This window comes from Rhamphochromis longiceps, linkage group LG12 (assembly GCF_057381845.1).
Source record: "Rhamphochromis longiceps isolate RC_006_pf linkage group LG12, R_longiceps_female_GT1.1, whole genome shotgun sequence".
Classification (NCBI taxonomy): domain Eukaryota; kingdom Metazoa; phylum Chordata; class Actinopteri; order Cichliformes; family Cichlidae; genus Rhamphochromis; species Rhamphochromis longiceps.
This window is the reverse complement of record NC_140568.1, coordinates 25,990,085-26,060,539: the sequence shown is the minus strand read 5'-3', so window position 1 is coordinate 26,060,539 and position 70,455 is coordinate 25,990,085. Positions and strand designations below refer to the sequence as shown.

The 70,455-nt window shown below is 40.5% G+C and overlaps 5 protein-coding genes across 7 annotated transcripts; 3 read left to right on the top strand and 2 right to left on the bottom strand.

Annotated features, from left to right (window-relative positions):
- Positions 1-11,158: 11,158 nt before the first annotated feature.
- On the top strand, positions 11,159-19,888 carry rgmb (repulsive guidance molecule BMP co-receptor b). Its single transcript, XM_085425379.1, has 3 exons — positions 11,159-11,691; positions 15,301-15,848; positions 17,591-19,888. Exons 1-3 carry the CDS (start codon positions 11,574-11,576, stop codon positions 18,347-18,349), a joined length of 1,425 nt encoding a protein of 474 aa, XP_085281505.1. The 5' UTR covers positions 11,159-11,573; the 3' UTR covers positions 18,350-19,888.
- A 105-nt stretch (positions 19,889-19,993) lies between these two features.
- LOC146657359 (uncharacterized) lies at positions 19,994-21,846 on the bottom strand. The gene is made up of 5 exons (XM_085425380.1): positions 21,724-21,846; positions 20,973-21,284; positions 20,864-20,905; positions 20,664-20,769; positions 19,994-20,519 (listed from the first exon to the last, which is right to left on the bottom strand). Coding segments are annotated over exons 1-5 (516 nt in total). The 5' UTR covers positions 21,779-21,846; the 3' UTR covers positions 19,994-20,518.
- On the top strand, positions 21,245-31,998 carry erap2 (endoplasmic reticulum aminopeptidase 2). 3 transcript variants are annotated; one of them, XM_085425376.1, is made up of 22 exons: positions 21,245-21,337; positions 22,085-22,222; positions 23,148-23,516; positions 23,613-23,799; positions 23,873-24,042; positions 24,140-24,278; positions 24,370-24,504; positions 24,598-24,718; positions 24,804-24,958; positions 25,065-25,178; positions 25,264-25,395; positions 25,535-25,666; positions 28,036-28,104; positions 28,223-28,398; positions 28,550-28,629; positions 28,718-28,901; positions 29,039-29,195; positions 29,287-29,471; positions 29,626-29,787; positions 29,969-30,109; positions 30,336-30,417; positions 30,583-31,998. In XM_085425376.1, the coding sequence occupies exons 3-22, from the start codon at positions 23,347-23,349 to the stop codon at positions 30,727-30,729; spliced, it is 2,838 nt and encodes a 945-aa protein (XP_085281502.1). In that variant the 5' UTR covers positions 21,245-21,337; positions 22,085-22,222; positions 23,148-23,346; the 3' UTR covers positions 30,730-31,998. The 3 variants fall into 3 exon arrangements, with proteins under 3 accessions (XP_085281502.1, XP_085281501.1, XP_085281503.1); XM_085425375.1 differs by lacking the exon at positions 21,245-21,337 and having other exon boundaries at positions 21,991-22,222; XM_085425377.1 differs by lacking the exons at positions 21,245-21,337; positions 22,085-22,222 and adding an exon at positions 22,435-22,484.
- A 1,282-nt stretch (positions 31,999-33,280) lies between these two features.
- lnpep (leucyl/cystinyl aminopeptidase) lies at positions 33,281-50,684 on the top strand. The gene is made up of 22 exons (XM_085425374.1): positions 33,281-33,711; positions 35,725-35,819; positions 36,293-36,495; positions 37,225-37,336; positions 37,452-37,709; positions 37,805-37,995; positions 39,884-40,022; positions 40,681-40,815; positions 40,962-41,082; positions 41,198-41,349; positions 41,439-41,552; positions 41,652-41,783; positions 41,925-42,059; positions 43,910-44,070; positions 44,158-44,246; positions 44,376-44,559; positions 44,665-44,821; positions 45,698-45,882; positions 47,287-47,448; positions 48,968-49,108; positions 49,195-49,276; positions 49,372-50,684. The coding sequence occupies exons 1-22, from the start codon at positions 33,684-33,686 to the stop codon at positions 49,501-49,503; spliced, it is 3,108 nt and encodes a 1,035-aa protein (XP_085281500.1). The 5' UTR covers positions 33,281-33,683; the 3' UTR covers positions 49,504-50,684.
- An 8,810-nt stretch (positions 50,685-59,494) lies between these two features.
- slc14a2 (solute carrier family 14 member 2) lies at positions 59,495-65,127 on the bottom strand. The gene is made up of 10 exons (XM_085425373.1): positions 64,596-65,127; positions 63,250-63,321; positions 62,979-63,162; positions 62,224-62,413; positions 61,914-62,042; positions 60,979-61,171; positions 60,612-60,759; positions 60,320-60,454; positions 60,119-60,168; positions 59,495-60,016 (listed from the first exon to the last, which is right to left on the bottom strand). The coding sequence occupies exons 1-10, from the start codon at positions 64,617-64,619 to the stop codon at positions 59,678-59,680; spliced, it is 1,464 nt and encodes a 487-aa protein (XP_085281499.1). The 5' UTR covers positions 64,620-65,127; the 3' UTR covers positions 59,495-59,677.
- Between the last annotated feature and the right edge of the window lie 5,328 nt (positions 65,128-70,455).

The following is a 70,455-nucleotide window of genomic DNA, read 5'->3' as shown; positions in this document are numbered from 1 at the left end:
ATAGCTCTTAAAGCAAGTCAAGTATCCAGCCAGAATCTCAGTATTGTCTAAACCCAGCTTTACTGTATCAGAATGTTCATTTTTTTTATTCAAATATTAATTAAACATAAAAAAATCAACAGTCAGCACTGACCTTGTTGACCGTTTTTAAGGACAGTGGGGCATTTAAATGTGTTTCGGACACCCTTCGCTCCCCACCCTTCGCTCGGCCTGGGTGGGTCTGACTGCGGGGTGCCAAAAGTGGTGTCTGTGGCCAGTGATGTGAATTGACATGCTGTTTAAAAATGGATCAGTCTAAATTATTCAGTCTGTTATTTTAGCATCAGCATTCAATGATGATGTCTCGTTGTCACGGAAACATAGTCCCATGATCCCGAGCCCACAGCTGAGTCCCCTCTGGAGGAGGGGAGAGAAAGAGATGCCCTGTAGCAGTCTCATCATTTCAACAGAAACTGAGAAGAAAACAAATAGTGTAACTATGGTGTCAGTGCCTATATGAAAAAAAATGTCTTTTCTAGAGAGTAAAAGACTATTTATATGTGCCCACTGGCAGCACAGTGCTAGTAAGGCTGACAGAAAATGGTATAAAATATTATGTGGTGTATAGCGTGAGCCACATGTAGAGGAAACACAATACCTGCCTGAAACTGATGAATACATGCAGGTGCGTCTCTGCCTCTGGCTTTTTTCCTCCTTCAGTCTCTCTCATTTAGAGCACACAACACACAGGATGGGTCCCAGGCTGCACTGGTCAAACTTTATGGATCTCCAGCGAGACATGAACACATGGAACAGTCATCTAGTTTCCAGCTGCTAGTGTGGAGCTTTTCTCAACCTCTCGCTAGGATCCTCTCTGTCTCTGCTGCATCTGGCAGCTGGCACTTCGTGCACTGGACATTTCTCAGCGAGGAAGAAATTGTAATAATTGTCAGCAAGCTCTGCATGTGTCTTCGCGCCTAAAAGTCTAAAAGTGCTTTTGTGTGTGTACAGTAAATATTTCTTTGTGTTCGGTTAGGCTGAGAAATTGCTCAGAGAACAGCTGGGGATTCAGACACTGATTCTGTCTTCCTCCTACAGTAAATGCTGGGATTTACACTCTGCCCAAAGCCCAGACACACAGCACTCTTGTGCCAAGAAGAACATGCATATGCATGCAATCATAAGCACATATTCACACAAAGGACTCTCCAACTTCCAAAGCTTGCATCACACTTTTCAGGTGATTTCATCATCTGTTAGTCATTTTTTATCCTAAGCTTTTCACCTTAAACAAACAACCATAATACGCACATTGATTTCAGAAAAAGGAAAAAGTGAGGAGCACAGTCTCTCGTGTAGAAATTGGTTTCTGTTCGAGCAGCTTTTGTTACCTGCTGTTTCAATCTGTTTCTGTTTCACTCAGCAGCATTTTAACAAGTCATACTCAAACCGTCTTCAAACAAGCGTGCAGTATTAGAGGATACTGAAGCACAAAGAGAGGGTGTGACAGCTTTCCTAAATAACACAGACAATTTACTTTAGCTGATGCATAAGCTAATGTTGTGTTCACCATTACCCCCTCCCCCCAAAAAAGAAGACACCTCTGATAACAGGTCACATTTACACAAAATAAATATTTCACTCGTCATTTGAGATGCCACAAAGCACAAAACTTAATACCAGTTGGAATATGTTAATTCCCGCTGCAGCCATTTGGAGACACGCAGCCTGCTGTCTTCACAGTGTGAATCCAAATCCCACCATCCCAATCCAGCTTTCATCCCTGACTGTCAGCAGATGAGAGCTTCGTACACCTCTAGCAACTCACCCGGTGTGTGTATTTTTGTATGTTTGTGTGTACCCACCGAGGAGCTTGCTGTGCAAGCATATTCACAGCCAGAATTTCTGACAAGCCTAATGAATCTCCAGAGACCCACTACCTGCTAGCTCTCTCTTGTTCTGTCTTGTCTCCATTGTTCTCTCGCTTAGTTTTCTACCTTCTTGCACCCCCCACCCCTCCTTCCTCTTGCTGTTTGTCTGCTTAAACTGGCACTGCCTCTCTTGCTGCAGCCGGTTCTGCCTCCATCAGCTAACAAGCTCCCTTCTTCTCTTCTGAGTGTCCACCTTATACTCTCCTCATTGACTCCCACAGAAGTAAATGGCCCAAGAGAGACCTTGATGTTGATGGGGGTGTGACAAATTGCTGAATTTCTCTCTCGTCATTGCCGAATGCGATTCAAACTTCTGCCATGTGTGAGAGGGAACCTCCTTCTAGAAAAGCTTTTAATTATAAGTACCAGTGGTTTATTAGTCATGCCTCAGCTCAGCTTGTCTGCCTAAAATCCATTACCTATGCCTGAGGAGGCCTTGTTAGTTCACAATTGATTGCATAATTACACAGCATTATGATACATTGGCCTCATCGTGTGGTAATCACAGTAATTAGGGAAATAATGTCTACATGAGGTCTACATGGGCAAGGAGGCAGAAGATCCATGACTGTGGAGAACAAAAGAACCCAATCCAGTTGCTCCAACATCCACCTTAAATGTCCCTCAAAGCACAAACACGAATGTGCACACATGTATATTTACATAGACTGCTCCAAAATGTCAGTCAGGAAGTTGTGACAGCGTTGCTGATCTGTTGTCTCACTCAAACTGAGGGGAAGTGAGCGCACACAGAGCATGAGTAATGAAACGCTTCACACTCATTTGGCTTTTGCACTTCAAATGAGATTGGCACAGTGCAGCATCTAAAACACAACCATTAGATCTATAATGACTCCGCAGCCTACTCCCCATGGACTGACTACTCGCGCAGACACACACACACACACACACACACAGAACCCTTCCAACCCCCAAATAGTCTATGCATTATGCATCCCACCCATCTGCCACTTTGTGAGCACTCTATCCCAAGGGGAAGAGATGGGAGGAGAAGAGAGGGAGGCACTCACAGCTGGATAGAGGAAAGAGACCGGGCTTTTCCACCCTCTCACCCTCTCTCTCATATCTCCGTCAGGATATGAGCTGCTGGAATGTGAGGGGCTCACCTGTGTTTGGGCTACAGACAGGTATGAGCATATGGCTCGGGTGTGTGAGTGATTTATAGATGCCCATGTCTTTTCTCTCTGTACGTGTGTGTGTTGATGGAGGTTAGTGTCTACCACTCGATGATGTGCACGGCCCAGCAGTAGGTGTAAGCTGTGTGTAAACCACAAGACTCAACATATCTGAGAAGCTTCAGTGTTACACATTTATATTCATGTGTGGAAACCCATCAAAGAAACTTGGATGCGTGTGGGTGTGTGTGAGACAGGGAGAGAGATGAGTGATATGCTTGTGTGTATATGTGTGTAACGGGATCAAAGTAGTAGAACAATTATCACTATGATTAGATTCACAGGCTTTAAAATTTCCCAGTTTTTGGAAGCGCTGCGCTGGTGTGCACAAAAGCGTGTCTCTTTATCCTGAAATGATTGCTCAAGAATCACAAGGCCTCTGCTTTTTTAAGTCAATGCGAGCTGGCAAACCGACTGACAAAACAAGTTTAGCTGCAGAGCGAGCTGGAGGCGAGAGAGAGGCAGTTTAAATAGCGCGTCTTTGTCTCGCAGCTGCCAAACATTCACCCTGACCCAAACCAAACTGCAACCCCATGATCCTCATCTGCCCTATTACATCCCTCAGCTGTTTCCTCTTCACTGCTCTGCGTGTGCAAATGTGCGTGTTTTTGCCCAGAGAAAATAGAGGCTTCATTGTCACCGCGTCGTCTGATGCAGCTGTGTGGCTTCAGATGTTTTTACACAAAGGATGAAATGATAGATGAGTGAAAGGAAGAGAGAAAATGATGAAGAAAACAGAAAAAAGAATGTGTGAATTTGACAAAACTCTCTTGTTTGTTTATCTGAGGTTTATCCATGACATCTTTCTTACTCCATTTGTGGCAAGAAAAAAAATGAAAAATCACTAGAACAGGCTCGTGTCCCAGCGGAGCAGGAAAACATTTGATAACACGAGTGTTTAGAAAGTCCATATTTCGAACGCCAGTGTTTGTTTTGATCTAAAATTAATCTGGGCTAAAATGCTGATATATTGATTTGAGCTTTAATGAACACAAACTAAGCAGCAGCAGTAGTTGAGGAAATATTTACATCCCTAAGAACTTATAACTTGGTTTAAAAATATCTTTGCCATCTAAGAGTGGCATCCACAGACTTGTAATATGAAATTCATGCTATCTATTAGCGTGCTCATGCATTTTAGGACATTATTTCATTCCACATATTATATTCCCACCAGTAATTTTATTAGTTACAGTATTAGTTACAGTAGGGGGTTGGAAGATACAAAAAGGTGCTCGAAACATCCCTCAGAGATTTTGGTCCATATTTACACGATAGAGTCACACAGTTGCTGCAGATTCGTCAGCTGCACATCTGTAATAGGAATCTCTCATTACACCACATTCAAAAAGTGCTCTATTGCATAGAGATCCAGGAACTGTGTAGGCTGTTTGAGTTCAGTTAACTCACTGTCAACTTTAAGAAATCGGGTTGAAATGATTGGACCTTTTTGACATGGTCCGTTTTCCTGCTAAAAGCAGCCATCCAAAGATTGATACACTGTGGTCATAAAGAGATTAACTTGGTCAGCAGCAATACCTGGATAGGCTGCTGCATTGAAGCAATACTTGGTTTGTAGTAAGGGGGCCGAAGCGTGCCAAGAAAATGACACCACCACCACCAGTCTAAGCCATCGATATAAGGCAGAATGGATTTATTCGTTCATAAATGATAAATAATCATATGTCCATGATTACTACCATCATCACCACTTCCATTATGAGTATGAACAGTTGCAAAACAAAAGGGGTGTGGGGAGGTGAGGCATGCTTCAAATCTAAACCACATTTCAATAGTGAAGGCGTTTAAAGATAAGCTATCTTATCTTTACTTCACATTTTTAATAGATTGATCAATGCCACAATGGCGTAGTATTTTATATATACAAAATAAGGAAGTTTAAAAAAATGCTAATAAAGTAAATGTATCTTAAAGCTGTACTTATGCAGAGAAAGCACGAAGAGAGAGCGAGAGAAGGGAAGGCAGGTTTTTTATTTTGGTTTTATGCTAATGCCACTCAGTCAATACACATCGACGGACTGTGCGGGGATAAAGAGGCCGGGGCTGAGAGTGTAAGGAGAGAAGCATCAATGTGATAATCTCCCACTCTGGCCTCCATTAAAGGAATTCCCTCCCGCTGATCTGAGTTCTCTGATGACGTTACATTTCTCTTCAGCATTTTAAAAAGATAAACTTACCCCACGATAACAGTTCTTGCTTTTCTCCACTCTGACACTTTCTGCATTGAGGCACCTGAAACCACCCTCAGCCTCATTTGCCTTTTCTTTTTTTGTGAGTGGGCAGACACAGGATGGTCTGATAAGGCCAACTCAGGTAAAACACAACATGAGTTCGGCCTGGGAGAGAAACAGCTATCAAAAAGGCTATTAAAGGATTTGGTTTCTACTTGCGTTACGAGAGGCTTTGATAGCTGGATTTTATCTGCTTTGTTATCGTCTCACATCAGGAATACAAACACACACACACACCTGTGCGCTCCTCTTACCTTTACCACACATCTATGAGTCAGGAATCAGGTGTGTGGAGCTTTTGTGCGTGTGCTTTGGTGGCTGGCACAGAGAATGAGAAGGGCACAGTTTATTACAATGCTGCGTACGGTGAAGTGGTGGAATGTGATTAAGTCCAATTTTGGGCTACTTGTTCATTTTTTTGTTTTTACATAATGCTGTCTGATTGTGTTTCACAGTGTTTTCATGGCATCATTTGATCATTTCACTGTGTGATACTGTTGTTGTTTTTAATAAAAGAGTGTGATGCCCTCACACAAATTATAATACACTTGATTCCGCTTCCACATTTGACTTTATAATATCCTCCTAACCCCTTCAAAACATGTAAATATTCCAACTCATTAAAAATGCTATTCAGTTTTTCTAAACTGGCTCAGGCTGTAGAGCAGATCAACCTATGATCTCATGTTTGAATGTAAGATTCAAATTTAAATCATATGTAGATGATATGTTTGTGTAAATGGGTGAATTTATGCATGCAAGCACTTTGAGTTTCATCATTCTGATGCTGCCATGTAATGTATGTGTTTCAAGATAAAGTGCACAGCAACACCCTGCGGGTAAAGCACATAAAAATAATCGATAATATATTTATAATATACAGCTGTATTTTTGTGTGTGTGTGTGCTGAAAACATGAGATTTTCATTTTAAACTGTTGAGCTTTTGAAAATAAGGGTTTAATTTTACACTGATGGCTTTAAAAAAAGCACAAGTGTGGGAGTAATTTGATATTGTGCCTTTGATGCGTTTGCAACAATGCAAGCTGTCAAGACTTACACACTCTGGCACACTCACACATGAACACACAGGTGTATTATGGTGAGTGGTGCGAGCTGTTGAATGATAGGCTGTTTGCAGTAGAGCGGTTTAGGGGAGGTATAGGCGGAGGTGGAGAAAGGCAGAAGTGGAGATGGGAGGCAGAGGTGTGGAGGTGAAGACAAGCTGGAAGTTTGGAAACAGATGGCCTTTGTATGTAACACATGCATTCATGGACGGGTGTGTGAATGCATGTGTTACTGGACAAAGTGTGTGTGTGTGTGTGTTTGGAGGGGGGTGAGTTAATTTCGGTGTGCTCAGATCTCTGGTCTCAGCTGTGGTGTAATTGATTAAATGAATTAGTACAGAATATAGAATTAATGTTCATGAATAGGATCCTGTGTTTTGTGTGTGTGTGTGTGTGTGTGTGTGTACTTGTTTAAACATCCTTGTGAGGACCAAAAATTGGTATGCTACTACATTAGTGGGGACCAAATCCTGCTCCTCATTAATTTAAAGGCAATTTTGAGGTTCAAAATGTGATTTTAAATATTATATGGAGTCCATTTCTGGAAGATTTGAAAACAAGTGTGTGTGTGTGTGTGTGTGTGTGTGTGTGTGTGTGTGTGTGTGTGTGTGTGTGTGTGTGTGTGTGTGTGTGTGTGTCAGATGGGTTATTAGAATGAAATATGAAATTAGTCTTGATGAAAAGCACCAGATATGCGCACATGTAATTGAATTAACCAGTCTGTGCTCCGTGTGTCAGCATAAATGAAATGTTCACCTTGCGTGCTTCATCCTGCTGAGAGGTGCATCACAGACAGACCGGCCAGTCAGGAGGCTGTTCTACTGTCAAAAGCACTGCTTGTTTAATTTCTGTCATAATAGGTATCCAGGATGTACAGCTGGGTGGGAAATTACAGTTAAATAACATTATGGGTCTTAGCAGGATGTTGGACCAGTAGGAGCCCTAAAACAGTTTTAGCCAGGCTCTGCTGGCAGGATGAACACCAGTCTTCCAAAAGAATTCACCTTATTTGGTGTTTTGATGGTAACGAGGAGCGCTGTCTAATGTACCAAGGTATATATGGGCTATAGATGTTTTTAAGTTTTAAAATAATTTGATGGAATTATTTATTTATATATTATAGCCAGCAACTTAACAGCTAACTTAAATAGATTAGCCAACATTCTTTCTCTTTTAAGTTGCTTGTGTTCTTGGGCAGTTCAATCTAAATCTAATGTGTTATATTTTGTGAGTCATTTTTATTCTTGAAAGTGGTTAGGGCAGTTGCCTCACAGTAGTTAAGATTCTTGGTTCAAATCTGCAGACTGGCGTCCATCTGTAGGAAGTTTGCATGTTCTTCCCATGCCTGAGTGGATTCTCCCTGAATACTCTAGCTTCTGATAAAAGATGTATGTCTGCTTAACTAGTGTTTCTCCGTTAGCCCTGCAGGTCACATGTGACAGACTATGACCTCACGCTATGACAGTTTTGATGAGGGCAACTGCAACCCTGAAACGGATAAGCATAAGAAAGTGGGTGAATGGTGGAAAAGTGCTGTTTGCTTCTAAATATAGTGGAGTAGAGGTATAAAATAGCATCACAACAGCAATACTTGAATTACCATAAAGTACCTTAAAATACTACCACTAATAAATGTCAATGTCAGTGATCATGAAACCATGTGATAACACCTCCTGCTCAAAAGTCTCTGTTTGAGGCTTCTATATCACAGGGATCTTCTGGTACTGCTAAAGTTCACTGCTGATCTGCATCCACTTGTCCCCTAAGAGTTAAGGTTCGATACAAATCAGTGCAAGGCTGTTATGAGTGATCATAACAGTCTTATCTTATGATGTAATATGTCTCTCCTGGTAAGAGTGGTCTCTTTCATAGTGACAATAACCCCATCCACCAGACATGAGGGGGGTCACTAAACGATTTGATGATGATGGAAATCAAGTCAATTAAATGCTGTTTATGTATCACACTCATCACATCTCAGTCGAAATGAGCATCTATGGGATATTTTAAACTAGCTCTCTCAACCACCATCATCAAAACATCAAATGAGAAAATATCTTTTGGAAGATCAGAGACTCAGAAATGTATGACTTCTGGACTCATCTCCAAGGTGAATTCAAGCTTTTCTTCTTACACTTTACATTGCTTTTTCCCCTTTAATTTTTTCTTTAAATATGTATGCACATACTACACATAGATGTATATGCTATTGTGTAGTATGCCAAAATTAGTTAAAAAATATTAGCATACACATACTGCAAAGCAATATGTTACAAGATCTCCTCGGTCATCTCAGACAGCCTTCCTCACCAGCAGCGTGCACGTTATAAAAATCAGACACACATTATCTGCCCTGACCACACTCACTGTAAAATCTTCAAGAGTTCTGTGTTTAGTTTAGAGACGCATTCAGAGTGGCCGTGACTGAATCCGAGTCATGCTACAGCTGCTCTGACACACAGCACATAAAGTAGCCACAGAGCAGGGTTATTTGATGAGTGCTTGCTTATACTCGCATCCATATAAACAGGTTAAAGCCAGGGTTGTCGAGTTTGGCAGAACTTAATAGATAATAGAAGATTACACCAGGAAGCCCTGCACGTATGCACAGAGAACAAACACAGGGTAGATTTGCAGACTTAGTAAAAAATTATCTAACTGTAGATGCTTCGGTGCTTGCTTTGAAATTTACCCAACTGTAAACTTTACGTGAAAAAGCAGGCTTGGCTCAGTTTCAATTTTTTTTTCTTTTTTTGTTGCTATTAAAGATCTTAAATCCACAACCTTCAGAAAGTTATTCATTTATGAATTACAGCTGGAACAATAAAGATAGCAAGGCACAAGTTACTTTGCATATATTTAGTGGCTGTCATTATCTCTGTTTACACTCCCTCCTGAACTTTCGGCAGTTTTGTTCTTTTTACTTTACAGCATTACGATGGTTTCGGTGTGAACATGTTTGGACGGTGTGTTACAGACATCATCTGGGCATTGTGTTTAGTTCTGTGTCTGCCAACATATTTTTATTTTTTTTATTTTTTCCAATAAGGTAAGGAAGGATACAAACTTATTAAATCAAGTTTAATGTACGCTACATGTTTTTCCATTCAGTTTGTTTAATTCTTAGGAAGCACAAAATAAAAACTCAAGCATGGACTAAGCCACTGTGTCACTGAATACAGACTGAATAACAGCACACAAAACATCCAGCTAATTTCACTGATTAATTAATTATTAATTACAATACTGTGCAAAGGCCTTGAGTCTTTAGTTTTTGTATAATTTGGCATACCTCAGCCTTTTCTCTCGGTTTCCCTTTCTTAAGAATAGCTTCTTGACAGCCACCCTTCCACTGAAACCATATCTGATGAGACTTAAGCAAACAGTAGATGGATGGAGTGCAGGGTCAGATGCATCTGTCAGGTCTTGTATCAGGTCTTTGCTGGATTTGTTCCTGTTTCTTAAAGACATGACTTTAGATACTTTTCGTCTGCTGAAGATCATTTTTAAGGTCTTTCACTTGTGCAGTTTCATTAAAAAAAAAAACAAATTTAAAGACACACAGCACATCATGTCAACTAAAGAAATTAAAACAAATGCTGTGTTTTTGAATCAAACTGCTAGTTTCCAAGTGTCTAAAGTTACAGTGTAGACACTACACTGGTGTTAGATACCAGTTTGTGCTTGAATGATTCATAGGTCAGTGTTAAGTTGCTTAACAAACAAACAAACAAATGATCAGGTATAAGGACTATACCTGAAAATAAGTGAAAATAAGTAAAAAAGCAGAAAATGTCCAAAACAAATCAAAACTGTGAAAGATCTTTAGAAAGCCTGGAGAAGCATTGCTCAAGACCACTTTATAAAAAATCACAAAAAAGCCTGGAAAAATATAAAGACAGACTTTTGCCCAATACTGTATATCCCCGAGTTTAATAAGTGGATTTATATGATTTATGATTTCTATTATAGCCATGGGGAACACATGGGGTAGACTGGATATGACTTATGAGATTAAGAGGTGTCCTTTTGGAGTATTTCGAGTGTAGTATGGTTAATTTTCAAACACTTATTTGATGTGGGATTTCAGAAACAACAGACATACAAAATAAAAGGGAAATTGTTTGCACTTACCTGTATTTGTGCAAACTAGAAGTACTAATAATGATATAAATCCTATCAGTACTAAAATATAAAATGTGATTTTATTGTTACTCTTAAGAGGCTTATTTACCTGTGAATGAATGCCATTCTAATTACACCTTGTAAAATCCTTTAACATTTCCACAGCTACTGAATAGCCTCCCTTATTTTTGCAACATGTTTGCATTAGTATTTCTATTCCTTTTACATTTTAAACATGAGTTAAGATTTTTTTTCTGAATAACATTTTTGTTCATCGTCAAATGTTCGACTTCCTTTTGTATTTTGTTCTAATGTTCTTGCTGTTCGTGCGCAATTAAATAGTGAATTGAATAAATCAATAAGCTCATTATTATTTTTAGTTTATACAGTGCTGCTTTACCTAGACTTCATAACTTTTATCAGATTTTTATTTATTTGTTTTTGTCCTATTTTATATACTCTCTCTCTCTCTCTCTCTCTCTCTCTCTCTCTCTCTCTCTCTCTCTCTCTCAATGTGGTATAGGCGGGTTTTCCGCCAGCAGGGTTTGGTTGATTCTCTATTGATTTGCTGGGGTGGGAGAGGAGGAGGAGGAGAAAGTGAAATGGGAGGAGAGCAGGAGAAACCTCCGCCTGGCCGGTGAGGGAGGGAGGGATATGATTGTGCGTGTTCTGGACGAGAGAGGAGAGTGATCATAATCAAGGCAAAAGTCCGGCTTGCAGCGGGAGCGCACTCTAATCACGTGGGGTTTGGATTTGTAAAGGAGAGAAAAAAGTAAAAGTGTCGACGAAGTGACTTCTGGTTGTACTTTGTATTTTCTTTCCTCTCTGTGCCTTTCCACCTCCCCCTCCGCCCTGCATTCCGCGGAGCAGCTGTGTTTTAATGCCCCTGCGCACCCGTGGAGGAGAGGAAGGAGAGAAGAGTGAAGAAGAAGGGGCAGAAGAAGTAGTGAGAAGGCCTGGACACCACCCGTCCTCGCCCTCTGGAGGTCTGTCCACTCTCCCCTCCTGGCCCTGCATGGACGGGGATGGGGAGAGCCGGATGCTGTTGCCGCGGGGCTGAGCGCCTCACCTCCCCGTCTATGGTGCGCCGCTTCCGGCCGCTTCTACTGCTGATCATCGCTCTGTGCTGCGGTGCTCACATAGGTAACTAATCACACTTGCAACACTGCAACACCCAGAATCTCTTTGGGTCACAGTAGCAACTGATCTGTAATTTATCTACTTTCATATTCAGTGATGAACTAATTACTGCGGACTCCATCAGCTATAACCATAGTAACAACATTTCTTTTCAGTCGCCATCACTTGATGGTGATTGAAACACTTTGTTAGTTATTAAGCATTTGTAATCACTGTGCGGTTGATCCTTGTGTTGGGCCCAGTGCTGCCTGACAATGGCTCTCTCTAAAGCGGCAGTGCAGCAGTCTGAGCACGGATCGAGTTTCTCCTCTCTCCTGGGCCGTCATTCTCCTGTCTGCCTCTTAATGGCTCATGGAGGAGGGGGAGAGAAGGCAGGAGCGAGCTACCTCTCCTCTTGTCCATATAAACCAATTCTTTTAGTGCACTCGTTTACAGAAAAAACAAACAAACAAAACAAAACAATCTATTCCACCGCTGCACATCATAAAATGTAAAAGGAAGTTGTGCTGTGATTTAAATCTGGCCAAACCTAAATAAACATGTAATGTTGAGCTGATGCTGATTAATAATGTCTATTGTAAGAAATAGGATCAGATAATCTAATTTAAGAACATATTCTTGAATGTCCAACATATTTCTCTTTATATTTGTGGATATTTATCTTTTAAAACCCCTACAATCATCCAAGGCTTGTTAGAAAAACAACAACAAAAAAACCCCCAATGAATTTAATAAATGAAGAGCCTGTTAACTGGACGTTAACAAGGTGTCTGCAAGGATTTCTGACACTAAACTCAAATGTGACAGTTTTGACATACTTCTGTTTTCTGTGGCTTTGCAGAGCTCTTTACTTTTTTGTGAAACTGTTTGCTGGTCTGGTTTTCTGTCTCGTAAAGATACAGAAGCATTTTACATTTGGTGCAAAAAGGCAGCAAAAAAAAAAAAAAAAAAAATCAAATCTGGCTGAGTCTGAGTGTTTTTGTCTGTGCAGGGGGTCGGCTGTCTGTAGAGCAGTCACACCTCCAGTAATTAGTTTAACACAGCGCAGGCAGTCGGACAAAATGGGAACACAGAGAGAGACCCACTTCACATTAAAGACCCTCTTGGCACCTATGTTGCACGTGCGTCACCTGGAAAGAATGTGTTTTTTTGTTTGTTCTTTTTTTAGTTTGTCCAGCCAAACAGAATGTTTTATTTGTTAAAACTTGTACATGTTTTGGGGTATTTAGATACATTTCTTTGTTGTAAGCCCCATGTGTCTGTTTAGGCAGGGAGGAAGGAGGGTCTGAATTGTTGACTATTGTTCACAGTGTCTGGCCGACGACAGAGAGAGTGAGCTCCTGTAAAGCTTTGCAGCTTAAAGCTATGGAAAGGGTGTTTGTGTGATTTGAGCTCAGCGTGTGAGAGAGTGCACACAACAAGGTGATCAATAAGCACTTCTGGAGCTATTCCCTTGGTTGAGAAATGATCCCAGTAGATCCTTTCCTGATCTCCAGAGATCAAAGGAGTTGAAGGCAGCGAGATTGGGAGGCAAAAAAAAAATAAAAATGCTAAACCGAGCCATTGAGATTCAGCTGGTTGATCTTATGACCTCTGTCTGATGGTAGAGAAGGTGCCTCAGGAAGAGAGGCAGTAAGGAGGTGAGGCTGGCCAGGGAATGAGGCTACAAAGGAAAAAAAAGAGAGAAAACTGAAGATATGAGAGAGAAGAAGATTTGAGTCCTGTGGGATTATATTGAATGCGAGGAAGACAGAGGATAAGGAGCAATGTTGAAGGCAATTTTAAACACACGAGGAGTTGTGTATTCTCCTCTTAATAGTATTTGCCAGCCACCGCAGTATTCATCACCTCGGCTTCACTTGGCAAAAAATATGCTAATTTAGAGAAACTGTTTACAAAGGAGATCACATGAATGTTTTCAGAAGCAAATAAGAAAATTGTGCTTTAACATGTAACGTGTAAATATTACAGACGTTATTAAGCATCATATGGAAATCCTAGTTTTTATTTCCGAGAGGTCAGAGTGCAGGGTCAGCATGGGAGCGACACAGTGGTGTAAACTTCAACAGAAGCTTTCCGTCAGTAAGGTTTTGCAGATCGATGGTTTAATGCCAGAGCCCTGCAGTCAGAGGGTCAGCTTGTTTCTCGCTAAGTTATCCTTCGGAGAAAATATTAGTGAATAAGTGCTTTTTGTGCAGCAGCTCATGATCCTGATAACTTCTGAAAGAGAACAAACTGCTCTGATTAGATTGGGAGTCGCATTTGGGTACTGCAGGCTAGATTGGAGGGAAAGAAGGAGGCTGTTGGTGCACCAGTCAAAGACACAATGTGTCCTCAGTACTCAGACCTGTCTGTGCAGCGGTGGTTGGCATAGGAGGCAGCCTGTGTGTGTGTGTGTCTGTGGGTTGGTGTCAGTATTTAACAGTTAGGAGAAAGATTCTAAAGCGCAGTGTGAGTGAGGGTCCGTACCTGCACCCCGAATAGCAAAATTCAGAGCATTACTGCCCCCATTTGGTGGCATCACACTCCTTCATGCTCTAAAATCAGATAAATCGACAGAGAATAGCGGACGTGTGCTGCCAGCTGGTTAAGTGATGGAGTAACGTTTGAGTGATCGTTTCTGTAAAAACTCTTGCACTTTCGGCCTTTTCTTGGCCATTAAGAGACCATCATCTAAAGATCACCGACTGTGTGTGGTTAACGGAAGTACAAGCAGCATTCTTTCTAAGATAGCTATTGCTGTGTGTGTGTGTGTGTGTGTGTGTGTGTGTGTGTGTGTGTGTGTGTGTGTGTGTGTGTGTGTGTGTGTGTGTGTGTGTGTGTGTGTGTGTGTGTAGCTGCTCATACACTGCAGAGCCTCTCTCTCTCTGGCCTAATCTAATTGGAGCACGTTGTGACTAATGCATTAGGTCTGGTCTCTAATCTCTTTCTCGCTCTATCTTTCTCTCTCTCTCTCCGATGATCTATGATATAAAAGGCGACTTTGACCCTCGTTACATTTAGAAACGCAGAAAAAGATAAAACATCAGGGAAATCTGTTTCTGATGGCTACACGAGGTGCATTTTTGATTATGTTTTTCCTCTGCAGAAGCCACCCAGGATCACTAACACAATTATTCAGCACCTTGCTGACGAAGATTATTAGCTTCAAAAAGTCACTGTGTTGTGTTTGTATTCACAGCACAGCTGCTTTGCCCTGTTCCCTTTGTCTATAATGCTCTATATGCTGTGTGCTCCTTGGCTGTATGGGCACTTTTATCTCACTGCTTGTGGTAAAACATGCTTCGTCTTCCCTCTCTCCGGTTGCTCTTTGGTTTATTACACTTCAGGTTTATTACGCTCACAGAGCGGCACTGATGATTGATTCAGACTTTCAATCAACAGCTGGTTCTTTTTCTAGTTTTATTAGGTTTTTATTAGACTGTAAAAAGACTCATATCACTGCGTGCTTAAAATCAAAGCTTTCTTCACACGTAACCTTGGTAGTCTTGTGTGATTTCACAACCCTTTCACTTCCACTGAGACATAACTGTGTCTAGTTCATGCCTAAATTATCAGACATGTGTGTATTATATATTAGTATTCCAGACTCTATCTGTGTGTCCTCTTCAGGTCAGTGCCAGGTGGCCACACCTCAGTGTCGTATCCAGAAGTGCACCACCGACTTTGTCTCCCTGACCTCCCACCTGAACCCTGCGGTGGATGGCTTTCACACTGAATTTTGCAAGGCTTTGCGTGCGTACTCGGCCTGCACTCAGAGGACAGCAAAGGCCTGCCGTGGAAACCTGGTCTTCCACTCGGCTGTTCTGGGCATCTCAGACCTAATGAGCCAGAGAAACTGCTCCAGAGACGGCCCCACTTCTCCCACACACCCTGAGATTCCCTTTGAGCCATGCAACTATCACAGCCGCACTCAGCACGCCCACACGCAATCCCATGCACACGCTCACTCACACTCACACACTCACAGCCACAGCCACTCTCGGGCTGAGTACCTGTTTTGTGGGCTCTTTGGTGACCCCCACCTGAGGACATTCAAGGACAGCTTCCAGACTTGTAAAGTGGAGGGAGCATGGCCTCTTATTGATAACGACTACCTTTCAGTGCAGGTCACTAATGTTCCTGTGGTTCCTGGCTCCAGTGCAACAGCAACCAATAAGGTAAGGAACCGGAAACTGGCTTTTGGGCTCTTATTTTTCCATTTTTGAAGCTGAAACACTCTTACAAGTGCAAGCAGGGTTAACAGTCTAGTTATATATCTCTTGTTTGGGTTTCCATAATGACGTCCAAGCTACTTTTATGCATGTCAGAATAAGAAATCTTATCAAAGTCAAACTGGAAAACATGCTCTCCTTGACTCTCATGCTGAGTGTTTCTCGCTCCCATAGACTCACAGGTGTAAGGCAAACAGCCTCAATCTTGTGACTCTTAACTCTTGTGACTGAAGCAGTGTTAGAAACCTAACTTGGTTAATGTCTGCGTACAGCCTGACCTTTAATAACATGAAATGAGATGTGTGAAAGGACCCACTGTTTACTTATGTGTGTGTCTGCAAGCACTTGTGCGTGTGTCTCATAAGTTCACGAGTGGCACTCCTTGCGCTCTGCTTACGGCACTGTGTGTCTTAGAGGACACAGTGCAGAAGACGCTCACTCACAAGCACACACGCAGGCACACACCACTAAATGGATGACGAACCACACAAGGTGATCTTTGTGGTGTTAAAGAAGCAATGTTGTTTCCCCGCGATCATCTGCACTTTCTAGCACAGTCGATAGCTTTAATTATTAAAGGACATACACACCCGTGCATACACTTAGTCACGCACACACTCGCAGAAACACACACACATTAAGCAAATAGTACAGCTGCTACACTTTGGAGCTGTAGGTTTGACCTTGTGTCAGAGGTGGGGCAAGTTATTAGTCACGATTATTAAGGACACAGACACGCACACATACACACTCTTTCACACACATTAACGGCCCTCCAGGCTTAATGGCCTGCCAGGTCTCATTCCTCACGGCTGTCATATGAACAAAGCAGCCATTCACCGGAACTATGATGCTAGTGCTAACCGTAATGCTCACACCACACCCTGCATCTACCACTTCCAGCTTCCACTCACCACTGGATCCCTATGTGTGTGTGTGTGTGTGTGTGTGTGTGTGTGTGTGTGTGTGTGTGTGTGTGTGTGTGTGTGTGTGTGTTTCTGCCAGCCTGTGTGTTCGTGTGCGTGCATGTGTAAGCATGTTTGCATAGCTGTGTCAAATTACAACTTGTTAAAAAGTCATTAAGTCATTTCTCAAATGTAGCCTGATGAGAGTTGGTGACCTGTGCAGTGGGTGAGTGTTGATATTTGTGAAAAACAGACAGATGGAAATTTCTTCTGCTTGTCATGAGATTTTTTTTTCTTGATTCAATTATTAACAGTTTAGTGCATAAAATGAACTAAACTGAATAAATTGACTCTTTTTATTTTAGGAACCCCAGGATGCTCAGTTACAACACAAAAAAGGGAAATGTATCAAACATTTGTTTAAAAGGTTTAAACTAACCAGATAGTTGGAATTGCAGCTTATTATTATTTTATGATTTATTAGGATTTTCTGTCTTCCTGATCAACCAAAGTGCAGCTATATTCATATTTTCTGTTTTGTTCAACTAGCAGTCTGCTTGCTAAAGATATTTCATTGACAGGGTCCAAAAACCACTGAAATTCATTAGGAAATTATTAAATTAGTTGGTGATTAATTTACTTTCAATTTACTTGCTCTATTCATCTTTTTGATTACAATTGTTTCTATCATGTAAAATGAAATTAATGAAATGTCTCAATAACTGTAAACTGAACACATTTGAAGTGTTCCTCTAAGTTACCTGATGCTCTGCTGCTTTATAGATCACCATCATCTTCAAACCCTACGAGGGCTGTACGGACCAGAGGGTCTACCAGGCCGTCACGGACAACCTTCCGGCTGCCTTTGATGATGGAACCGTGAGCAGTGGCGACCCCATGCACAATTCTGCTGGTGCAGACGGAGCAAGCAGGAAGGTCCGGGCTCTGTGGATCTCCGAGCGCAGCCCAGGGCGCCACGTGGAGCTGCACGCTGGCTACATCGGCGTGACTGTAATTGTTCGCCAACTGGGGCGCTACTTGACCCTGGCGGTGCGGATCCCAGAGGAGCTGGCTCAGGCCTACGATGCCACCCAGGACCTGCAGCTCTGCCTGAACGGCTGCCCCAGCGCAGAGCGCATCGACCAGGCGGGGCATCTTCCCCTGCCCGTCTCCCCTCCTGCGCTTGGCCTGCAGCTTCAGCAGCTACGTCGGCCAAGCTACTCCTCACAGACACAAACATCCGCCTACGGCTCCACGCAGGTCTCTGGTGTGGAGGGGGCGAGGGAGCGGTGCAGGGAGCAACTGGAGGTAGAGGACATTTACTTCCACTCCTGTGTGTTTGACCTCCTGACCACCGGGGATGCTAACTTCACAGTGGCAGCATACAGTGCGCAGAAGGATATGGAGAGTCTCCATCCACACCGGGACAGCTGGAGGATCTACCCCCGTAGTTTTGCCACCTCCTCTTTACACTTTGATTCTCAAAATTTCAAACGGCTTGCCCTGCTCCTGCCATGTTTTCTGAGCACTGTGTTGATGTAATAGCGGGAGTCTTTGTGTGCGCCTGCATGTGTGTAGGTCTGGGTATGTGTGTGCACTACAAATAAATGGTTTGGAAGTTTTTTGCTGAGCACTGATACTTAACACTGGCACCTGTTTCTTGCAGTGAGGAACCAGCAGCCTGAGCAGTTATTAGGACTTTAATTTTCTTTAAAGGTGAAAGACCTCCCAGTGGACGCAGGACATGCTGGTGTCACTAACTATAAGAGAATCAGCTCTCTGGAGGTAAAAAATGCAAAATAAAATAAACAAGACGTCACGACGGCTTCTACAATCTGTCTTCAACTTTGGATAGAACGCACCTGACAATGACACAAATGTCTCTGTGTGTTTAAATTGACTGTAAATAGTTCATTTTGTCTTCAGTGCACTGTGTAATGGAGTCAAGTTTGTTTTTGTGCCATTTGATGTGATTTTTTTTGAATACCTCAGATGAGGAGGTTTGTTTTAACAAATGCACTTTATTTTAATTTTTTCCACAAATCCACATCAGTGTTTTTTTGTTTTCTTTCACTTCATGTCCTCCATTAAAACTAGCTCAAACTTTGGAGCTCTGTGATTTGGTTTTGGATCCTTTCACAGTAAAAGTAAGTAGAACAATAGGAGATGTCATTTATTTTTAAGTGCAACAAGTACTAGCTGATTTGCTTCAGCATTTTATTTTAAGTAATGTGAGCTGTTCTGTTGAATGTATTTTGAAACTCGTCACAGCGAATGCCATCAGTACTACTTTGTTTTTCTCATGCCTGACTTTGACTGCTTGTGTGAGTCTGTGTGTTTGTGGGTGCTTCAGTGTTTTTCTTTTAATGTGTCAAAGTGTTTTCATTTCAGCTGATTTGCATTAGAAGAAGTCCCGCCTTTTTGCTAAGACGCTGTGACTTTACAGGCTCGTGTTTTTTACTCGGTCTACTTTTTTTTATTATTCGTATCATTTGAGCCAAAGACAGATTTTATTTTTTTTTGTTTCTTGTGCAGCGAAAATCAAAACTCAACACCAAACCAGCACCCTCCACCCTCTCGGATTCTTTTTCTCCCTAGTTTTTAAACTTACTACTGTAGATTGGTTTTGTTGGAACTGACAAGCTGCTCCTTGTTGGGATACATGTAAAATACTGGAGAGAAAGCAGTGCAAATTACTGAAGAAACCTTATCACGCTAGGCTGTGTTTTCTGCATCAGCGTTGTGTTTTAAGAATTTGATACCTGGTAGAAGTTTCTACCTTTAAAAAAAGCCTGTGAGCCTTTTGAACATGTAACATTCTCTGTAATTACGCCAAATTTGTTTGACGATATTGGTTCATCTCAGTTTTTTTTGTTGTTTTTTTGGCATTGTGGTCTCTTACAACATGTGTGAGTGAAGAGTGACTGATCAATGTTGAAATACTTAACTTATTTATGAACGTAGTGCCCCGTAGAGGAAGTTAAGCTCCATATTCTTGCTGTTAAATAATAATTTAAAAAATGTCAGATGTGATTGTACTGCCACCTAGTGGTAATCTGTTGATATGTCAGTGTGTTACTCAAGGCTCTCAAAAAAAGGAAAAAAAAGGAAATAAACTGTGTGAGTGTTTTATTTAAAAAAGCGAACAAACATGAAAGTCAACACAGTTCGATTTTACTGTCTATTAATTTTACATTCACAGGAATATAAAAAGAAAAATGAATATACTAATAAAGTAAAACAGTATTAATGAGTAAACAAACAAACAAAAAAAAAATGAACAAACTTTGAGCTGAAATTCACCCACAGGAGTTTAGAGTTAAATAAGAGCGAGACTGTACACACACACCTTCCCACAGAAGCATTAAGCCATCTGTCTGTGGTTAGCTTTTGATCAGATAACAGGTTTGGCCTCACAAACACGATCTGTTTTCAACTGCCAAAGGCAGCGACACCTGGATGTCTCTGTGAAAAGGCTGAAAAAGGCGCGTCTTTAAGCGTTACAGCATACTCCTGTCATCCTGGCAATGGATCATTTCCCGTTTAATCCGTCAAACCATGTCCTTAAAATCAACCACGAGTGGGAACATACTCATTATCTTCCAGTGAAGAAAACTCCTCTATGAAGACTTCAGACCAGAAACAGTTATCCTCTCTAGGTTAGTTTCCTTGTCAAGGTCATATGTTGCATGAGAAACCCATTTCCATCGATCTGAAAAGTCAAATACTCCGTTCAGACTTACATAATTAAATAAAATCAAATGAATTACACTCATAGAAATACATGAAGATTTACATACGTATAATAATCAATGACATGCAAAGGTACATCTGTGTACTGCATGATGGTACTTACCACTTAATAACAACATAAATGGTCATCAGAGTGTCAAAGGCGAGGATCTTCATGAGAAGCAGCCTCATAACCAGGATAACCACTGTGTTTGTCCACACATCAATGCCTGAGAGAAAACCATGCAGACCAGTATAAGATATCCTCGTGTGTCAATTTATTGATTTTTTTTTTTTTTTCATTTTTGAGCAACAACAAATTACCTTTAATTTTTTCTTCTTCATGGCACAGTTTGTCTTGATGATCTGAAAAGATAAAATGTGAAATTCCAGCTCCAAATTTACAGATATGGTCACATGAACTCATCTTTACCTGATGAGGTGATGCGGCGTCTCCTCTTGCTTTTTGAGTGTCTCTTGCGACTTACTGAGCAACTGTATGATGGCCAGTCTCTGGTTGTCACAGTGATAACAGCCACCACATTGGGGACATTGTGCTTCCTGGTTAAAGCGATGCTGTATGGCGTGGTGGGCATGTGACCCTCTGACGCTGAGCTCCAGCTGACCTCCAAGTGCCCTCTCCTGAAGTCATTCACAATGCACACCAGCAGGGTCCAACCAAGCCTCTCCCCTGACAGGTGAACTGGAGGTGCCAGTGAAGCCAGCACATCGCCCTCTACCCCTCCTGATTCAGGTGGAGCACAGAAGATCAAATAAAAAAAAAAATCAAAAACAGAGGTAAGTTGTGTGCGAATCTTTGCAGTGATGAATTATTCTCGTTGCTGAGCTCTTATCACACATATATGTTTTATAATCAAAGTGGTGATATGTTTATATGTACTACATGTATTTCTGAATTTGATGTAGTAACTCCAGGAGCTAAAATTAATGTATGCCACCAGAGATGAAGGATATTTCCTACCTGCTATTTTCTGTGTGAATAATTAAACTAACTTTTATTGACTTGCAACAGTTACAGAGGAGAGCTCTTAAAACCAAACTCCTAGAAATCCTTCTTTAAAGTCAGTGTTGTGGACATTTATGATTCATGTGATCATTTAAGACTAATTATTCTTTCATATTGATTCAAAAGATATATTTTAAAATATATTTAAACTTCTTACCTGTCCACAAATAGATGATAGGAAGGTAGAAGAGACCCCTGGATGGCTCAGTCATGTCAGCTTCAGTTAGAGTGACTTTTGTGATTACTGATCGTTCTGTGCGTTAGTGTATGTGTTTGTGTGGCTTGTGTATGTGTGTGCTAAATGGGGGCATGCCATTTGGCTTTGGCAGGAGCATTGCATTGTGGGGGACTCACATGTCTCATTGTTGTGACCTTATACTAACAATGGAACCCCTTTGCCCCCACCCAAATGCCTGCACAAAACCCAAACACATGCACACACAGACACAGGGACAGAGAGAAAGAGACAGGAGGACTGTGTGAGCTTTGGATATGTAAAGCACTATCTGCATTTACAGAGAAAGGACAAAACAGAGGACAAAACGGAGGACAAAACAGAGGACAGGACAGAGAACGGGACAGAGTATTTTGGACAGCAGCAGAGAGTAGCTGCAGTAACTGGAGAGACACACCTGCTCGCAGCTGTTAGATCTGAGGTGAGAAACTGATAATATCACCAAACCCAGAACATTAGACAAAACTCTTGTAGGTTACACCTGCACACACACACACACACACACACACACACACACACACACACACACACACACACACACACACACACACACACACACACATATGCATGCACACACGCACACAAAGAGTTTTGTGTCATCACTAGTGGGTGGAAACTTAAAAGGGAAAGTGAAAGTTACAGCAGGGCCTTAAAGGAAGCATGATGAAGCTAAAATGACTGAGGTAACGCATTTTGACATTTCTTTAAAACTTTACATCTGAAGCAGACTTTAGACGGGGCTTTTTTAGCACACTCCAACATTTAAACGCTCTTCCACCGTCTGGTGCATTTCTGGTGAGCTCAGAGGTTGCAGCAAGCAGCCTTACCTTTTCACTATGGTACAGCACAACTAATGTCTCGGTAACCCGATTTGAACTGCAGCTCCTGCAGCTGTTGTCACCTTACAGTTATAGCTGTGTCCTTATTTTGTTTTGTCCACATGGAAAGTCATGTGGCTTTTTTGTCACATGTTGGATTCTCTTTCAGGACGAGACATGTTGTAGCCTAACATCCAGCAGCGTGGTTCAGTATAACACCATTACTGTAAGCCCTTTCTCTAATTGCTGCTTCGCTGTGCGAGGAAGAGAAATTAACATCAGACCAGGGGTTCCAAGTGAAGTCACTTTAAGTCCTGCAGTGTTGAAAAATCTTTTTTTGGTAGTAGAAATAGGTAAAAACCACAGAATTCATCAATTAAAGTTTGTCCAAATTTTACAGCATGCACCTTTGAAACCATTTGCCATATTTGGAAGGAGGACTTTCTTAGACCTCTACAGATAAGAAGAAGAATAAAGGGTTCGTCCCAGAGACTCATCTGGTCATGATCTTTCATTTGTGTCTTTCAGGTTTAAGGAAAGAAGTCCCAAGAGCTTGCTGTTCTTGCTTTTGCTTCCTCAATATCATCATCTGACAGTCACTTCAGCTCCCTCTTATTTTTTTCCCTGTGTTCAGGATATGATAGAGTGATATTAACACTATCTGTCAGCCTGTCACGTCAGAGTTTGGCATCTTTCTAATAGGTTGTAGAAATTCATTTAGTCTGCAATGGTCTCTGCCAGGCTGTTGGTGCTGTCCCTCTTTAGCGCGTCTCTGGTTGGGTCTCAGCCCACAGAGAGTTCACAACAGGTTTCAAGCCCTCCTGCTCATCCTGCAGGGGAACCATCTCTGAGTATCGATAACCTGTCCTTCCCCTGGAGTCGCCTTCGCCTACCAAAGTAAGTTCTGCACTCGCTTTTAAATATTGTATTAAAATAAATCAATCAATAACAAGAAAGCTGATGGATATTTGTCAATGTCTTAATTTATCTCAGGTACATCATTCCTCTTCACTATCACCTCCTCCTGCACCCCAACCTCACAAGTCTAAGTTTCACTGGCTCAGTGCAGATTCAGATTGATGTGCAGAACAATACAAACTGGGTCGTATTACACAGCAAGGGTCTTCAGATCTCCAAAGCCACCATATTAGACCAGAACCTCACTCATCTATCAGAACAGGTAGTTGTGAATGCACATCAGCTCTTTTGTCATTGTGGCCTACATCAGACCCATCAATCTCCTTCTGTTCCAGGTCCTCCCAGTTCTTCATAACCCTTCCCATGAGCAGATAGGCATTTTTTCTCCCAGAGTGCTCAGCAGTGGGCAGAAGTATTTCCTGTATATCGAGTTTGGAGCAGAACTTGCAGAAGGTTTCTATGGCTTCTATAAGAGCACCTACAGAACCAGTACAGGAGAGACCAGGTGAGACCAGGTGTACTATTCCACAGCATGGACTGTAAGCTATCTTACACATACCTACAAGTGTCTTTTCTAAAAATCTGATAATATCTATTCTTAGAACCTTGGCTTCAACTCATTTTGAGCCTACGAGTGCTCGAATGGCATTCCCTTGTTTCGATGAGCCAAGCTTCAAAGCCAATTTCTCTGTACGAATTAGGAGACGTCCCGAGTACATTTCTCTGTCCAACATGCCAGTAGTAAGTGTTGCATATGTGCCAGTTGTCACAAATGTTCAAATGAAAACAAAACAAAACAAAAGCACTTCATTTGAGTTTTTGTGGTTTTCAGATCAAAACAGTTGAAGTCAGCGGTGACTTGCTTGAGGACCAGTTTGCTCCAAGTGTACAGATGAGTACTTACCTCGTGGCGTTTGTCATTTGTGACTTTAAGTCTGTCACTGGAACAACATCCTCTGGGGTGCAGGTGTGGTCTACATGATAATGTCTCGTATGAAATGCCTTCATTTCTTCCTTACTTTCTCAGTCTAAGTGCCTGTTTCTTGTGTTTTCACTGCAGGTTTCCATCTATGCAGCCCCAGAGAAGTGGCAACAAACCCACTATGCCCTGGAGGTTGCTGTTAAAATGCTAGACTTCTATGAGGAGTTTTTCAACATTCGCTATCCTTTACCCAAACAAGGTAATTATTATTATTATTTTTTGCTTTGAGAACAAAGCCAGAAATATAAACTATAAGTATCCTGATCCATGTGCTCTTCTTTCAGATCTGATAGCCATTCCAGACTTCCAGTCTGGTGCTATGGAAAACTGGGGTCTGACCACCTACAGAGAGACCAGTCTTCTCTACGACCCCCTCACATCCTCTGTTTCTGATAAACTCTGGGTTACAATGGTCATTGGCCATGAGCTCGCCCATCAGGTGGGAGTATGACAGTGTATGCATACAGTAATGACATGTAGGTTTAAATGCTGTCAGGCAATCACTTTATTACAGAAAGAGTCAAAATTATAATTCTTGCTGGCAGTGGTTTGGCAACCTGGTGACCATGGAGTGGTGGAACGATATCTGGCTGAATGAAGGATTTGCCAGATACATGGAGTACATTTCTGTGGAAGCCACTTACCCGGACCTCAAAGTGGTATGTGCTTTAATCATTGATTGACAGATTAATATTAAACCTGAGAAAGAAGATTAATATTCATATTGTGTGCTCACTCTTGCAGGAGGAATATCTGCTGCACACCTGCTTTGCAGCTGTGGGTCACGATTCATTGAACTCCTCTCGGCCAATATCTAGCCCAGCAGAGAACCCCACTCAGATCAAAGAGATGTTTGACACAGTCTCTTATGACAAAGTATGTCTTTGTCTTTGCATGTTTCAAAATGTTTCTTTGACAGAAAATCTTTTCAAAACCTTTTTTTTCCATTTTCTTGATGTAAACACTCCTTTGAGCCTCCAGGACTTGTCCCGACCTTTTCTCTCTTTCTTACCAGGGCGCTTGTGTCCTGCACATGCTGCGACACTTTCTGACAGATGAAGTGTTTCAGAGAGGGATTGTGCGATACCTCCGCAAGTACAGCTACAAAAATGCACACAATCAGGATCTGTGGGACAGTCTGGCCAACGTAAGAACCCAAATTACGCTAACTGTGTCAAAAGGCACCGTTTTCTTTTGTGTAAATTATGAGAGATGGTCAAAGTAACACGCAGCCTGACAGAGATATATTTTACATTATTTGGCTTTTTTCCCCATATGTGGTCCAAACTATTTTAGTAGATCATGAAACTAAAAAGGCGACATAAGAGTTTGATTACAGGTAGATAGAACAAATATTCATTGAAAGCTTCTGCTTGTCCTTTTATTTCTGAAATACTCACCTTTTTATGATAGTTTGTCATCTTGACGTTATCATGAAAGAGCAGATCGTGACAGATCCACAGTTATGTTATGTTAACACAACACTTGACATACAAACAGTAACTTTTAAGAAAGTAACTCCAAATTGAATTGAGAAAATAACTTTAAACTTTGGGTTACTGACTTGAAATTTTGGGATGAGAATCCAGAATTTCAATATATAAAAGGATTTTTTTTTCTAGTTGCAGAGACAAGCTTAAAGGTTTCAGTATAAAAAGATTTGTAGTCTTAACCATAATCGCTGAGAAGAGGCAGGATGAAGTAGAGGAGAGGAGGGAATACTGGGACCCAGAGTACGTGACTCTGTCTCAGATTTTTGTTGACTAATAATACACTACCCTTATAATGGTTTCTGTAACAGCTGGGACTCCATCAGATGATAGTCTTTAGTTTTTTTTTAATGTAGCCCATAAAAATGTAGGTTTTACAAATAAGCATTTTAAACTTCTGGTAACAGCAGTGTTATAGATCTGTTGTTATTTGTTTTCGTTCCAAACAGCTAAGGTTTTCTATTTCATGGTGCAAAAATCGATTAGCCCAGACTTTAAAGTTGCTTAGAGTAGCTAAAGTAATAAACAAAATGAACATTAAATCTGTTTTACTGCAGTCAGTGTTTTGTCTGTGCCTGGTAAAGCTGTAATGAGTGCAGACTGACTGAAAAAAAAAGAATGCATTGCCTTTCCAGGCAAAAATAACAAGAGACAAAAAAAGCAATCACAGTGTACACTGTAATGGATTATCAATGTCAAGCAAATTTAAAATCCCATTATAACAATCACATCCAAAATTTAAATGAAATACATGTCAGGATATGCTAGAGAGAGGTCCCAAATTTACAAGGAAGGCAAAATAAACAAAAAAAGCTGAGATACAGAAAGTCTAATTCGCTAGAAAAAAAAACAAGGTAGGAATCAAAAAGCAGTTCAAGAAAGACCAGAAACAAGAGGTAGAAAAATTAAGGACAAACAATCTGACAGGTGATGATATTAAACACAACTAAATAGGGCGAAACAGTCTGGCATGGCAGAAAAATAATAGGAAGTAAATCCAGAAAATGTGAAACTTCCAGAATAAAACAGTTGTTAACCAAGAAGGCTAATAACTAATGAAACATTAAAACTAACTAAACATGAACACTCACACAGAGTCTGGAACAAGATCAGGGACAACAAAACCCGCAGTCTTAAGCAGTTGAAATAAAGGCAACTGTTTGTGAAAATTAAGTCTAATTGCTTTCATCTTAAAGACTATCAAGCGTTGGATGACTGAGCACCTACTGAGACAACAAAACCCATATATATATATAACAAGAACCATGACTGTAGTGTATTATAACCCGTGTTGGGATTGTCACTCAAAAAAGTAATTTAATAAACATTGCTTGTTACTTTGTTACTTTATTTAATTACTCACAGAAGAAAGTAATTTGTTACACTACTCGTTACATTACATTATTTTCATGTTTCTCTGTAAAATTACCTGAAATGCATTGTCACATAATTACTGGTTAGCAATATAATTCTTAGGCTACAGTCCCACACACCAAGACAAATCCCTATCCTAATGAGTATACACACAAGAGCTTTCTTTTAGTTTTCCTGAATGAACACAAAAAACGACAACCCAAAGCAAAGCTGAAAACCATCCGAAAGAGTTCATAAAGCGAATGCCAAGATGAATTTACTGTAGCGACATTTACCGGTACAAGTAGCAACAGAGGTTACAATGTTACAAGCCTTTCTGTTCATTACTGTTTTTGTTACCTGTGGAAGTTCCGGCTCTGGCTGCTGGACTGGGGTCAGCATGCATTCGGTTTTAACATCGCTCTGGGTTCCAAAGAGCCGAAGGTCTGTTAGCACTATAAAGCAGTTCTTTCTGTCTTGGACGCAGTTGATATTTCACCATTGCACTCTTGTCCTTTCTTTGAATAAAAATAAAAGTAATGTCAATTTCTCCTCGCTCAAAAGCCGTAGACCTACTCCAAAATGTTCCTCATCCTGCACACAAATTTAAATCAGCTGATTGTAGAAAAATTCAAAGACAGCATAAAATCATCCCTTTCATTCTGTTTTTCAGACCTGCTCAGAGGAGGACTTCATCTCAGGGAAACACTGTTACAGCAGTAGCCAGGCCTCCAAAAATGCAGTGAGCAAACATTTAAAAATAAACTCACTGGGTCGTCTTCGCTGCTTACCTCATATAAATGTCACATAGTTTATAAGATTGTGGTTGCATGTTAATTTCAGTGGACTGTCTCCTACAGTACCTGTTTGCTGGGGAACATTTGAACCTAACAGCCATGATGAACACGTGGACTCTGCAGAAAGGTATCCCTCTGGTAACTGTGACGAGGAAGGGGGCTCGTCTGCTGCTTAGACAGGACAGATTCCTGAAGACAGTGCTGCCCTCTGACCCTCAGTGGTCCACTTTACAGAAGGGGTAAATACGCACATGCCTTTCTAAAATTTTCTACTATTTAACACATTGTTATGTTACTCTACATGTAACTCCTCTATGTATTACTACCATGACTTCTGTTTAAGATGAAGGATTTGTATCTTTTGTGAGTATAAATTTCTTTTTTGTATAGTTTCCTTTGGCATATTCCTCTGACATATAAGACAGACAGTTCCAGCACCATCCACAGACACCTGATGACATCACCTACAGGTAAGAGGGGAATATAAAATTGAATAAAGCTTTTCTTTGCCATTATCTTGGTCTTTGTTCCAACTTTTACTGTATATGTTTTATTCAGATAGTATACATATAGGAGAGGAAGCCAGCTGGGTTAAGGTAAACTCTGATATGACGGGCTATTACATGGTTCATTATGAGGATGGTGGCTGGGATGTGATGACTAAACTGCTGAGTGAAAACCACACTGCTCTGAGCTACAAAGACAGAACTCATTTGATACACAACGCCTTTCAGTTGGTCACGTAAGTATATGTTTGTGTGTGTAACTGTTTGTGGTTTACGTGAGCTAGCAAGAGGTTTCTGTATAAGAAAACAGCTTTGATTACTAAAAGTAAAATAGAAAACAATAATCTTCTCTTTATAATTATTTCTTCTAAAGCGCTGGTCATCTGCCGCTCAATAAAGCCTTAGACTTAATCGGTTATCTGCTACTGGAAACGCACACAGTGCCTCTCCTCCAAGGACTGGGATATCTAGAAGCTTTTTACCATCTGGTTGAGAAAAGAGATGAGTCAGTTTTAACACATAACCTGGGGGTAAGAACGCAGGACACAGTTTGATTTTTTTATGTCATTATGGCATTAGTTTAATGTGAGTTGTTGTTTCTGTTGTCCTGTGTTTCTACAGGCATACATCTTGCGATTTTTCCGTGCCATCATCGACCAGCAGACGTGGAGTGACAGCGGCACTGTATCAGAGCGCCGTCTTAGGACTGAGGTCCTGTCACTGGCTTGTCACCTGGATGACCCTCCCTGTGTGAAGCGGGCACGTCAGCACTTCAGCGACTGGCTCCAGTCCAACGGAACCCTCAAGTATATCTAAACTACACTTCAACACTCATTCACAGTCAGCAACCACATATATGATTCACATAAACAACTGCTCTTTCCTGTGCTAAGAGAGCTCATATAATCTGATATGTCACCATATCCCTAATATGCACATCTGTGTTTGTGTTTACTTCAGCCTGCCCACTGATGTGGCAGAGACTGTGTATTCAGTTGGAGCTCAGGATGACCACGGCTGGGCCTCGCTCTTACACACATACAAGATTTCCCTCTCTGAGGCACAAAAGCACAAGATCCTGTATGCTTTGGCCAGCAGCAAAGACACCAGCAAACTTGAAGGGTATTTTGTCTTCATGCTGTTGTTGGAAAATATAGCAGAAATGCTGCCACCTTGTGGTAAATATGGAGGCATGTATGGATTAGTAACCTCAAAGTCTGAGCCTACTTATTGAAGTGTATGGTAAGCTGAAATTGAATTTTAGTTAGTAGTCTTTGTGTTCATGTTTGTGTTTTTGTTACAGCCTGCTGGAGCTGGGTTTGGAGGGAAAGGTGATTCGATCCCAGGATCTGTCCACTCTCATACTGATGGTAGCCAGAAATCCGAAAGGACATTACCTTGCATGGGACTTTGTGAAAAAGAACTGGGACACACTAGTTCAGAAGTCAGTATAACAGAGACTGTCCTAAAAGCGTGCCATATAAATGCAGTTTTTAATGCTATTTTTAACTATAGCATATTCAGTGAAATCTTTTCCCCCCCTCAAACTGGCCTTGTGATCTAGATTTGCGTTGTAGTGTTTAAAAGTACCATATCATACAAGCACCACAGTCTGGATATTCAGATATATTTGTCTTGACCTTCTTGTCTGTTGTCTTTCTGGTCTCCAGGTTCCAGCTGGGCTCATTTTGCATTAGAAACATCATCATTGGCACCACAAGTCAGTTTTCCTCTCCAGAAGAACTCACTGAGGTAAATAACATGGTTTATATTCCACAAAGAAGTTTAGATATATTGATATTCTGAGAGGTCAAATAACTAATATGTGCTAGCCTTGTTGCAGTTATAATTGAACGAGTAGATTTCTTTGAACTTTTTTGTCTGTTTTCACTTAAATAGTTGTGTTTTTGCCCCCAGGTGCAGTCATTCTTTGAGTCCATCAAAGAACAGGCTTCTCAGCTGAGAGCTACTCAGATTGCCCTGGACAATGTACTGAAAAATGTCCGCTGGGTTCAGAGGAACCTGGAGACGCTGAGAAAATGGCTGAATGAGCAGATGCAGTGAAAGACAGCAGGGACAAAGGTGGTGGCTTTAACATACCACAGAGGGACTATCTCACAGGTTTTTTTTTATTTGTTTTTTATTCAGAAATGTATATGCTTGAAATCACTGAAGGGTTGACAGACTTGTAAATACAAAACATGTGAATTTCAGGGAATTTGTTGATTAAAACAAGAACTAAAAATTACTGGCAGCTAAGTGGTAATGGTTTGTATAAGAATAAGTTTTGTGTTATTTTTAGTGTGTGTGAAACAAAGAGATTCATTCCAAAGAGGCAAGAAACACAGCATAAATGGATGCTTCACCATCAGGGGCGGAGCCCATGGGTGGCCAGGGGTGGCAACGGCTACAACAGACCAAAGTCTGACTACTCACTGCAACCAGTGATGAAGTCATTAGGGAGCCACAAATATAATCAGAATTCACACTGAGTTGGGACTATATATTTTTTTAGTTTTTCACTACAGTTGTTCTCACACAAACAGACTTTGACATCAGCCACACGCAAGTAAAATTTGAGAAGCTGGTAAAAAACAAACAACGAAAAAAGCAATGTCAGCATCAGAAGGGGCAAGTCTGCAGAATTTGAGAAAGATGGGTCACATGACAGTAAACCAAAAGAGGAAAAGAGTTAAACAAGTTTGTCAAATTTAGTAAATACATAAATAAACTGGAAAAATATAGCTAAGATCGGACTCTTATTAAAAGCAAACAGTAGTTAAATTATGTTTTAAGGAATGGAGTTCTTCCTGACCCTCCAATGCACTGCACAGTTCCTGGCTTTACCATATTCTTTATGTGCCTGAACAAGAACAATGAGCAGAAGCCAGTTATCTAAAGGAGTCATATAATGAAACAGAAGCCTTGTTACACATTCACAAACATCAGAATCAAAACAAACGGGTTTGAAGTTAAACACGAACAGTTAAATGAGTACTTACAAAAATCAAATTATTAAACACAACAGTTAATGCACAGCTATGCTCCTCAGTATTCAAATCAAATGCAATGACTTGTTTGCTTTAAGCTGTAATTTTTTATATATATCAACAACATAAAAAGAAATCAACTTTGTAAATTTTCAAGATTTTTTATTATGCCCTCGTGTGGAAAGAAAACATTACAGCCATGTCATGAAAAAGCAATTAAATGAAGATTGTTTTCCCCACATTTTCACACATGAGAAAAAGAATGCACAACAGTGCCACCACAGTGTAAGTAATAGTTTCACCCTGACCACATCTATACAAATGGCCAGATTCCAACACGGTTCACTACATGGACAATAAAAGAGTTTGTTGTACTTCCTGTATCTGCGTTTTTGTTGCATAAACTGAAACATATCCTTTATGTCTTGAGTGTAGATTGTGTACGCCTATATTATGTTAGGGTCTTGGTATAAATACTTAATGCCTATCATTAGGGTTTAGGCTGTAAATGAAAGTAAAACAATTTAAATAGCATGACAACAAAAACAAGGGAGAGAATAAAGGAGTAGGAAGAAGTATAAGCTTATTATTCCCACCACATCGCCACTGTTTAGTATAATCATCATTGTAACTTCCTATTTAAGTTCTATCCTATCATAAATCTTTATTTGTTGTTATTATACTAAAACAACAAAAAAAACACACATAGTCCAAAACGTGGAGCTTGTTAATGATCTGAAGGCAGTTGGGACCACAGTCACAGAGAACACTTTCTGTAACACACTACACTGTAATGGACTGAAATCTTGCAGTGCCTGCAAGGTCTCCCTGCTCAAGAGGGCACAGTACAGGCCGTCTTAAGTTTGCCAGTGAACATCTAAATGATCCAGAGAAGATTTGGGGTCATTTCTGCTAAGGGTACAGGACAACTTAACTACAATGAAGGGTTGATGGACGGCACTGTAAAATCTGGATGAAAACCTCCTTCCCTAAGCCGGAATACTAAAGATGGGTCGTGGATGATAAAAACAAAACAAAACATACCACCAAGTCCACAAAGGAGTGGCTAAAGAAGAAGCAAATTATGATCATGCTGTTGCCTAGACAGTCTCTAGACCTCAGTCCTACAGAAAATCTGTGGAGGGAGCTGAAAAACAGCAACCAAGAACCCTAAAGGAGAGGGAACAAACCTGCTGACCAACTCCAAAAAACATCTTACTGCTGTGCTTGTCAAGAAGGGTTTGTTTTGCTTGGGATCAAATAGTCCCCTCAATGACATGAAAATCAACCTATAACTTTTATCTGTTTTTCTTGATTATAGTTTGATATTATGTCTCTCGCGATTAAAATGAAACTATCATAAAATCTAGGCACTGGTCATCTCTTTGGAAGTCAACAGGGAATGGAATAATTATTTCCCCCACTTTACACAAACATGCATACACATCCAAAATAGAATATAAAAACGCTGTATTTACCATATACACGAACGTCGTCCTCTCAGGAGAACCAAAAAACCTATTTTGGTAGGGGCGCAAGCATCCGTCGTGCACGTGGCCCCGCCTCCCGGTGGGAACATCCAATCAGATGTGAGTATTGTAATTTGACGGGAGGTCGTCAACAACTGATCGGAGAGGAGGAAAAGTGTCATTTGCTCGTGTGTTTGTTGTTTGTCGAGCGTTTTAGCGAGCAAGAGTAGTTCATGTGTTTTTAGCTCAAGGTGTATTAGTTAACGACAACCGCCCCTTACTCGCTTTTTAACTTGAATAAACAGCTATGGGCGATAAAGTTATGGAAAGCGGCTAACGTTAGCTAACTGAATGTATTTCAGTCGGTTACAATTGTCAGAAGTTGGCTAGTTTCAGGCTAGCTACTACGTAGTTAGCTACCGCTAGTGTAGTGTCAGGGAGCCTGCGGTGGGTTGTTGCCAGCGATAAAATCATTTCGGCTGTCTAGCGTCTTTGAGAGTGCAGAGGTTTCCCAATTTTTTTGTTTTGGACGGGACAAGATCTTTTGAGATATCTTACCATGGATTTGTTTGACAGTAACAGTTCAGGTAAGTAGACACGGGCAGAGGGTACAGTAAAAGAGCAAGCTAACAGCAGCAGGCCAGCTAATAACTGTCGGGACATTTGGCTGGGAGTGACATTCACCCGAGGACACATGCTGCGATTGACTTTTTAAAAACTGTATTAAAGCAGCTTTGTCTTTGCTGCGTAATTTCCTTAATTTTACTCTCAATCGATCTTGTTGATTGTTGATAGTCCTACCGTGACATGACACTTACATTTGCATACGAGTTTCATTTCCCCATAAGCATCAATCAGTGGGCTGCTTAAATATTTTAACTGAAATAAAGATAGTGAAACACATTTCTAACAGCTTAAGAACAGAGGTTGTGTTAACACAGCACCCTGTTACGTTTCAAGTTATCTGTAACAGCATAGCAGCACTGTTCGCTCGATATAAGTGTGCTTGGTTTGATAGCTGCTGTGTTTTCTCCTGACGTGGAGCGCCGATAAGTCACGCTCCCAGCCGCTCATGTTGTTTATAACCTCTGTTATGGTCCCAGGACGTGCATTGTTTTATTAGAGCAAACAAAAGAGAGGGCTGTGTACACACTATAACAGCTCAGAGGAAAGTAGCAGCAGCAGCAAAATCACTGTAGTTTGACTTCCTGTTTTTGTGTATCTTTGCGTGCATGTAAGGAGGTTTGATTGTGACTTGGTGATTTTCTGAGACCAAACTTGTATTTCGTAATCACATTTTCATCAGATAATGATGTTAAAACGTTTACATATTCTCCCTTCCTATAAACTTTAAAGAGTGAGCCATTTTGCAGTGTGTTTTCTGTGTTTTATTACTTGGGGACACACCTGCCAAACACAGGCACATATTTAGCTGTAGTTCTGTGAGTCTGCTGTTGGGTTTGTACTTGTTTTGCATAAACAGGAAAACCCCAGTTTGCCGATAGACTGCTTTAGTGTATTTACACACAGACCTGTGGGTGTTTTACATTTATCCTGCTTAATCATAACCATCACCATAACCACTTCTCTCTTCTGAGAATGTCATTTTGCTCATATGAAATATCTGTTTAACGTGTTTAGTCACTGCTATTCTTATAAACCCTTGTAGACCTTCCACTTTGCCCATTGCTTAGCTCCTAACCTATTTATAGATATTCATCATGCAGCAGTGTGGTCCAGACAGGGAGACTGTGTCGACCCACGCTGTCATATCAGAAACACTGTACTGAGCACACAAGGAGCAAAATAATTCACCTCTGACATTTCTGGTCTGCTGACTTTCTTTGGGAGTTAAAGCTCATCTTTGTTTGCTGTAGTTGTTTTTGAGTGAACACTTTAGGTGTTCAGTGTCTTTCTGTGCTTTCCACTTACAGCCATGAAATGGAAAGTGAAAACTGTTTAGGCTGTAAAACCATGAATGGACTGTGGGGCTGAAACTGCAGAGTTGCACAGTTCATCATTTTAATACTTTAGTTATTGAATTAGGAAGTTGAACATGCCTCTGATTGTTTCAGGAATTACTGTGGGGAAAGTCTGGCTTCCAGGCAGTGACTTAAAGTTTGTAAAACAAGGCCTTCTCTTGTCATAAAGCTGCATATGCAGGTTAGTTTGAGGAAATGCACGCCTTTAAAAACTGCATGTGACATGGTCTAGTGATGAGTAGTCTTTGCTTTAGCGTTTTCCTATTTGGGGACTTTTTTCACTTCTTTTCCCTGTGGAGAAGAAGTTATTCCAGGTTTGTAATGTCTGCAGTTTAGTCTTTCAACAACCTGATAAACCTGTTCTGTGTAGATAAAAGAAGCAGGAAATACTGAAGAAGGTGTTCTAACGGGAAATTGCAAAAACTCTGTGAGCACTTTATGAAACGTGGCTTTGTGTTGAAAGCGCATTCAGTGACAACATTGCTCTTTGTGCCAGATAGTCTCTTCTGCTACTCTGTAATTCTACATCTTAATTCTGTTACATCTCTCTCCTTTCAATCATTTCCCTTTTTTTTTTTAGCAGCATCTGTCTGATTTCTCTTCCTCTTTGTGCTACAGAGCGTGCCAGCCTGCCGAGGAACATGATTGAGAACAGCATGTTTGAAGAAGAGCCCGATGTTGTGGATTTAGCCAAAGACTCCACAGCCTTTCCGGTATGCCAGTATGTCAGGGTTGATATGTGAGCGAATTGGGGCAAATAGTTGTAAGCTGCTTCTGTCTGACAATGCTATCTCTTCATCATGGTAATACTTCATATGCAGTTTTAGTTTTCAGTCACCGCAGTGATGCTGCATCATACAGCCTTATAGATAAAGTCTTTACACTTTCTCATTCTCTAATAGTCACCAAATCCTCTCTTAAAGCTCCTCGATCCTTTTGCAGCTGCAGAAAGGACAGCTACAATCATTATTAAAACACATCTTCTTTCATTACCTGTTATCTGGACTCTTCTCTTACCTGATTATTGTTTTTATCATTCATTTCTCTGCACTCAGTCTCGTCACCCCCTCTACATATGACATTTTACCCCGTGCTAACTAACTTACATGGAAAGTCTATACAATGAATAGGAATCTGCATGATTTAACCAGAGGATAATAGAACCTACTGGATATGCTCTCTCCAGACGTTTCCTGCTCTTGATCCAGATGAAGTGACATATGAACCCCGTAGTTCACGGTTACTTGTGCGAGGCCTGGGGGAAAACGACATGGATGACGATGAGGAGGACTGCGAGTCTTCAGCACGTTTGTTGGGCATGTCTTTTATGAACCGAAGCTCTGCTCACAGATCCAACTCTTCTCCTTACACCAGACAGGCACCACCAAGGTAAAGTAGGGTTCATCATATGGGATAATGTGCAGCAAGTTTACTTAAAAAATTATTTTTTCTCTGTGGCATATAGGGCTTCATAAATACTTTAGTATTATTATATGATCTGAGTATTTTTGGAAAACAAATTTTGACTTAGTGAGTCGGAAGATAAAAGTACAGCATGTACAACAACATTGGTAGTCCCTGTTTGCCCAGCAGAGTTGTTAGTACTGTTGAAAAACAAATATATATTTATGAAGAGACATGCTGTTAGGAGTCCTGTCAGAAAACTTGTGGCTACAATTCCAATTTTGTTTTAAAACTATATTATGTCATTGTTCCAAGAATGAAATGACAGCAATGACAACACAGGCTAAGATGGTCTAAGTTTGAGTTGTGCTTCCGGATCAAAAAAGTAACCATTAAATATAGCAAAGTCATAGTTAAAATAATTGTGCAGGTTAACCTCAAAGTACTGTTATTGACTACATAAGGTAAATGTTAAAAAAAGCTGTATGCAGATACCACATCCTGTCACATAATAAAAAACTTTCGCATGTGAAGGCTTCAACTTTCACCGGCAAACTGTCTCATACTGAAAGATGATCATTTTTATACTCGCTGTCTAAATGCCGGTTATGAAAGCTCGCATTAACCAAAACTTGACAATCAAGTTAGCAGAGAGATCCTCTTCATATTTAAAATGAGTTAGTGTAAGTAATGTTAATCTCGTTTTGATTTCAGGTCATGTTCACGACCCTCATCACGTACCATAGTTGTATGTGTGTTATTCCTCGTGATAGTGGCCTCAGTGACCATGGTATTCTACTTCCTACCTGGCTGCACCTTTACTAAAGTAAGGAAAATATTAATTAGTCTTCAAGAATATCAATTTCAGAGCAAAAACATTTTATTTTTCTCCATGCTCAGTCACACATTCATTGCTCACTCCAACTCTCTATCCTCTGCAGGCAGGTTGTCATAAGCCAAACAAGACCAATCCCATTGAGCCAGTCTACCCCATCTCCACAAATGGTGAATTGTTTCCATGGGCACAGCTCCGACTCCCTCAAAGCATAAAACCTCTCAGCTATGACCTCACCCTGAACCCCGACCTCGACAAAATGACCTTCACGGGCAGAACTGTTATCAGCATGTCTATACTTCACAGCACAAACCGCATTGTATTCCATGGTGCTAATCTCAACATTACCAAAGCAACCTTCAAAGTGGGTTTGAAGAGAATTTTTTGTGTTCTGATGAATAAATTTACTTTTTTTTTTTTTTGTCTGCTAGTCTGTGACTAACACTTTCTCTCTTCCAGTTGGGTGATGGGCAGGCCAGTGATGTGACTGTACTGGAATACAAACCCAGACAGCAGTTAGCTGTTAATTTCTCAGAGGAGCTGAAAGCAGGCCAGTACTGTGTTTTGACAATGGAATATTCTGCCAACTTCTCAAACGCATATGATGGTTTCTACAAGAGCTTCTACATTGATAAGGATGGAAACAAAAGGTACCCCTTGCTCATTGGCTGTTTATTAGCAGGCTACTTACCACAAGCTTTTAAGGTGGCGGTAATTAAGGCATTACTTAAAAAGTTCTTATTTGTTCCAGCTGTTGTAACTAATTATAGACTGTTTTTAATCTTCCTTTTAGTTCAAAGAATCTTGAAAGACTAGTTAACTAGACTAGTTAATCAGTCAAGATTGAGAGTGCATCATAGCACTGAAACAGTATTAGTGAAGGTTATGAAACATCTTCTAATGGCCTTTGGCAATGAACTCATATCTGCGTTTGTCCTGTTAGACCTCAGTACAGTGTTTGCTACCACTGACCACAAGATTTTGCTACAGATATTAGAACATACTGTTTGTATTAGATGAACTGTGCTGCAATGGTCTGAGTCATATCTGTTGGATAGATTTCCAATTAGTTAGTCGTGGAGTTCTGTGCTGGGACCAATACTTTTTACTTTATACTTGCTTCATTTAGGCAACCTTATAACAAAACACTGCATACAGTTTTATTGCTATGCAGATGATGCACAGCGTTATTTATCCATGAAGCCAGGTCATGCAAATCAACTAGTTAAATTAAAGGGATGTCATAAACACATAAAGGCCTACATTACTTCTAAATTCAGATGTAACTGAGGTTATTGTACTCAGCCCTAAAAATCTAACAGGATATTTACTTCAGATGGCCTCATAGTGTTACCTTTAGTAACACTGTGAGTCATCTTGGAGTCATTTTGACCAGGATATGTCCTTCAGCGTGCACATCAAGCAAATATATAGGACTGCCTTCATTCATGTGGACAAGATCTTTAAAATTAGAATCATCCTGTCAGAATGATGCTGAAAAACTAGTTTATGCATTTATTACTTCTTGCTGGACTGTTGTAATGCATTATTATCAGGCTGTCCTTAAAAGTCCACGAAAACCCTTCATTTGATTCTAAATGCTGCTGTGAGACTAGAAAGAAAGACCGTATTTCTCTTATTGGCACCAGAATTTAATTTAAAAATTTTCTCCTTATATACAAAACCTTGAATAATCAGGTCCCACCTTATCTTTAAGACCTCTTAGGACCATATCACCTCATTAGAGCACTTTGCTCTCAGATTCAAGGTTTAATTTTGGTTCCTACAGTTTTTAAAAGTAGAATCGGAGGCTTCATCGATCAGGTCCGTGTATTTTGGAACCAGCACCCAGTTTGGACTTGAAGAGACAGACGGCTTCTCCCACTCTACTTTTACGTTTTAAGATTAGGTTCAAAGCTTTCTTTTTTGATAAAGATTACAGTCAAGCCTGGGTCTAATGACCCTGACTCATACTGTACTAAGCGTAGGCTATTGGGGGCTTCCCATGATGCACTGACAAGTTCATCTTCACTCATTTCTTTTCACTCCCTGTGTGTTTATACACTACTAGTGCATTTAATCATTAGTACTTATAAAACTCCTGCCTTTTCTCTTATAGTGTTCCTTTTGACCTGTTTCTCTCTGCTGTCTACCCTTTCCCTTCACTCTCAACTGGCAGATAGTTGTCATTTCCCGAGCCTGGTTCTGCTGGAGGTTTCTTCCTGTTAAAAGGGTTTTTTTCTTTCCTACTGTTGTCACGTGTTTGCTCACACGGGGATGTCTTGTTGGAGTTTTTTTCTAATACTGTAGGGTCTTACACTTAAAATATACTTCACATTAAGGCGACTATTGTTGTGAATTGGTGCTATATAGGAACAATTGAATTGGTTCTGCCATAAGTACAGACTATGGAGTCAGCTCATCTCATCGCCACAGTCTAACAAATGAGTGCTTTAAAAATAACAAATACAGAAAGAAAATGTTTTATGGAGTTTAAACATTTCCAGCATGGTCATGTTCACCCCCTCTTTTCCCCAGGGTCCTAGCAGCAACACAGTTTGAGCCGCTGTCGGCCAGGAAAGCCTTCCCTTGTTTTGATGAACCAGCTTTCAAAGCGACATTCCTGATTAAAATCAGCAGAAAAAAAACCTACATGACTCTTTCAAACATGCCCAAGGTAATTTAAAATGAATGAGTTTTGCATTATGATACTAATGGTTGAAACATTCTACTCAGTGTTTTATAAGGCTTCATTCATATGTGGTTGAATTATTTTTATTCACTTGTTCATTTGTTATTTTTGGCAGTATCCGACTAGATTTAAATGTATGAAAACTGACACAAGGTTTGAATTACATTTGGTTACAGTAGCATGAGAGTTTAACATCCTAATAGAGGTTTGGCTTTTGAAGAAGTGATTCTTCTTTTTTTGTACAGATGCTGAATGGTGACAATTTTAAATTAATGCCAGCTGTTACATACCGGCTTGGATGTACAAAATGAAATATGCTTTCTTCTGAGGAGGCTTACATGATGGGTTTGTCCACTGTATTATAGAGTTCACAGAGTTTCGATTTTTTAAGATACTGTCAGTTGCAGTAAACTTACAATTGTGCTTTGTCACTATGTAACCACAGTTTACAAAGCATAATTATAATAATATCCTGTCCTGAAGACTTTGTAATTCTTGTAACCACTATGGCTTCTCAGGTCACGGTGGGGGTACAGTCAATACTACCAGATGGTGTGCTGCACTGCTGTATTCATCCACAATAAGTCAACAATACTGATTTATTGCAGAGGACTTCAATACATCCTTGTTTTGTGTATTTCAGGCAAAATCCACAAATCTCTCCAATGGCCTTGTGCAGGATGAGTTTGAAAAGACCAGTGTTAACATGAGCACTTACCTGGTGGCCTTCATCGTTGCTGACTTCACCCCTAACACCAAAAATGTTTCAGAAACCCAGGTAGGTCTAGCAGAGAAATATTTTTCTGTTTCAGTTCAGCCTCTGCAAATATTTTTTTTTTAATGTATTTTTCAGTGAGGCTGTGCTGTTGTTGATAAACTATATATATGTGTATACATATAAATACCTTTTATTGTTTGTGTTAGGTGTCAGTCTACTCTGTACCAGAGAAAAATGGGCACACTGAGTATGCTCTGACCATAACCTCTAAACTGCTGGAGTTTTACAATAACTTCTTTGACATTAATTACCCTCTCAAAAAACTAGGTGAGTAAACCAATGGATATTTAATTATACACACTCTGTGCTCTATCCTTGTGTAACTGTTCTCCCCCTGTCCCGTTTTTACACAACCCCATATGCTGTCTTTCTCTGGTGTCAGACTTGGTAGCTATTCCTGACTTCCTGGCAGGAGCCATGGAGAACTGGGGGCTAATCACTTTTCGGGAAACCACTTTGTTAGTGGGCAAAGAGTCTTCTCTCCTGGAAAAACAAGTGGTGGCTTCTGTCATAGCACATGAGCTTGCTCATCAGGTACTTTTGTTTGTGTTTGTATCTGTGAAAAGAAACAGTGAATATGTTCACATGTCCAATGTTTTTTTGTTTTGTTTTTTGTTTTACAGTGGTTTGGAAACCTGGTGACTATGACATGGTGGAATGACCTGTGGCTCAACGAAGGCTTTGCCACTTACATGGAGTACATGTCACTGCAGGAAGTGTCGCCCGACCTGGAAACTGTACGTTCTGCCGTGTAGCTTGCCAAATTATTTGTCATAGTTTTAAATCAGATAATGTTATGTGCTCCTACATATGCAGTATGTCCTGTTTGTTTGCAGGGTAATTTATTCCTCTCAGTGCGGTTCAGAGCCCTAGACAAAGATGCACTAAACTCCTCGCACGCTGTGTCGACAGACGTTAATACAACAGAACAAGTAGAGGAGATGTTTGACTCTGTCTCTTATGAAAAGGTAAACTCTGACTTATAAGTACATCACATGCTGTTCATTAATTCACTTAACTTTGATTTCTAGCTGTTCATTTAAGGAAATAGTGACCCTCACATGAATTCTTGATAGTTTATTGCTAGTTTATTATTCTTTGTCTTCCAGGGTGCATCCATTCTTCTAATGCTGAATGCTTCCTTCCCCGGAGATCAACAGTTCAGAAAGGGTATCATTGAATATCTCAAACAGTTCAGTGGATTAAATACAGACACTGATGACCTCTGGAACAGCCTCACACAGGTATTAGTGGTGTGTTTTTTATGTTCATGCATATGTGTGTTTTTACTGACACAGTGGCTGGTTATTTTTTCCCCTTTGTGAAGTGGGATTGTGGCAAAATGTAGCCTTGGTAAAATTTACCATAGAGCTTGACCAATACAGTATTTTTAAGACCAATACCAATATTTGTTGATTTAAAAATCAATTTTTTTTTCTTTCTGTCGCACAACACCTATTTATTTACTCATTTACACTCTCCCTAAATCTGCATGGATCAGCTGGTTGTTGTGTTAAAAGATGTGCATGACTAATTGACTAGAAGTTCAAACGTTGCTGCTAGAAATAAGAGTTGGCTATATGTAGCATTCTTATTTTTTTAAATGGAAGATATTGTCAAAGATGTTACACAACCGCTGGGCACTGTCAGACTGCAGCCTTTACAGTTGGCTGCACACACCTCTCTGTGTGTCCGTGAAAGGAAATTGTAAATGAACGAGGGAAAAGTAAAACAGATGGCTGCCAGAGTGCTGCCTGCGCTTATCTGTAGTACTTTATAGTAAAGCATGAGCAGCCGTAGGTTGGTTTTGCCAGAATAAACTGGAGTAAACTGGAGTGTAGAAGCTAGACAGGAAGAAACTGAGGCTACTGCTGCTAGTTCTGCTATGGCTAGCCAAAGGCTGTAAGTTAATCTGATATTGTGCATATTTACAACATTATACAGAATGTAAAGTGCCGCACCTTTAAGCAACATTTAAAACATGATTGTCTAATAAGAAATATGATTAATGGGTTCATATAGCCCTTAAAATACAAATGAAATATTTGTAAGAAGGTTCTGACCTTTGGGCTCGTTGAGTAAACAAAGTTTTTCTCTCTCATTTAAACGGCTAGAAAATTAGTCACCAGGATGTATCCTAGTTCCAAACACCCATGTTACCAAAAAGGAAGATGCATAGTGCCCTCTGGTGAACAAACTATGTAACACCAACACTCATAACCTGGTTAAAGAGTGTTTCTCCTGTCCCTGCTTTACTTTTTTTTTTTTTACTTGTCATCTATCAACATTATACTTGCTGATATCAAACTAGTAAATAGATAATGCCTGATGGGCTCTAATCTACTGTAGCAGCAACTACAAGTGCTTTATCTGTACTACACTGTTTACGTCTTTGCATATAAGGAAAGATTTTGTTAGTGGATAGCATTGCAACTATGCAAGATACAGATGATTACATATGAGTCCTGAGTAGGCTCTTATAAGGCCTTTTGAAAATAGTCCTGTTAAATATAGATATGTTATATTACCTTGTTTTCTAACTTTGTAAATAGTCTCATAATGGAGATTATTTAGAACTTCTTTTTTTAAATAGATATTTTTATTCTGTTTACTCTTTGCTGAGGTATTGCAGTCAATCTATAATTCAAATGTAGCTAATATGCTCTACATAGAATGTTCCCTTGCTTGTTCTCTTGCTTATTCCCTTTTGATGGCAGAGCACAAGACAGATGCAAAGACTATATAATTGTGACAAGAGTGTTTCAACCTAATGACCTCAGTTAAAGTTGATGCTTTCATTTGCTTAGTCATCTTATTGTCTGCCACAATGCTAACAACTTGATCAACAAGTCTCTCATAGTTTAGAGTTTATCTTTGATCTGTTCATCAAAGAGATCTTTTTGGATAGATTCTGTGAGTAGTGTACACTTTGTTGCCATTTGGATACTAGAAATTGTAATTGTTTGCACAAATTTTGAGAATATAGCTGCAAAATATGAGTCCCCTTCTACACTAATTCTCATGTGTGGAGAAAAAATGAAAGCGTGACATTTGGCTGCACACACAGATCAAATATTCCCCTTCCTATCCTCAGACCGATAAGTCCACGCACCACATGAATGTATCGCAGATGATGACATCGTGGACATCACAGAAAGGCTTCCCACTGGTCACTGTGAACCTCATGGGAAACCAGGTGACACTCGCACAGGAGCACTTCTTGCTCACATCTGACAATACCACGCATACGTCAAGGTGGGTTACACATTACCACACAGACAGACAGACACACATAAATCATAAGGACACCACCGTGCTAACTGTAGTGTGCACTCTGTTTAGCTTGTGGCATATTCCAGTGACGTACGTGAACGACAGCTGTAGTTTGGCCCCTGAGTGCAGACAGGTTTTCACTCTGAAAAATAAATCAGGTAAAAGACTAAAATAGAAACCTATTCTAATTGTCCTTGGCTGAGCTGCTCTCGAATGAAAAGTTTTAAGTGTATTCATGTGTTTATTTGTTTTGTTTTGGGGTTTGTTTGTTTTTTTTGTATTTTCAGACACATTTAAGCTGTCAAAAAATGTAACTTGGCTGAAGTTGAACTACAAAAATACAGGCTTCTACATAGTGGACTACGGAAAGGATGGCTGGTCTGCTCTTGCTCAAGCTTTGTTCTCAAATGTCGGCGTTCTTACACACGAGGACCGTGCTTCACTTATACATAACATCTTTGCTCTCTCCAGGTATCAAAGTCTTTTAATTGCATTTAGTGATGAAAGTCTTTTTTAAATTTCTTCTGCTTCATTTTGATGCTCTGCTGTTCCTCGTTTGTCCCGTGTCGTCACTAGATTGGGACGTGTGTCCTTCCTGCAGGTCATAAATCTACTGAAATATGTCTCAGCGGACACTGAGACTTCTCCTGTGACAGAGGCCCTTTTACAGCTCAATAATATCTACCGACAGCTTGAAAAAAGACAGGAGTCTAATCTTGCATCCCGCATGAAGGTATTGAACTCACACCCAAGAAATTAGATTTTCAGTAAAGACAGAATTTTTAAAGTTTTGCTTCTGACTCCAAAACAATGGATTTTAAATCAAACTGCCAAGATGTGATTGAAGTGCAGACTTGAATCTTTAATTCAGGGGGTTTAATAAAAAACTTTACATTAGCTGTATCTAGGGTAGTTTTCAATACCTGGCTAAAAGTCCTTTGCAGTCCTGCCTGAAGTCTAGGACTCACAGGTATCCCCAGTTGGTGTGTTTTCTCCCTTAAGATGTTCTGCTAAGCCTTTACTGCAGCCACCTTCAGCCGCTGCTTATTTGTGGGTCTCTCTGTCTTCTTTTTCAGTTTGACTGAAAAGTTGCTCTATTTGATTGAGATCAGGTGAATGTCTTGGCCATTGAAGAATGCCTCGTTTTTCTTGGACTGATTTTGCAATGTACTTTGGTTTGTCATCCATTTATACTGTTAAGAGTTTTCTGATCAGTTTTGCCGCATTTCTCTGGATCTGAGCAGAGAGTATAGCCCTGTACACTTTACAATTCCTCCTGCTTCTTCTAGCAGCAGTGACTTCAACAGTAAACACGATTGACACAATTGTTACATTTCACAAAACGGCCAGTATGACGTTCTTTAATTTCACTATTAATCTACATCTTTTAACATTACTTCTTCTTTTTTCTTTTTTTTTTACGTCATATTACGTGATAAAACTTTAATTTGCTAAAAAAAAATCTGACTTTGATTTGACACTTAACACATAACGTATCTTTGATAAGGTCAGAGCAAGTCTTTTTCCTAGTTCATCTGCGTTTTGGCTTTATCATGCTAATGAATGTGTTTTGTTTTGGGGTTTGTTTTGTTTGTTTGTTTTTTGACAGAATTTTATTATGAGCAAATTTCGTAATCTGACGGCCAAACAAACATGGGAAGAAGAAGAGAATGTGTCCAAACAGGAGCTGCGCTCTGCTCTGCTGGAGATGGCCTGTAATCTGAATGATGAAAACTGCACCCAGCAGGCCACGTCCCTGTTCAAAAAGTACATGGAGTCAAATGGTACCCTCAGGTACGTCCAGAGCACAACAAACATTTCATTGTCTTACTCTGCTTCGTTTCAAGCTGGTAACACGGTGAACAGTATTAGTCAAACATCATTTTAGAAATAGAGATTGACAGACCACGTGACTTTTGCGCATTGTATTGTGGGTAGGAGTGGCAACAAAATCAAAACACTGCATCAAGAGCTAGTATTTCCAGCATCATTAATTCTGCGGTTTTAATCCCTACTTGCATTTTATTTGCCCCCAAAACTGTTGTGTACAAAACGACGGTGAGTGTATGCACTCACAAAATGTTTAAAAACTTCAGATCCCTACAACAAGCCCAGGTCCAGTTTACTTTGGTGATTTGGACTATTCCATTTCACAGCTGTTGTTACATTTTTTTCTTTATCTCCTGGCCAACGCAATCTATTTGTCATTTCAGGTTGTAGTATTACACAACATTTTCAGATCTAATAGAAATAAAATAAGAATTCATTCAATTCAATGTCTCTATTTATAACTGGCATTATTGTTTCATTCTATTATAGAATCTTACAGGAAAGACGCAACATTGTATTCCATCATGCTTTATTAGCTGCTTCGGTGAAAAACAAATCAACAATGCCAAAAAACCATATTAAAACAACATATTGGAAAACAGTTATTCATCACTTGATTGCTTCAATACAACACTTGGGCACATATATGTGGGACTTTTCATGGCTGTTTTGAGCTCTCTCTCTCTTAACCGATCAAATCCCGCTGTGGTAGCAGCTTTAAAATCAGTATGACCCAGGTTGATAGAGGGTGCCCAGTCTGTATTCCAGCATTTTGTAGGCTGGTTTTCCTACAAAACACAACAAACATTGGCCCGCAAAGCCACAGTGAACAAAGCAGCATAGCGTAACGAATTCATTTCAAATCAATATAAGACTTATTTGTAACCTACATCAACAATCATGTTAAACAGAAGACTTACCTTTATGGAAATGCTTGGAGCAGACTAACATGTGAACTGGAGTGTTCTGGGACATTATATTTGGTCTTCGAATGGCTGCAATCCAGGTCATCCGTCGGCTCTTTGTTACTTCGGAAACATGGCTTAAACAATTTCTCTTCCACAACGTAATCCGATAACAACTGATCTCTTTACCGGTCGGCTTCCCGTGGCTGGTATGCGACCGGCTATTGCAGTTAATAATACAACAGCATCTTGCCATTCTTTCTGTTTCTTTTTATCACTGTGTGACTGTTTTCATGTGAAAGCCTGCGTGTGCTAGTACCGCTTGCCACTCGTACCCATAATCCTTTGCGGTTTTACGCCACATTTTCAATCTCTATGGAAGGTGATGGGACCTAATGGAATCAGAAAATTAGAATTGAGTAGCAAAAGTAAAAGTCTGTTTCTTTTGTATTTATTGTCATAGGATTCCCGGTGATCTGCAGCAGACTGTATTTACAGTGGCTGGCCGGTCTGATGAAACCTGGGACGCTCTTTTCAACATATATGTACATGCCACGTACGATTCAGAGAAGCGGAAAATGCTAAAGGGCCTAGCATCCACTCAGAACCCACAACGTTTAGTACAGTAAGTTGTTTTTTTTTTTTTTGTTTTTGCATTTGTTAATTATGCGCTATTTTAACAAAGTCCGTTTCCCCGCCCATTAATTTCATCTGCAACTCAAAGTCCTGCGATGCCATTAAAATGACTTCACTTGATTCCACCAGAGCAAAAGTTTGACATACTCAAGGTCTCACAGTTACTCACCTTGTCAGTGCTGTAGTTATATTACTGTAGTTTACATGTAAAAATTGTTACTGACCCTGCGAAGTATTTATAGTTTGTTTTTTGTTTCTGGCATAAGCAATCTTGATGTTTACTGACTCAGCAGGTGGAAAACTGTTATTAAATTACTTCAAACTTGTTCTGTGTTTGAAGTAATTTACATTACAGTATAATGATGCCCCACACATCTAAACAAACTGATCTTCAATAAGTTGATTAGACTGCATTTTGGGGATGCTAGATTATGTTAGAATGTAGCTGATGTCTTTTTCAGTAAGTCCATCCATTTATTTCCATCCATGCGGGTGTGAATAAACAGCAGCCTACGCAGAGAAGCACAGACCTTGCTCCACCAGCTCTTCTGGTGTAAACTCAGTTGCTCCCAGATGTAATCTCTCCAGCATGTCCTTGGTCTGCCCCAGGGGCTCTTACTGGTAGAACAGGCACAAAACATCTCATCCAAAAGGGGCCCAGAAGGGATCCTAGTCACCTCTGCTGGGATCTTTCAAAACAGAGGAGTAGCAGCTCTACACTGAGTCCTGTCTCCATGGAAGAGCCCAGACAGCCTTCAAAGAAAGATCATTTCTGCTGCTTGCATCGGTCTTATTCTTTTGGTCACTACTCAGAGCTTGTGATCATAAGTGAGAGCAGGGACATAGATCATAGATTGATGTGACTGGTGAATTGCAACATCTGCTAGACACTGCCCTGTCTCTCTGTACATCTGCATTTATTTATCATGGATATTTAACAAGTCGTGAAAATGTTGTTATTAAAAGGTTGAGATTTGTATATTAGAAGTTATTTGTTTTAAAACCTGTTAATATAATAGTTATAAACCTTTGAGATGTACGGCAGTGGTGTCAAACGTGTGTCAAACACCAAAGGGTCCAATTCGACCCACTGGATGGCTTTACAGTAAAGTCATTAACTCCCCTGAATTTTCAATAGGATGTATTGTTAAGCCTTTTGTGATAATACCAGCATTAGTATACAGGAGTGAAAGTATAAAAAATGTTTCTAGATTTCAACAAGAAGTCAGCAAATGAAGATTTTGTGCATTTTCACATTGATCTGGGAATTGTAATGACCACAGACTTCCCAGTTATTTTGAAGTAATGCTATGTTCTGTTTTCTGGCACATTTTTAAGGGAGAGCGGCAAAGAGCATTACACTTTGGTTTATGGCTTCAGTTTTTTAAAATTCTCCTCTATCTCAACTTAAAGCTTTCAAAATGTACTTCTTTATACTAAAGATTGTTTGATCCCCACGCTGTGTAGTTACAATCAGGGTCCTTTTGACATGTTTGGTTTCTTTCTAGGATTCTGTCGTTTGGTCTGAGGGGAAGTCTCATTCAGACTCAGGAGTTGCCTTTGGTTATCAGCACTATGTGTCAGAGCTTTGCTGGTTGTTTGTTTGCCTGGGACTTCATACAAGAGAACTGGGACCGCCTCATAGAGAAGTAAGTTAGTCTCAGAGTTTCCCTTTGTATAGCATTTTGAGATAATTTCACCTGAAAATTCAACGATTTTGTCTTTTGGGCTGCAGGTTCCCTATTGGCTCCTTTGCCATCCAGACAATCATCAAATCTGTTACCTCCCAGTCCTCCACAGAGGCACAACTTAATAAAGTATGTCCTTAAGTCATTTCTTATGAGAATGCATTTGTTTGACTCTCAGTGTACTTGTTTCGTGAGCTGAGCTTGTGTGTTTTGATGTCTTATAGGTGCAGGCTTTCTTCTCTGGTCTGAAGGAGCGTGGCTCTCAGATGAGGAGCGTGCAGGAAGCTTTGGAAACCATAAAGCTGAATCAGCACTGGATGGACAGGAACCTGCCTACACTCCGAAAATGGCTGTAACACGGATGCTCCAACAAGTCTCCACCCCAGTAACAAGCAACTGGGCTGTTTCTTTGAGACAACAACAGTATTTGCACTATCTTAGGACTGTGTCCTTTACCTCCCCTCATCCAGACCAGAGCGCTAATCAGTGGTTGTGCTCTAGCTGGTTGGACAGGTTGTTTTAATTTTTGAGATTGGTCCTGTAAGTTGTACATGATAGCTCAGGGTGGATCTGATTGTGTGTGTGTGATTGTGACAGGGGGTCGTCAGATGCAATACACACTCCTCATGTTTTATGCTGTTGACCAAACCTCTTCCGCAGTTCTCATCTAAACCTCACGCCTGAGCAGACAATCATGCTTTCACCCACACTCCTTTGGCCCAACCACCTCTCAGGCACCTTTCATCGTGAGCTGTAAAACGGCCACTTTAAAATAAACTCAATAGTATGATTAATGTCAATATTACTGTGTATGTGAAGATGCAGCTGTCAGGGATTTCTCAGCAATGATGAATTTAAATTAATGTTACTTGATAGATAGGATTATCCTTAGAGTTAAAGTAACCACGTGTCTTTTTGTTGGAAGAATATCTACCTGTCAGCCTGTACTAATTATTCATGCGATCCCAAGTGTTTGCTATACTAGTCATGGTTGGGCTACAAGATTTGTTCGTTGATGAGTAGATGCCAGTGTGTTGGTATTGAATGAATGTACTGACAAAAATATCCCACTGTGTACTGTAGATGATGTACAAAAAATAGTGCAGGTTTAAAATGATAGCCATTGTGTCTTAGGTGAGAGCAGGCAGTGCACTGGAGCTAAACATTCATTTCTTCCTTCCTTTCTATCTCTCCCCCAAACTTTAATCCCAGCCAAGCTTTAATCAACAATTTTTTAATTTTTTTTTTTCTTTTTAAATTTGGATCACTTTCCTGCAATGAAGTCACTTTACAGACTCACTCTTTGGCTTTTTCCGCTTGTAAAGTTGTAATTATAGTGTAGATATGCTCAACCCCAAAGCCTTTTCCCTTGCCGTTTTGGATGTACCATTTTAAACATCTAAACTTTAAACATTTTAATAATTAGCTTTCGTGTGTGTGTGTGTCTGTGTGTGTGTGTGTGTGTGTGTGTGTGTGTGTGTGTGTGTGTGTGTGTGTGTGTGTGTGTGTGTGTGTGTGTGTGTGTGTGTGTGTGTGTGTGTGTGTGTGTGTGTGTGTGTGTGTGTGTGTGTGTAACTGTACACATCTACCTGATCAGGAGTCTTGGTTAAAGTGTTTTACTGCATCTCTTGATTTGAGACAACACCTGGAGGTCATTTGCTCATGAATGTTGTGTTTTAAGGGCTAATGTGCATATTTAAGTATCCAAAGTATACAGAAGAACAATCCATGTTGATAGTTTGCTCAGTAAGCTGTTACTTGTCCGCCAAAAATAGGAATGTTTAAAGTTGGTCCAGTGTTAACCACCTCTGTATGTTCACTATTTATTGTCTTGAGATAGCTCCTCCAGTTTTGCAACAAGATGTTATTTAAGTACAGCTGTACCCTCAGCCAAAGCGGTACTTATTCACTCTATTGCTTGCCATGATTGGCAGGTGAAATGTGATCATCATTACATTCAGGAGGCCTGCATCTCTTTTTTGGTGGTCATAATATTGTTTGTTCCATTGATGTAAAAAAAAAACAAAAACAAAAAAAAAAAAAAAAACCCAATGTCCAAAACAGTAGTACAGACTGTTGTTACAAAGGCATCTGTGCACAGTTACTGGTAATGGTGGCCTTTTTTTTATTTCGGAGAATGCAACTATTCCTGTGAACAGGTGAGAACGATGGTGTACGGCACTGTGAAGAACTGAGATGGTACCGATTTGGTTACACTTTACCAGTAAAGTTTCCCCCTTTATTTATTCCATTATATCTATAATGACTTTACAGAAATATTTTGGAATCCTTGCATTTTTATCCTCCTGATGATTTTGGCTCATTTTCCTTAGAAAGGCCTTACTATCTTGTTACATTAGCCGGAGAGTTTGATTTTCATGTCTCATTTTCTGTCAGAGTCCTGGCAATCATAGTATGTGATGATAGGGCTACTGTAGAGGACCACATGTGCAGTAAAGCCAGTCAGACTGTCTTTGTTTTTGTTGCACATTAATGAAATGCTGTAGATGCTTTTATCATTTTGTTGCTCTTCATTTGAATAAAAATATAAATAATAAAGGTTTTTTTTTTTCTTCCTCCAAAAGGTTTGTATAGTTTATATACTGCTTAAAAACATTTAAGAAACACTTTGAAAACACATCAGATCTCAGTGGTTAAAAAGAAAAGCATGCTGGATATCTATGCAGATATGGACCGGGTAATGTGTTAGTAATAAAAGGATACCAAATCATTACATAAAGTCAAACAACCAAAACCAAATGATACTCAGAAGTTTTTATGACAATCAAAGGATTTCATCCTGAAACCTAATGGCAGACAGGGTGCTGGTGCCTAGCCTGCAGAGGTCTGTGCATCCTTCTGTGAATACGCCTCTTCAGACCATCACTGACAGCCGTAGTGAATTTAATTAAAGTAACTCTATGAAATAAGCTTGCACCATTGAGTCTTACGTACATGGCTTAGGTAAAAGAGAATCTCTCAGTTTAGGGTTATGTAGGGACAGATCCAAATAGAATATAAAATCGCACTAAAGCTCGCTCAGTATTAAGAAAAGTATAAGATCTGTTTACAGTCAAACTTAAAGTCTGCCCGGCGACCAGGAAGGGTTTGTGGATGAGCAGAACATTGATCTAATTGGTTTCTGAGTCAGTGCATGTTCTCTGATGTGCAGACGAATGGCAGTATGAAAACAGCAGGCACTAGAGCAGCCTGGAAACCTGGAAGCTTTAAACAACCGGAAGTCATCAATGATACTTCTCCGCTGCACCACCAGAGGCCATCATAGCTCTGCTGTAAATGTTTCTACCTGCCCTAATTCATGCTCTTACAGTCCGAGATTGATTGATACTGATACTGACTATGTTTGGATGTATTCATGTAAAACCCAGATGCCCGATCCTTACAGTGGGAAGGTAAAACAGGACTGTTTGGTTGTTTGGCTCCATATATAAAATAACTGGCATAAATCCAGCCATTCAAACTTCAGTTGTCATTTTTATTTTAAATCAAGCATTCTTCGAGAACTTGGTGTACCTTGCATATCGATATACTGTGTGATACCGATTGAACTGAATAGGTCCCAAACTCGCAAATTATAGGTATGTTTTTGATTTTAGGGTAGTATAAAGCACACGTGAAATGCGGGTTTGACAGTGTACCCAGTTTGATAGGATTGAGGTTAATCAGGTCACATGACTGTAAAATCTGCATACCTACAGTGCTTGTGTTGAAGCTACTAGTGTTCCAGTTTGTTCTCTATACAGCAGTACTCATACCACAAATGAAAAGAAGCTTAAGTGTTTTAAACAAAACAGCTATCACTGCAAAGTTTTAGATTTGAAGTATTTCTGTGTTATACAGTCATGGTTAAAAATAAAATGCAGCTTCTGTCATTTTTGTGGTTTTATATATCAGAACATAATGAAAAATGATCCATCCATTACCAGGTCTAACAGTTAGACAAATGCAACTTCAGGTGAACACATGTCACACACTGTGTCATTATTTCCATCCATCCAACAAGCCCAAAGACACAAAAACTAAGTGCACCCAGTTGTTTAGTGGCTTGTAAAACCATTTTTGGCAGCGATTACATGTAGTAATTGTTTTCTGTATGACTTTGTCAGTGTCTCACATTATTGTGCAGGATTTTTGGCCCACTCTTCTACACAACGTTGCTTCATTCATTGAGGTTTGCGAGCTTTGACTGGCTCATGGTGTTGTTGGAATTGAGCTGTCAGACACATGACCAAACATTTGACTCTAGAATATTTTTGTATACTGAGGAGTTTATGGTCAACTGCAAAGTGCCTAGATCCTGAGGCTGGAGAATAAGCCCAAATCATCATTCCTCCACCACCGTGCTGATATTTAGTATGAGGTTTTTGTGCTGACACGCTGTGTTTGGGTTCACCAACATTTCTGCGGTGCATGTAGGAAAAACCTCTCCAAGTTGGTCACCTCTATAGGAGGGAAATTGTTCCAGAAGTCTCGTTGTTTTTTTCTTATGCAACTCTGTGAACCTAGGTCATGCTGTCATGTCCTTTTTTAGACAAAAGAAGCTTTGTCATGGCAACCCTTTTAAACAAGTCAGACTCGTTCAGTCTTTTTCTAATTGCACAGTCATGAACTTTAACATTTAACATACTAAGTAAGGCCTGTAGAATGTGAGATGTAGTTGCTCTGAGCATTGTAAGGCCTGACGCTAGGGTGAATTTGCTGGAACACCACTGCTGGGAAGGCTGCAAATTGTCTTGAATGTTTTTCACTTGTGAAAAATCTTTCTTTTATATATATATATATATATATATATATATATATATGGAAATGGCCTTGTAACCCTCCCCAGATTGATGGGCAGCAACAATTGTTTCACTAAGTTCACTTCTGATCTCTTTCTGGGCGTTGTGTTAACACACATCTGAAAAAGCTTTTATAGAGGCAGTTGATACGCTCAACCTAGATGCTTTTTACCCTCCCGATGTCTATGGAAGCACTGAGGTTGCACTTATTTGTTTCACACACTGCTTTTGCATTTTGGCTTATTAAATAATGTAAAAATTTAAGACCCAGGTGGGCCAGGTGACTTTTTTTTTTGTTGATGTTTTGATACATAAAGTGCAATCAAAGCAACATATGCACAGATGCAGACCAAAGATGACTATCAGGTCACATGACCACATATGTTTCATTTATTTAAAAGGTTATCTGATCTTTCAAAAGCACAGCAACCTTGTGACCAATGACGCCCAACTGAGGACAAGGAGAGGCTGATGCAGTCACCGGATCAGCGTTACACAAGTTCAATCAGCACTTCGAAACATTACATAACTCACGAGAAAACATTAGATAAACTCTGATCTCTTGTATGATCTATGAATGCGGAAATGTGAGTGACGTGTGCAACACAACGAACTGATCAGAAGTCTATCAAGCAGACACGTTCAAACTATTGCTAATTATCCAAACTTCTGTTCTTTAATACCTGCATCTATTTGTTTTTCTTCTCAGTTGCTCTTTTCTGAAGAATTTGTGACTGCTACTGTTTTTATGTTTAACAAGTGAGCCTTATCCTCTCACAAATATCTCTTTATTATCATTGTATATGTACAATGAATTTGTGAGTGTTCCACAGCAACTGTGCAGGAATAAAATATAAATAGTAATACAGAAGGAATAAATAGCAAACCACAGGAATATATACAAAATTATATGTATATGTACAAAACAATAGGAATATACACAAAACAAGGGGAATATACACAAAACAATAGAAAAGGCACACATTAAAAGGAAAGGGTTGCGAAGTGCTTGGAATTAGTGCGAAGAAATGACTTGATCTGAATGGACACATGCAGGTGGTGCAGGTGCTGCTGTGCCTTCTTTACCAGGGCCATGGTGTTGCCATGATGCCATGAGGAGTTCTTTCATTTTGCGGACGTTTAGCTTCAGGCCATTTTCTGAGCACCAGCAGGACAAATTCTCTACCTCCACCTTGTATGCTGTCTCATCTCCATCAGAGATGGGCCCAACTACGATGGTGTCATCGGCATACTTGAAGGTGGTGTTGGTTGGTTGGATTGGTGTACAGTCATATGTGTGCAGGGCAAACTGCAGGGGGCTGAGAATGCAGCCCTGTGAGGATCCAGTGCTGAGTGACAGTTGGTGAGGAAATCAAAGCAGCAGAGATGCTGAAAGTTGCTGAAAGCTTTTGAGAATGTAAAATGTCATCAACCGGGGATGCAGGTGCTGCAGGTCCTCATTCAGTGAGACAATGGCAAAGACTCGTCATCTAATGTGGGTGTTTGTCTAAACTGCCATTTTTGGTGTCAGATCACTGCTGAATAATGGCGATATGTTGTTTTTCATGAAGAACTGTACATGTGAAGCTTTATGTTGGTATCTGGGGACTTTCATTGACAATTATGTAACTATGCCGCTCTTCATATCAGTCTAAATTGATGTATTTCTAAATGGCAAATTAGCACATTTAATAAGGTAGAGTAACAGAGACAAAACTATTTTAGATTTCACTCAGTCACTAGGTAGAGCTTGCTAGTACTGGATTGAACCCCATTTTCAGATTCAGATAACTTTATTAATCCCAAAGAAAGGCAATTTGCTTGGAGGTTACCTGCACAACTTACTCACACAATCTAGAGTCCTTAGACACCAAGCAATAACTACTGTAGCATGTCAAGGCAAAGCTCAACAAACAATAATGTTTAAAAAAGAATAAAAATTGACAATACAATAATTAAATAGAATAACAAAAACTAAAATTGAACAAAGAAGGTGTTATAGCCGAGGGAATGAAGGAGTTTTAGCATTTCTTTGTTCTACACTAGAGTACAAGGAAGCAGTGATCTGAGAGCAGCTTCCTGAACTCAGATGACACACATGGTCAGGATGCAATAATAATGTGTTTTTATGAGAAGGTGTTAGCAGATGCTGTGGGAGGTTTTACCCTGAACAGGCAGATGAAATAAAATGTTAAAAGCCTTTCAATAAACTGCACAATAAAAATGACAGAACTGCTTTAATCAAAGATAGCATAGATTCAACAGGGAGCATTCCTTTTAAGACTTTGGCCCATATTAAGATGATACCATCACATAGTTGCTGCAGATTGGTCAGCTGCACATTCATAATGGGAATATCCTGTTCCACCACATCCCTAAGGTGCTCAGTTGGAATGATATAATCAGCCATCAGGAGATTGGTGAACTGTAGGGCTATGGGTTTAAAAACAATCCTCATTTGGTATCCAAAAGGGATCCAATTTGTGCCAAGAAACGATGGCACAAATTGTGTGAATGTGTGTGTGAATGGGTGAATGACTGGATGTAGTGTAAAGCGCTTTGGGGTCCTTAGGAACTGAGTAAAGCGCTATACAAATGCAGGCCATTTACCATCGCACCACCATCAGCAGCCTGAACTGTTGATACAAAGCAGCATGGATTCATGCTTTCATGTTGTTTACACTAAATTGTGACCCTGCCAGCTGAATGTTGCAACAGCAACACCTGGTGTGGTCTTCTGCTGCTCTAGCCCATCTGCTTCAGAATTTGACATTCAGAGATGCTCTTCTGCGTACTTGGTTTTATCTGACTTACTTTTTCCTTCTGATCAGCTCAAACCAGTCTTGCCATTCATCTCTGACCTCTGGCATAAAAATATTTTTATGCAGAGAACTGCCACTCAGTGTATATTTTCTCTTTTTTTAGGCCATTCTCTGTAAAACCCACAGGTGGCTGGGTAGATCAGCAGTTTCTGAATTACTGAATTACAGTCTGGCAGCAACAACTATGCCATGTTCAAAGTCACTTAAATCACCTTTCTTCTTCTTTTTGTTGCTTATTTTGAACATCGGCAGATCATCTTGACCATGTCTAAATGCCTGCATGCAGATGCTGCTACATAATCGGGTGACTAGATATTTTCTTCAAATTGCAGCTGAACAGGCGTACCTAATAATGTGGTGTAAAGATTCTGTTTTGGTAAGCAAATACATTTTTGTGCATGCCATGTTAACAGTACATTAAAATAAAAAGATTTTAATGTTCAGATCATGCCGTGCAATTACACTGACAAACACTCATTTGTCATCTAAAAGACACCCGGAAATGTTGTGGAAATATTCAGTAGATCAGATGAGCAAGAGCAGTCATTTCAGATCACAGTAATCATGTTCCACATCAGATAAAATTATGTAATTACAAAGTCACGAGGGCTGTTTTTCAAAACCCGCATCACAAACACGCTCAGTCACCTCTAGATAGTTTCACTTTATGTAGAGTAACTCATTCCAGTAGTAGTTACTTTTGCAAAATCTTTAGACAAAAGCGAAGAAAAAAATGACAAACAAACAACTGTTAAAATACTACGCCGATTGAGACTGCACAAGATTTTTTTTAAAGTGACAGTGCGATCACGCCATGATGTAAAACATTACTTTGAAATCACAAATATTTAACAGAAAACAATCCAGTCAAATCTTCCTGAGATGGTTTTGTTCGTCTCATATTTGGCTCCACTGAATTTGAGATAAGGGACTTGGCACTTTTGTTATCAGTGTTCTGGACCGACTGCTGAAAGGATCCGAGTAGGCATACATGCCTACAGCTATCTGATGTTTTTTTAAGAACTATCTTTATTTTTGATCTCACATTCTTGGCTCGAGGAAGAACGCACCAGAAGCTTCCAGAAAGGTTAAAGTTACAGAATCTCAGGTTAAACGAAAGCACACCCTCAATAAATTGCAGGGTTTTGCTATCAAAACAAAAATAATACTACAAAAGTACAATTAAATTTAAAAAAAATGTAATTAGGTAAATACAATCTCAAGCAAGTGTAAACACAGGAGTGGTATAGCCTTACTACTTCCATAGGAATTAAGAAGGTTAAGTAGCAGACAGTTTATTCTTTTAGAAAAAGGCTGTTTTGGAAGGGTTGCCATGAGAATGCATTTTCTCTCTAAAAAGAAATCTCATCATCACAGAACCATGTCCTTTGGACAGATGAGACCGTGTTTGGTGAAGACGAAACGCACCATATCTGCAACTATCAAGCATGGATCTGGAGACCTTGGACATGGTCACCTTGGAGTTGACCATGAGCTCCTCTTCCTATCAAAGTATTCCAGAGTCAAATGCAAGGTCATTTGTCTGACAGCTGAAGCTTAAGACTTGCCAAGGACCAGGTTATTTTTCTCATATTCTGATATGTAAAACTTTAGAAATAACTGAAGGCATACTTCTCTTTACCTTGACTGTAGTTTGAAATACTACTTAAATTTTGCGACCTTACTCATAAAAAGTGTCGTAAAAGTGATCCATGGTGGTAAATAACTTCCTCATTGGAAGTTATTTACCACCATGGATCAGTCCACCTTTTTCTGTTATATTTTGCAGCTGACTTTTCCCCTCCCCCTTTTTCCCCTCATAAGGACATTAATAAACCACCTTCAATTAGTCTAGTCTTAATAGTGTCAGGAAATTAATAATTTACTTATTTATTGCTTTGACTGGCCCAACCAGCAATCCTACATGGGTTCTGCATTAACAGATTTGCATTAACAGACATTTTACCAGGGTTATAACCAGTTGCACCAGTACCTCTGTCATTTAAATCACGTGTAAGTGCAACATGCTGCGTCCTCAGATCAATGGAGATTTTACTGTCCAAGTACAACAGTCCAACACAGGAACTGCAAGCTTCATTAAGCTCTGGAATGCTTAAAGCTCATTATGTAACCCAATTACATAAGCAGACACGAGATAACAGCAAATCCACAAATCTGCCGTGAACCCTGGAGATCAGCGTAGCCTTTACTTGCTCTGAAACTAACATTAATGTGGATATTTAACTTAAACCTAGATAACTCCATTAAACTTTAAGAGAGCAGAGGAAGTGCTTTGTGATAAGAGAGTAGTTCTTATCACGAAACGCTGGAGTACAGTTCAAACTGATCAAACACACTACTCTAAAAAGCTGAACTCCAACAACTGTTGTATGAAAAACAGCTTTTTTATGTCTGCATAGATTTTCAGTCATCTAGATCATTGTAGTCTTAACAGCTTGAAATGAAGGTGGGTGAACTTCTTTACATTATATTAAAAAAGGAGAAAAATAACTAAGAAGTCCTTCTTTTTAACAGCTTCGTTACTTGACCAATGTATTTAGCCAGTTGGGGATTGACCGATGCAAAACCTGAGTATATTTGATGTGACTTTAGGGCGTTTTTTTCTGTTTTTATTAAGCACTGAATGAAACACACACACACACACACACACACACCAGGTTTTTAGTTTAAAAAAAGGTCTTTTAAATATATAAAACCACACATATTTGTATAAACATTGCAAAGAACCACCAGAATATTGAAACATACATTATCTCTGAATGAAATTTACCGCATATTTACTCATACATTACTCATACATAAATCTAGCTTTAAAGATAATCAGTGAGCGTGACCTCGATCAAATCATTTTCCGTGTTTCTTTCATCTCCAGGTCCCTCGGCTGTCTAAGGTACTTCAACTTCCGTCAAGTCATTTTTAACCTCTTGAGCCTCATTTTCTGTTTTCCCTTGCTCCATTCTTTCTAGCTCTATCTTAAGTTGCTCTTTCTCGTTTATTATCACTTCTTCCTCAACAGCTCTCTGCTGCTCCTCTCTCTCTTTCCTCTCTTTTTCAGCCTTTTCCATCTTTTCCTGTTTCTTCAGCTTCCAGAAGAATCTCAGGTTTTTCTCAGGGTACGTCACTTTGGCCAGTGGCAGCTTAAAGATTCTTTCGGTCCCCGTGGTTAAGAGAAGGAAAGTCAGGGCAGACAGGCAGAAAGGCCAGGTGCAGGCTGGAAGACCAAACTGTGGATTTAAAAAAAAAAAAAAAAAACAGTTGTGAAACATATTTTAATGTTTTTTTTAACAGTTTTTATAAAAATAGGAGTGAGAATAAAATGTACTTACCCTGGACATGATGTTGGCGATGGCTGAGCCAAGGTATGCACAGAAAAAAGCTGCAGAGGAGGAGGGAAAAATTGTTTGATGTAAATGATAAAGTGTGATTACAAATAACAGCCTTTGTTTGGTAAGGTTGCACATGGGTGCTTGTCATTTGGCCTTATTTTGCAGATAAGAGAATGCATTTTTGTAATTTTTTTTACTCACCACATGTGATAGCAAGCAGATGCACTTGCCAGGTGAGAGCATAAAACATTCCTCCAATAGCAATGCAGGCTAACACACAGTTGTACCCCCAGAGGCCAAAGTAAATGTCTCCAAACGGAGCCGCCAGGGCCAGACCTGCAAAATATTTCGTTACTGTTACCAGAGAAGAGTTCACCCAAAGATTGGTTTATCTTAGTAAATTAAAACCCTCCTGATCAGAACAAGTTTTACATGGCATGTCCTTTTTTTTACAATATCAGATGCCTGGTTAGACACTGTGACATCCTCTCACCTGAAACCATTCCCACTGCAGATCCCAGGACAGCATGAGCACAGGTGATGGGGGAGGAGATAAAGAGGGAGATGATGAAGATGCCTCCAGTCCAAGGGTTGTCACAGCCATAGACCTGGCCTATTCCTACTGGCACTGACATGAAGAGCTGAAAGTGTACAGGCAGAAATGTAAAGCCCGCTTTATTGGATGTGCAGCTGTATTTAACTTGTGAACAACTTAAAGTTGCATATATAGTTAACAACATAGGTCCACATTATTTTAACTTGTTAGCTGAAAGCATGTGCTAAAACCTCGGCTACAAGACCATGACTTCTGAAGTTAAAAAGGCTGCGAAATCTGCATGTTATCATTTCCTTTCAGCTACCTTTGCTACGTCAAGCTCAGCCCACGTGATGTTGGGCAGCTCCGAGCGTGGCTGAATGAGGACTTGAGGGAAGTAGTTGTTGTAGTAGCCGGTGGCGACCATGTGGAGACACACCAGGATGTTAAAGGGCAGGGTGAAAACAGGAAGATCCCAACGACTGTTGATAGATGCCAGGGCGCTGGACACAATGGGGCTGGACATGAAAAGGCATCACATCAGAAATCTGCTCCACATTTAACTCACATTTACAAAATAACCCAAGTACATCTATGTTCAATCACACCAGTCTGTGCTAATGTTAAAATCACGGAAAGGCAGCGTAAATAACACCTGTATTGTTCTTCTGGAAAAACCTTGGGTCCTGGCCTTCATACCGCCCACCAAAATATTGTTGTAGATGGAGCACACCCTGACAGGAACACCCTCTCACTGCAGAACAATGCACCCCACTGCATTATAGAAACTACTCAGGAATGCTTTGAAGAGTTTGACAAAGATTTTGCACTTTGATCAAACGTGATGCCCTGGAACAAGCCCGATCCATAATACCAGGGAGTGCTCTTAATATCCCAGTGCTAAATACTACAGGAGGCACCCAGACATCCTGTAGTTTTATTGTTATGACTCATCGATGTAGATCAATCATTCTTTTTACACATTTCCAGCTTTTAGGAGCAGAGATGACAGATCTGTATATGACTGATATGGTCTCTTTTGTCTACTTAACTACAGCAAATAATTTGTATTATTTATTTATTCATTCATTTGTTTGCTTTTATTACAATGTCTCAGAACAATACGTAACCTATTATGACACAGAAAATGACAACTGATGGCATTCATGATTCGTGACTGGCTTATCTACTTTTCTTTATCTACCTTTCACTTTTTATGATGCAAACCTAGTGCACAGTTTCACCATTTCTCGGTCTTACCACATCATGGACATAAAGATGTTCGGCAGAAGAAGCCACCAGTACCAGTTTCCTGCGTTAGAGAACACGGCCATCAGCAGACCCACCAGTATCCCGTTGTAGCCGTACAGCCCTGCAGCTATTGCACCCCTGAAGGAAAGTTTTTTGAATCAATTTTTTTTTCTAGCTCAAGCCAAATGATAAATTTTCTTTTACTGCCAAGCAGATAATCATCAAGAATGACTTCTCGGCCCGCCTTCTGGCATTAAGACTGACAGTATTTAAAGATAGCATCAGTTAGGGGGGGAAAAAAACACCTGAGTGCTCACACCTGTTCTGTTGCAATAGGAGAGCGGAAATGGTTGCAAAGAGCGTGCCCACAAAGCCATTTAGGGCCCACCAGTAGTTCTGCAGGATGAGGCCGGCAAAAATGACAAGGCCACTCAGGGGGTTGTTGACAAACATCACCTGGGCCGCGCCGCGCAAGACCCAATCCAGCAGCCGCAGCAGGAAGAACTGCTCTGAAAGATGCGACAGTGAGAGATATTTGACTGCCAGCAAACACTTCACATCTTCAAAGGCTGTGAAAGGGTTACTAACATAATCATCTTCTTCTATGCAAACTCTCACATGTATGGAGGGAAATAGTTACACATTGTCTGTAGTTACACATTAAACTCGATAGTGCTGCTTGTCTCAAGGGCACATTTTCAAGTTCCCGTCATGATTTTTGCCACTGCTGGGGAATACTGTCATACATGGAATTTCATGGTAGTGCTTTATTGATGTTTTCTGATTTAAGTACTTCAGTTATGCCAGTTGGTATTTTTCACTATTTTAGAAGCTAACTGGGTAATCCTACCAGTTTCAACACCCACACGCTGATTAACTGACTCATGCACGCTCCTATGAAAAGGCGGCATTAGCAGTGAGAAAGTTTTCTACAAAATAGCATGACCAAATTTTTTTTTACTTAACATAACTATCTTATGTCCCAGATTGTTATACCACCTGCACTGCTGGCAAAACTACTTTCTATTTAGTTCCAAACTTTAAATTTGAAGTAAGCTGCTGATGTTAACCTACTTTCCATCCATTTTCCAAACACCTCCATGTCTCCAGAGAAGTAGGACACTCCTTTGAGGAAACGGGCCCTGGCTTTCTGCAGGGCTGTTGCTCCTGCAGGTTGCACTCGGTCCTCTTGCCTGTCCTCCTGGGAGTTCCCATTCTGAGATGGTAAGTAAGGGTGTGCCATCAGGGGCTGGAGCTCCTGCAGTCAGCAGCATGTTCAGTAATTAATTTCAGAATTACAGTTTGAGTCATGATAAGTTGAGGTGAAATATGAATATTGACTAACAGTGAAGGTGGTGGCAGAAACACTGGAGGACAGCACATCAGAACTGGAGCTGCTGGTAATCTTCTGAACTTCCTGACAGTGCAGAGATGTAGCTGTTACTCAGGAGCAAACACACTCTTCCTCCATTTATATATAACAAGGTACACCATAGGTATACATACTGACCACTCGTGAATGTGTTTTGTTTTTCAGTATGATTACTGTTGTATTGGTGGCGGTCACGTTTCTGTGCTTCAAAGTCATTCTACATCATTATTAAGTGTGGCCTTTGAAATATCCCCTGAGGGACAATAAATGATTAATTACTGTGTCTGTACCTTTGTTCTATCAAAACATGTAAAAAAAGAAAAATGCAATCTCATATCTTAGGAAATTTTAATATATATCAATGCCTTCTTTCCTTACATGCTCGATTAAATGCAGCCCTTTTAACCCTTTATTTTAAATTTGTATTTAAACTTGAGTGTTACTGGAGGGGATTACAATACTTTTTTTTGCAGTGTCTTTACTTTTGTGTCAAGGTCCTGAGTCTGACGACTCAGTGTTTTGTGTTTCTTTATGCTTTTGTTTATCCTGAGTATGTATTCTGTTATGATTTACAGTTTGTTAGGTTTCTGTTCTGTGCTTACCCTGGTCTCACTTCTGTGTTCTGTTTATGGTGTCACTCTGTCTGTTTAGTTAGTTCAGTGTCTGGTTCTGTGTCTGAGTTTCCTGTTTTATTCTGAAGGTCCCTGTCTCGTGTGAGTGTGTTCAGTTTATGCTTCCCCTGTCCCGTCACCTCTGACTTCTTCCAGGTGTGTTGTCCTCCTGTCTCTCATCCCCTGATTACTGCTGTGTGTATTTAAGCCCTGTGTGTTCTCCTGCCTGTTGCCGGTTCGTCTGTGTTCCACGGTGTCCTGTTCCGCGTCTGCCTCTCTCCCTGTTTCGTGTGTTCTCAGGTTTATTTAGTTTTTTCCAGTTTAGGTTTGTTTAGTTCCTTGTCATCCCTCACTGCCTCTTTGCCACTACACCACCCTGTAAATAAACATCACTCGAATCATCAGTCATCACCTGCATTTTGGGTTCTCCTTTCCTCCAACACCACACGGCTCGCCTCAGCAGCCGTGACATTTTGTTACTTTTTACCACATGATTCGTTGTTCTTTTGGCAATAAAAGTGCCTTTACATTGCTATATTTCACATTCTGTTCAAGAGTTTGTGATCAATTTTGTCTTATAATTAATGAAATGGACTGAGCTAACACTAGACCTCTAATCTTCCACAGATATTTGTTAATCTCATAAAGAAAAATCATTAACTGCCCTGCTGGACTTCCAGAGGCTTTGCTAAACACCAGTGCCCCTACCTTTGTGCAGTTCGGTCCAGGCATTTGTCCCAGAAAAGGCAGAGGCAGAGACGGCTCCCAGCTTCTCTAGAGCTGCTCTAGAGATCCTTCAGCTGAAGGCTTTTATACTGTAGTTACAGGCTCTAAAGAAAACTCCACCTCATCTCTCCCTCACATCCACCTCTTCATCTCACGTGCATCCTCTGCAGGAATCATTGGAATTCAGCAGTGATAGTCACCGCCTCACTCATATCTTCCTGGACATGCTTAAAAACAGTCCTCAATTCCAAAGGAAGAAAAACTCTGTAACATTTCCACAATAAAAAAACAAAACTGTTTTAAGTCACAGTACTCCACCTTCCTGAATGACTGGCAATGGGCCATAACACACATAAGAGATCATTCTGTTAAAAGTTAAGTTAAAAAACAAGAGTTTGTAATGTAAAGTAATTTAAGGATAAGCACAGCACGACTCCCACTGTGCTTGAATTGATTAAGTTTAATCTGCTACACTTTAGCGCCGTCACTGCGTATCCAAGTAGCATTACTACAACCAGCTGACACACATACACTTAAAGATGAATGATGGAACTGAAGATCGGTTTGTTTGTTTGTTCCTTCAGCATTTATTTTGTCATTAAACACAATTATGATGTAATTGCAGAGATGATTAGCAGCCCTGATTGCCGCCGCAGAGTTTTACGCATTGCTGGAGATGAAAGACGAGTTTGATGATGAGGGCATGAATGAACAACAAACAGGTTTGGTAAAATATTTTGGTCAAAACAGAACACACTAGAACTTTCCAGGAATGGTTATTCAAATGCTCGTTTGGTACTTTTTTCTGATATAGGCTAATCTTCTAATCTAATGCCAAAAACAACAACAACAACAAAAAAACCTGAAACTCTGGCCAGTCCACCCACAGCTGCTTCTACTATTTCCCACCATGTTAAAGTAGCTCAATGTTTTTCCAGCTCTGAGCTCATTGAGTTTACTCAGACTAAATGTTCATATTGAATGAGTAAGGTGACATTACAGGAATCTGTGTCAGCAGTAGACAGATCACCCTGTTCTCCATCAGTATCTCATCTGTCGTTTCAGGACCTGTTATTGCATGTACTGTAACGGCTTCAGTGGGCTGTGACAAGCAGGTCAGCATGATTTCAGATTTACAGGACAGTCGACTTGTGGTACACGTGTTTATGTATAGGGAAAAAAATGCGCAACTTAGGGACCAGGGCCCTGTTTCAGGAAGCCGGTTTAGTGCCAAGTCTGACTAAGTATACCCTGAGTTAACGAAAACTCTGGTTTTTCGGTTTCACAAAGCGAGTTCAGCTGAAGCCTGAGTGAGTCACTATGACGACACACTCCGTGAAGCTAACCTGCCCCCTAACAGGTTTACTACAACTAACCCTGACTGTCCCCGCCTCTTTGTCGGAAACCTGACAGTAGGAAGTGTCAGACATGGCGTGTCCCTTCCTTGAAGAGCCAGTAGATCTTGAAGCCCAAATTCTCCGCAGAGCTCTCCGCCGGGAGAGAGTGATCAGAGCGCGTATGGACATTTTATCATTACCTGATGATTTCCTGTGTGAACGTTACCGTTTCTCAGCACAATCAATAAGTTATTTGGATAACATCCTCAGGCCATATATTGCGCATGTGACACATCGCGGACATGCGCTCAGTCCATTACATATTCTTTGTACCGCACTCCGTTTCTTTGCAAACGGGAGCTTTCTGTACAATATTGGTGACGCTGAGCACGTTTCCAAGGCTACCGTCTGTCGGGCAGTCAGGAATGTTACAGTTGCACTGAAACGTCTCCTGCACTCGTTTGTGGTGTTCCCCGGTCATAGACCCACAAGATTTATCAAAGAGGGATGCCACAAAATTGCAGGTATCAGGATGACCAAAACTTAATTTATGATGTGGTGATGCTTGGACTACTACATAAATTTTACATTTATTTTCACGGTTCCCAGGCGTGATTGGCTGTACAGATGGCACTCACATTCCAATCATTGCTCCTTCAGTAAATGAAGGAGACTATGTGAACAGGAAGTCTTTCCACAGCATTAATGTACAGGTACATAGTTCCCTGTAGCATTTCAAACTAACAAATTATTTCATTATAGTAATGGATGCTAATTTGTGTTCTCTGCACTGTGAAGATCATATATGATGCTGCCAACATTATCACAAATGTGGAAGCCAAGTGGCCAGGCTCTGTCCATGACTCACAAATATTCCGTGAATGTACACTGAGCACAAAATTTGGACATGGTGAGTTGAAAATACTTTAAAATATATAAAGACCAATTGCTACAGGGACATTTGAACTGAAGTGTATCCTTCTGTCTTAGGAGAGTTCACTGGCTACTTACTTGGTGATAGGGGTTATCCATGTTTACCCTATTTGCTTACCCCTTACCCTGACCCGGGCCCACAGCAGCGATATAATCTGGCTAATTGCAGGACAAGAGCCAGAATTGAAATGACTATCGGAATGCTTAAGGCCCGGTTCCAGTGCCTGCAAAGACTCAGGGTCACCCCAGAAAGGGCATGTGACATTATTGTGGCATGTGTGATTCTTCACAACATTGCCACAATTAGAGGAGAACACTGTCCTTCTGAACCAAACATCAGCAGTGATCCAAACCATGAACATCCTGACCCTCCCACGGACATACAAGATGGAAGCGCAGTCAGAGACACCATATGTCACAATCATTTCTTTTGACCCATCACCTCAACATGTTGAAAGACGAATAAACAGATTTTCTGTTCAACTGGCTTTATTGGTCGCCTGTATTTCCTGTACACAAAGTATTAAAAGATGTAAACCTCATAAAGTGTCTCTGTTGCTTCCTCCTCTGTAACAGCTGTCAATGTTTCTTCATTATTTTCCTGCAGTAAAGAAATAAACAACATTGCTGTTCTACTGTAAACTCATATAATCTGTGGAGTATTACTCACAACTGCATGTTGGTCTGGCTCAACAGGAGGCTGCACCAGATGCAGTACACCACCACCATCAACTGATAGAATATGAGGTTTATACAGGTCACTTATAACTTACAAGGGACCAAATGGCAATTAACAAACATATAGCACTCAGCTTACACTTCATTGTCATTATGCTCTCAAAGACAACCAAGACTGAGGGAAGGCAAAATCAGTAGGAAAATAACTTCACTACAAAATAATCCATTATGGTAAAGAGTTTATCAAATGAATGAGCAGCACTGCAAAGGTGACTGTGAAGAAAGGATGTATGCACATCATGTATTATTTTGAATTTACCTCTTATGTAGGCACTTGTGTCTTGCGGGGTTATTGCCTCAGAGGATGTCCCCGCAGAGATGCCTTCGGCCACAGGGCGCCCACTGTTTTGGCTGAGGGCCAACTGCTCAGCCTCTGTGAGTGGTGGTGGTGGAGGACCCCCACCTGTTTTTCGGGCCTCCGCTTTTTTTCTGTTGGCTATAACGGGTCACATTTGAGCATACAGAGTAAGCAAATATGTACTTGTAATGTGCTCAGATAATTTCAATAAGTGCTTACAGAAAGAAAATTAATGTAGCCTCTAACTGCAATTGATTTACATCGGACAAACAGACCAAGCACTATGGCTCATAATACAATTACACCTCACCTGTTTGGACTATATTTTTATATTTCATTTTTACTTGCTGCCAGGCACGTTTGGGGCCTGTTGGGTTGCACCTGCGCTCACATCACATCACAACATAAAATGTATAAAATAACAAATAAAATAACATATGATAAAATAACGTGTTAAATGGGTGGAAATCCCTAGATCAATGTTTATATTAACACTCACGCATTGACTCTGTCGGCTTTGTTTTGCCATGCATGCTCCCTTTCTTTTGCAGCTGAGGCTGTGTTACCTTTTTTTCTGCAAAATTTGCATGTTATCGGCATATGCTGCCATCAGAATTTCGGCCTCAAGCGCTGTAAAATACATTGACCGCGCCTTCTTTCCCTCCGTCTCCATGGTGACTCGCTTACTCTGTGCTCCGCTTATCAGGGCTTTATGTATCCTCGTGCGCGCGCTTCACTTGGGGTTAAAGCAACTCCGCGTTGATTGAACTAATTGTTATCAGCCTTTCTGAAACCGAATATTCCGAGTTGGACAGTTCGGGGTTACTCAACCCTGAGTATCGTTTTTCACTCTAAGTTTTCTAAACCGGCTTCCTGAAATAGGGCCCAGGCGCCAATTCAAAATGTAATGGTAATCTATCTTTGTCACTCGATAATGGAAACCTAAACTAAAACTAAAACTGAACTCGAAAGATATTAAAGTGTCAAAATTTGCGGATGGAGCATTTGGGAATGGCCGCGCCATAGAGAGTCTCTGACCCCCGTCGACCCTACATTAGTTTTAAAACGAAGTAAACGCTCCCAAATAATATATTTCCTCACTGCGGTGACTTGCTAGATCAGTGTCCTCGAATTTATTGAGAGACATGGCCACAGGAACTAAGAAGAAGAGCGTGCAAACCCGAATCTCCACGGTGGCGGCGGGGGAAAGTAATGCTAGCAGTGCCAAGGTTAGCCCTGCTAGCCAAGAAGAAGGGCCAAAGATGGATATAAGCGGCCTGTTTGCCGAAATGACTAAGCTTGGAACTATCCTAACTAGTGTTGCGGCCGATGTATCTCACATCAAGTCAGACGTGGGCGAATTTAAAAACGCTATGAGTGCAATCCAAATACGGATGACCGAAGATGAGGGCCGCATTTCAGATGTGGAAGACAAAATGAGGAGCATAACAGAAGATAATGGCAAAAACGCTAAAAAGCTTGAACAACTTTGGGCCCAAGTAGACGACCAGGAAAACAGAAACCGCAGAAAGAATGTTCAGCTTATCAGTCTGGAAGAGGGCCTGGAAAGTGGTGGCAGCATAAATGATTATCCATCTATCCATCCATCCATCCATTCGCTTCCGCTTATCCTTTTCAGGGTCGCGGGGGGCGCTGGAGCCTATCCCAGCTGTCATAGGGCGAGAGGCGGGGTACACCCTGGACAAGTCGCCAGTCTGTCGCAGGGCCAACACACAGGGACAGACAACCATTCGCACTCACATTCATTCGCACATTCACATTTAGTGACAATTTGGATTATCCAATTAACCTATCCCCACAAGCTGCATGTCTTTGGACGGTGGGAGGAAGCCGGAGTACCCGGAGGGAACCCACGCAAACACGGGGAGAACATGCAAACTCCACACAGAAAGACCCCGGCCTGATGTTGGAATTGAACTCAGGACCTTCTTGCTGTACGGCAACAGTGCTAACCACCGTGCCACCGTGCTGCCTCATAAATGATTATGTGATGAATATACTCGCGGATGGCCTAGGTCTACGAGGGGAGGAATATGAGCTGGAAAGATGCCACAGAAGTACGAGACCACGGCCGAGACCTGGTCAGCCACCTCGAATCGTGCTGGTGAGATTTCTCCGTTACACTGCACGACAAAAAGTTCTCATGACCGCTAAGCAGAAGAAAGGAATACTGTGGGAGAACTGCCGCTTGTCATTTTATGAAGATATGACCGCGGAGCGAGCGGCGCTGAGGAAGCTTTTCTCCCCAGTAATGAAGAAGCTATGGCAGCATCAGATAAAGCACACCCTGGCACATCCAGCAAAACTTCGATTAACATGGAAAGGCCAACAGAAGAGCTTTGACAGCGTTGAGGCAGTAGAGAAATTCGTGCGTGAGAACTTTCAGGAAGTGGTGGAGTAAGGGGTTAGTAAGCTAAATTATGTGTATGGGAGCGCATCGTTAATAATTTCATAAGATGGGGGCGGGCTCCCTGGGGTGTCGACGGGACAGCAGGAGGACAGCAGTTCACTGTCC

Excerpts from the sequence above, each read along its gene's own strand:
- lnpep (XM_085425374.1), top strand. The coding sequence starts at position 33,684 with ATGGATTTGTTTGACAGTAACAGTTCAG. Across the intron at positions 35,820-36,292 it reads AAGACTCCACAGCCTTTCCG|ACGTTTCCTGCTCTTGATCC; the intron begins GTATGCCAGTAT and ends TGCTCTCTCCAG. Across the intron at positions 44,247-44,375 it reads CACTCTGAAAAATAAATCAG|ACACATTTAAGCTGTCAAAA; the intron begins GTAAAAGACTAA and ends TTGTATTTTCAG.
- erap2 (XM_085425376.1), top strand. The coding sequence starts at position 23,347 with ATGGTCTCTGCCAGGCTGTTGGTGCTGTCCCTCTTTAGCGCGTCTCTG. Across the intron at positions 24,505-24,597 it reads CAACATCCTCTGGGGTGCAG|GTTTCCATCTATGCAGCCCC; the intron begins GTGTGGTCTACA and ends TTTTCACTGCAG. Across the intron at positions 30,418-30,582 it reads CTCCAGAAGAACTCACTGAG|GTGCAGTCATTCTTTGAGTC; the intron begins GTAAATAACATG and ends TTTTGCCCCCAG.
- slc14a2 (XM_085425373.1), bottom strand. The coding sequence starts at position 64,619 with ATGCCTGGACCGAACTGCACAAAG. Across the intron at positions 62,043-62,223 it reads CTCCTATTGCAACAGAACAG|GGGTGCAATAGCTGCAGGGC; the intron begins GTGTGAGCACTC and ends ACTTTCCTTCAG. Across the intron at positions 60,017-60,118 it reads TCGCCAACATCATGTCCAGG|TTTGGTCTTCCAGCCTGCAC; the intron begins GTAAGTACATTT and ends TTAAATCCACAG.
- LOC146657359 (XM_085425380.1), bottom strand. The coding sequence starts at position 21,778 with ATGACTGAGCCATCCAGGGGTCTCTTCTACCTTCCTATCATCTATTTG. Across the intron at positions 21,285-21,723 it reads TATCATCTATTTGTGGACAG|GAGGGGTAGAGGGCGATGTG; the intron begins GTAAGAAGTTTA and ends CACCTGAATCAG. Across the intron at positions 20,770-20,863 it reads TGAAGAAGAAAAAATTAAAG|GCATTGATGTGTGGACAAAC; the intron begins GTAATTTGTTGT and ends GTTTTCTCTCAG.
- rgmb (XM_085425379.1), top strand. The coding sequence starts at position 11,574 with ATGGGGAGAGCCGGATGCTGTTGCCGCGGGGCTGAGCGCCTCACCTCC. Across the intron at positions 11,692-15,300 it reads GTGCTGCGGTGCTCACATAG|GTCAGTGCCAGGTGGCCACA; the intron begins GTAACTAATCAC and ends TGTCCTCTTCAG. Across the intron at positions 15,849-17,590 it reads GTGCAACAGCAACCAATAAG|ATCACCATCATCTTCAAACC; the intron begins GTAAGGAACCGG and ends GCTGCTTTATAG.